The 72,089-nt window shown below is 44.9% G+C and overlaps 1 protein-coding gene and 1 long non-coding RNA gene across 2 annotated transcripts in view; both read left to right on the forward strand.

Moving 5' to 3' along the window:
* The first annotated feature begins 888 nt into the window (after nucleotides 1–888).
* On the forward strand, nucleotides 889–26,516 carry LOC126543518 (4-pyridoxate dehydrogenase-like). The gene is made up of 11 exons (XM_055062509.1): nucleotides 889–1,021; nucleotides 4,385–4,587; nucleotides 5,819–6,005; nucleotides 7,580–7,711; nucleotides 8,621–8,745; nucleotides 9,392–9,559; nucleotides 13,620–13,764; nucleotides 14,177–14,334; nucleotides 20,054–20,231; nucleotides 23,366–23,585; nucleotides 26,034–26,516. Exons 1-11 carry the CDS (start codon nucleotides 898–900, stop codon nucleotides 26,164–26,166), a joined length of 1,773 nt encoding a protein of 590 aa, XP_054918484.1. The 5' UTR covers nucleotides 889–897; the 3' UTR covers nucleotides 26,167–26,516.
* A 35,342-nt stretch (nucleotides 26,517–61,858) lies between these two features.
* Nucleotides 61,859–72,089, forward strand: part of LOC129380716 (uncharacterized) — a 23,376-nt gene continuing 13,145 nt past the window's right edge. Inside the window, exons 1-2 of the long non-coding RNA XR_008608908.2 lie at nucleotides 61,859–61,957; nucleotides 70,499–70,608. This is a non-coding gene — a long non-coding RNA (uncharacterized lncRNA). The remainder of the gene's footprint in view (nucleotides 61,958–70,498; nucleotides 70,609–72,089) is intronic.

Consider the following 72,089-nt stretch of genomic DNA (forward strand, 5'->3'; position numbering starts at 1 on the left):
ATAAATAATGGCACACCTCGCACCATAGGTCGCTCTAAGAAAATCAGGTAATATGGCTATAAAATACTGGATATTGTACTAAACATACCTATCTCTGGAAGAACCGTATATGGTTGTGCGATTTACTTATAATGAAATGCTCGAAAGATATTGAATTCAGTCTGCTGAGTTCACAGCATGACGTAAGCAGACGTGTGAAGATGATGTAGGTGCATAATAATCAAGAAAATAAAGGTCGGTACTAAAAGATGCATCGAGAAATAGTATAAATAAATATCTCTATCGTATTGCCAGGGGCAAACACGACGAGCTGATATGGAAGCGTCTCCTAAAGTTATTACAGCCGAACAATTGTTCCCATGTAATCGCAAAAAAAAAAGAAAACCCTCCTTCAATAATACGCTACCTTACAATATCTGATTTGCCAGGTACGGCATACTGCTCACAAAAATACGTACTGGATGTTCATGTCTAGTCTACTGTCAGCAAACTTACCGCCGTTTTATGTCGCTAACATTTCCGCCAGTAAAAACAGGAAGGTACTCAGTCATGCGAAAAAGGTAATTTTATGGTTTCAAGCCACAAGGTATTTATGGCTCTTTTTATTGTTTCCGAGTTGGGAGGGCTTAATTCGTAAATGCAGTTTCGAGCAATAGCAAATATATCACGCACGGCCTAGGTTATTGTCGCAGAGTCCTCTTCGCTTCATGATTTCGGCATTGCTGTGTCATTGCATCCTCGCCAGTAATGCACTTTGTGCCTCCACGTGGATCAATAAAATGTTTCTTGTTTCTCTTCTTGCCGGTTCCACTTCCCTTTCCGCTTGACTAATACAGTATATACGTCGTTTTTACCGACCATAGTTCTCTCGCTACCGGGATCGTGGGATCTGTAGGAATGGCCACATCAAATATCTTGTTGGGTTTACTAAACGTTGTTACAGTTGTTGTTTTCTTCGAGCTGCCGACATTGAGCGTCTACAACACATTAATAATAGGAAGCGAATACGACTACATAATTGGTAAGTTCACTAGCTACTGCCTGCTGAATGAATGGTGCGAAGTGGGGCCTAATGAAGAAGCATTATGACTTGCCAATCATAGCAACGTAGCAAATAGTCTCTATTGATTAATTCCTTCATGGCTTCTTTTACAGAAGGACTTGGTGAAGACAGAAATATTCTTTGGTTTATATTCATAGAACTGTTTTCTTATATTGTTAATACCCGCGTATACTGTGATGTCTCGCCACGATACACCTACACACCTAAAGCCCATTAAAGTCACCCCCCGAGAAAGTCGAAATGACATGATTGGAAATTGTTATACTCGTAACACAAGCACAGTGCAAAAAACCGGGCAAGATAAATAAACACATAGAGTGCTGCGTCGGTTTTCCTTTCTTGTATCCGTCTTTAATCGCCGTGATTGTGCAACGACGAATTACAAACAGGCTCAAGCAACCACGCTTGTTATTCTCAATGCGCTCTCATTAGTCGTTCTTTTTGGCTACTGCAGCATGTCATTTGTACTTTTCGCCATGTAGTTTTTTTTTGGCCCTTAGTTATTTTAGCGTGTAGGCTGTTATGGGATCATTCTAAGAGTCCTTTTAGGTGACGATGGTGTTTACCGCTGCAGAAGCCGCTGATGTTCGTAGCAACTAACACCGGGAATGAGAAGAAAAAAAAAAACAGTTCCCGTCAGGATCGAATCCGGGCCCGCTGGGTAGGAAGGAGCTGCTCTACCACTGAGCCACGCCAGAGCTTTTCTATTCTGTATTGCTTCGAATTCTGAGAGTTCGAGTGCTTGCTATATTGTAGCGGAAAAATACCCTATAAAGGCGTCCTAGCACGCGAGGGGACACACAATGTGACGTGCGCGTCACATAGCGCCGGTCCGTGCACATTTTGCATTGCAGTTGCACAACCTTACACCAGGTAGAACGTCACGTAGCAGAGGCACAGGTACCCGCATAAGGCAGTGAAAGAAAGTTTGACGAAGAAAAAGGAATACAAGAATGTTGGAAAAAATGTACAATGTGTATGTATATAAATCAAGCTAGCTATCGGGTTATGTCACTGCCGTATTTCAAAGGAGATGACAACAAATCATCATTATTATCATCGTATCATGCCACTTGCGATGTGAGATGCCCGCTGAGTAGTGTCTACACGTGCGCCTTGCACCACGCATTGCAGTTGCGTATTCTTACACCAGGTGGCACGCCATGAAACTTCTGCAAGGGTAGCTATTCAAGTGAGATAGAGAAGTCACGAGGAAGAAAAATAAAGTTGTGGAGTTGTATAAACGATAAATGAAAACATGTATGGCATACCCGCTTATTTCAAGCAGACTAGGTTGCTGCTTTTTATCATCCCGTTTTCCGAGAAGACGCCGTTAAATCATCTTCATCATAATTACCATCGTATTGTGTCATTTGAGATGCACGCCGCGAAGCGTCGATACTTACAAACTTCGCATTGCAGTTCCGTTATACTCCAGCAGTTGTCCCGACATGTAGCAGTTGCATATAGCAGTTGAGGGCTGCATGTAGTTGGACCTGGTTAGCGCAAGCAGACTAGGTTACTATTTGTCACCACCACGTTCCGAAGGGGACACAATTAAATCATCATCACCACCATCATTAGCACCTATGGAGCCGCTTCTCCAGCTTACGCTCTGACTGTGCTGCATGTGTCACACAGGCCTGTCAGTTCTTTTTTTGTAATAGACTAATACATAATGCTGTATTTCCCAGTTGTTGTAGGCATGAGAGATGGGCAAACTTGTCAGAACTAATGTTTTAACCCCAAAAAAGTCCTATGGGGGCTGTGCGGTATACTGTTTTACTGGTTTGCTGATAGTATTGTGCGAGAATTCTATGGATGCGTGTCTAGCGCTATGAAAGCTAAAAAAACATGGAGTTCTGAGTGGGCAGTTGTTAATCGCCTTTACGCAGCAAAATCGCAGAACGACGACAAGACAGAAAAGTTATTACCTTTAATATTCGCTACAAAGTAACCAGGGCCGATATACCGTAACGCTATTCCATTCAGACTTTATTCTCATGTCTTCGCATTAAACTTACGCAACCATCGATGTAAACATTGGTACCCACCCCCTGACCCGTAAGCAGCCCACTCAAGCTCTCTCCTTGCTTGATTGTTATTTGGTGTGAAAGCGAATAGCATTGTCTGCCACGACGCGTATTCCGTATCGGACTGACTCAGTAGAGGCTAAGAGAGCGCAGAAAAGGACAGCAATTTGGTTGTGCCGAGCTACCGCAGCAACGTAGATTACAGGGTAAGGAGATGGATGTCGGTGAGTACGATTGGTCTGCTTCGCTTTGCTCGGATTACGGTGGCTAGTCTACAATTGCAACTAAGGAAGCTTTGATAGCGGTGGCGTGCAACAAAGCGTTAAAGATATAGGCCATACAGATGCTCCGTAAAGAAGCTTTGGTAAAGCGATGTCGCGTATGTGCCAGAAGGGCTCTGCAGCGTTATGCGGCTATACAAGATGTTTACTTAATGCAAACAAATCAATTCCCTTTCGAACAGGGTGGTCTTCGACTATCCTGAAAACAAGATTATTTTGTTTGGCATATAAGATCGTCTTTAGAGGGGTACACGTACTTTTGACGAGGTGAGTTTAGTGATTTTGTGGCTTTACGCGACAAACAGGCTATTTGGGGCCTAAACACATCTTCAACATCCGCGGAAGGCTAGTGGTGACATAGGCATATATAATCGTAAAGAAATGTGGCAGGCTGATCATGTAAATGTTGTGTGTACACGTAATCTTGAGACGGGCAGTTTTCGAGGTTTACGTGACACCTCGGCACGCACTGATGAAGTGGGCGTGGCCCTAAAAGTGTTTCATCCATCTTGGAGCGATAACAAAAGAAATATTACAGAAACAGTTTGGAATAGGGTTACGGTATTAGATTAGATTAGGGGGTTTTACCTGCCAAAACCACTTTCTGGTTATGAGGCACGCCGTCGTGGGGGACTCCGGAAATTTCGACCACCTGGGGTTCTTCAACGTGCACCTGTATCTAAGTACGCGGGTGTTTTCGCATTTCGCCCCCACAGAAATGCGGCCGCCGTGGCCGGGATTCAATCCCGCGACCTCGTGCTTAGCAGCCCAACACCATACCCACTAAGCAGCCACGGCGGGTAGGATTACGGTATAGAAACCAATATCAGTAAAATAGATACATGACAACTTTTAAGTGGTATCATTGCTATTTGCAGGATTGCAGTGTTTCACTAGGAGTCGTCTACCCCAGTAGTGTACGTTTGAGTTCGCAGTTATTTGTTTTCGGTAAAGTGTAAAGCTGAAAAGAAACATTTGCCTAAACTTGTACACGACTACTGGTGCAGTGGGTGCAGGATCAGCCGGCTGCGCTTTGGCCAATAGACTCTCAGCGGATGGTAGCAAGACGGTCCTCCTCCTGGAAGCCGGTGGCCTGGAAGATGAAGCTGTCCAGGTACCCTTCTTCGCGCCATTGCTTCAGCGGACATCGCTCGACTGGAGTTACATGAGTGTGCCACAGCAGAACGCCAGCTATCTTTACGATGGCAACGTAAGTTCGCTATAAATACTACATTGATTTGCAATGCAGGCATGGTATCAGCACAGGGCTTAATAGAGATCACAACAAAGACCAATAAGGCCAGACGCTTGTGATATTTATACACAACACTTATGATGCAGTATGTTTGACCAAAAGTGTTCGGTCATATAGGATCACGTGAGAAACAAGTGCGAGATATTATAATTGGTTATTGTTATTAACTAAAACCTCACTCGAGCATTATCCGTTTTGCAATTGCGAACAAGTTCTCTACGCAGTGCAGTCATGCTACATATATTATGTATGGAAATATGTTCATATGAAAGGACAACACTGAATGATATTGCCTGTACTAAAAAGAACTGACATAATGTTGCTGTTATGAGGCAGTCGAATATATTGTGCAGGGACAGGAGGCATGCTCTGGGTGGGTATTTAATTTAAGAATGAATTTTTTTATTGCAATAGCAATTATATGGACGCTTCAGGCACATTTCTGCCGTCACCGTCGCCGTCGCCACAATGCTCCGTATAAATTCAGGGGTGATAAAATCGTCGCCGCGCGTCGTATGCTGTATGCGCTAGTGAAAGCGTGAGGAGGTGAGCCCGAGTGCGCGGCTGAATCTTCCATGTGCGGGCGAGGAAGGCGGGCCGAAAGAGCACTCTCTCCTGCCGCGCGCGAGGAACGGGGGTGATGCGATTGAGGGGGGAGGGCCGCCTTCTCCGGCGGCTGCTTCTGACGGCGCAGCCAAGCGGACGTCGTTTCTTTAAAACAATCGGCGGCGTGCTCAAAGTGCGCGCCCGCGTGGGCCTCATCTTCAAAGCGATGTGCGATGGCGATACGTAATAAAGGATGGTAATCATGGCAGTAAATACACAAAACAGCAAAGACAGAATCAACGCAACCTGCACTTCTAGCCTTAAGCATACCTAGATATGTACTGTCAGCTCAAGCACAGGGACGTAGAGAGGACCATTTAGTGCCCCCCAGAAAAAAAAAGTTTTCACCGGCTCTCTTGGTTCCTTTCCTGCCGTGCTCAAATGGGATCCCTCTCACTTATGTTTTTGTTATTGTCTCTCGGTAAGTAAATCTTTTTCGTTAGGCACATATTCCCGACATGCTTTTTCTTTCGGGTTGTTCATTGATGATACTTGCGGTGTTGTATATATGTATAGTTGGAGTTCATCAAACATTCATTGAGGGTGTCTGATTTCAACTGTCATCTTTTGAAATATCCAGGTCAACCGGTTTCCCCGAGGAAAAGTCTTGGGAGGCTCAAGTTCCATCAACTACATTATTTACTCCCGAGGCGACAAACGAGACTATGACACCTGGAATTCCACATACGGCGCTACGGGATGGTCCTACGATGACGTGCTTCCATACTTTGTGAACCTTGAGCGGTCGTACCTAGGATACAATACCGGTATGTTGCTTTTAAGCTTGTTATAACTAATTGTGTGAACACTTTCGGTTTTTGAGTGTTATAGTAGCCCAGACTCGTTGGAAACGTCCAAGAAATGATATATCAGCAGTTACATAAACCACTCACACGAGTTCCGTTAGGAAAACTCGTAATAAAATGAAGGAAACAGCCCAGGTTCAACTCGAAATTTCGAGCCCAGCATGCCACGCGTCACACGCTCGCAATCCAGCCAGCCAGGTGGCTGCCTCCCACTTCCTTGGCTATCCGTTATCTGTATTGGTTTAAGTCTGTCTTTCAGCTTTTCTCTTAGCACTGATAACCTTTGTGTGCATTACATTATCTATACATATTGTAAGTGCAAGACCTCTTTTGTAGTGTTCACGCTAACCGTGAAACACAGAATTTCGGCATATTAAAAAATATGCTATCGAGCTGAGTTGTCTAGCATTTATTGTTGCCTTTTAAATTATGTTAATTAACTATCCAATCGTTTAAATTTCCATTTCGGTGTGTTCTTCACAAGAGTCTTTATTTTTCACATGTACGGGAAAATTCGCTTTTATTGAAGCCTTTATTAGACCGTTTTCACTGAATACAGGACAATAGCAACACGACATATATGAATTAAAGTATAGAGAAGCGTGCTTTTTAGGGAGGAAGATTCTAAGAACACATGTCAGGGGGTATAAAACGTTATAATTTGTTATATAGAAGCATCACTTGAATATACTGGAAATGCTTACAATGTTGTGGTGATAAATAAAGTATAATAAATAAAAAAATAAATATGAAAACATGTTCTCTTATATATTGCTCTGTAGACAGCGCAGAAAGTCCCAGAGGGTGTTGGGAGAGTTAACGTTTACTCGGAACTTAAGGGTTACCTGTGACTTATGCTCAAAGTAATATTAAGGGAAGAGTTGAAGCAAGAGATTTAAAAAATAGGACTAGCTGCTACGCTGTTCAGCACCATTTATCATTACAAGGCACCTGATATGTCAATTGCGTGCCTTACTTATTTGATAATATTTTATGAAAACAACGCACTTACTGTGCAGTCCGAGTGAGCTCCCGTTGTCCCGTTGTGCTACATTCAAGATGAAGTCGTACTTGAGGGCGATTTTGTGATCTCTTAAAGACAGCTCTCTCACTTTTTTTTATGCCCTGTTTTTTTATGCACTGCTCAAATACAGGTGTGCGCACCTAATTCAATATTATTTACACTTTCCGCCTGCTGGAAAAAGAAAAGTAAAATGGCACATAGCTCATTTATTTCGCAGTGGGAAGAACTGTCTCCTCCCCCCCCCCCAAAAAAAAAATATAGCCAGATTTAAAGCGGCCAGATTTCATTCGCGTGGTATTACGATATTATGTCATGATATCAAAACGATTTATGAGAAAAAACGACAAGCGATACAAAGCGCTGCGTATCTAAAATGGCGTACATAACCGAATATTACAAAAACACGCCTATGAACCCACTTCTCCAATAAGAAAAGTTTTATTGGGCACACAATCATTCCTTGATGCCTTAATCTTACTTACTCATTACTTGATGCCTACTGATTTCGCAGCATACCGCGGATCCAGTGGAGAAGTTCCCGTCACCTTTCCCACGTCGCGTACAGTGGCCAGTGATGCATTTCTAGAAGCTGGAGAAGAACTTGGGTACGATCAAGGCGACTACAACAGTGGGAACCAGCACTGTGAGTTACATTTTGTTCGATTGTGTGCCATTCACTTTGCGCGCGGTAAATACGTCGCCTTGCAGGTGCCCTCCAAGAGAAAGACAGAATACCTGTTACCATTGTACGCGCAAGAATGCTATATGCTTCATTTGATTCGGGAGCTAGATCCAGTGAATACGCTACTACAATTATCGATTAATTATCAACGCTAAACCCTAACCTTATTTCAACTTTATTTCAAACCTTATTTGTGCATCTTAATATCGAACATCATGCGATATTGAGCGACGTCTCCTTGCGTCATTGTTGAGCTGTTGCAATTTTCTCAAAGTGTGATAAATAGGCATGTTAGCAGACCTGATTTTATGCTTTTATCACCTGCACAGTCTTATACGCGCGTGTTTATGCCGCTGGTGCCACCGTCCCCGCGTTGTAATGGTAATAGTGGCGCACACTCCCAGAACATTACGAGGTCTCTGGACTCAAAAGATTCACAGTATGCTTGGTTCAAGTACTGTAATTGAAAAGCTTGTGGCCCTTCATACGCAATGGCTCACGAGTTCAAGTGTGCTACAAGTCTGACAGAATGCTGATAACAACTACACGAAGGGAGACAGTAAAGAATGGAAGAGTCGTAGGTCCGTTACCTTGCTTTCAGCATCGTACAGCATAGACGTTTCAGCAGGTACTGATAAAATGGTTCCTTCATTTAACTTTAGCCCTTCTTTTTACTGCTCTTCTCCTCCTCCGGTATCCGAGCCACTTCTCTCTGGTCTTCTTCCTCGGCACTCTGAATAAACAGTCATGGTTGGAACATGCAACATGTAACAGAAAGAACTGCGCGTCAAATGCTTTCTCTGTAACGCCTGTGCAATTTTTGGACGCCCTGCCAGAACATTCAAAAGCTTGATTACCGCTTTTTCACAGACTTTTCCCGCGTGCAAAACAACATCAAGAATGGCGAGCGGTGGAGTTCAAGCAAGTCTTTCATCACTCCTAATATACGCGCCCGGTCAAACCTCGACGTGGGATTGTTCTCGCGTGTAACAAAAGTATGTGTTCTTGACAATATTGCTCACATGGCAGTAGAGAACGTTCAGCATGATTGAGAGCTGCGGTCCTGTAAATTCAACTAAATACACGAAAAGGGTTCACCGCCACCGTTTCAAGGAGAAGAAACCACATTTCCTTTAGTCATTTGAAAGAAGAAAACACATTATTTTCGAAGGCATTGCCGTATGAAAGTATATGGACTCAATTTTTTTAAACCATAAAAATTATTGTTCACGTTTCGGTGGCACCTTTCTGAGACATGAGATGGCAAGTGACTTTTCATAAGAAACATGTGACCTTTCATTGCGGAAATCTTATAAAATATGTCACTCGGCCTTGCTGGGCGCGTGACGCTACTGTACACTAGTTTAGAATGAATGGCAGGAAATTAACCACGTAATTAGGGCATAAAATAAACAACCTTAACTCTAATTGACTGTTAGTGTCTGCCTTCTACTCGCTCAGCGTTGTAACAAACATTTGCTATAGTATGTGTTTTGCACCCCATGTATTGGGTTTTAATATATAGTGCATGTGCTCACATCAGTAAGTGAGGCGTAGCTGTACACTTCGAAAGACAATGAAGGCAGAGCACAATTCTGATGATAACGTATTGGCTGCCTAATGAGCGATACGCTTTGTTAGGTGGTCTTTCAGGGAACCACGGCTGTTGGAGTGCGATACACTCGGTACTTGTGGACACACACGGTGAGAGCGAGGCGCGAAGTCATCCTGTCAGCCGGCGCAATTGGCTCGGCGCACATCCTGTTGCTTTCCGGCATAGGACCGAAGGCTGATCTCCAATCACTAGGGGTGAGCAGACAAATTCACTTGGTGACATATCTTTTGATGAACTTGCTACGAGCTAGAACCCATATGGGAAAAATGACTGCTCCAAATGAGTCAAGGAGATAAAGCCGGTGAGGTTCAAAGCAAATCAATGATTTTTTTCTGTTGAGCAGTTGTAATGCGCAAACTACTGTTGTTTTTTCTCTTTTCCTCCCTATATCCCCATCTCGCAGTGCAGGCTAGCAAACGGAACGAGTGTTTTGCTAACCTAAGCAAAGCTTGTATTTTGGTGGCGGTCTAGTCAAACAAAAACCCAATTGCTCCTAGAGCAGAGCAGCTGCGGTAGAGGGCGGTTTGAGGAGCTGACAGCGGCGCCGGTGTCGCAGCGTCGGTCATTAGTAAGGATTCCAGCTGCACAGACACGCGCTCACGTCATGCACGCAACCAATCAGAGCTATTTCGCTTCCACCGGGGACGGAAATGGCAGCAAGTGGTTTCGCGCGCTATGCCGGCTTCGCTTCCATTCAGTTCATTCTCGGAAAACGGATGGGACGGCCATGCGTTGTGGGTTCCCCCGAAGAACAGGCAGACTTCGACGAGCGGCGGCGAAAAACTCACTCGTGGAAGGGCTCGCCTCGGCTCTCCGATGCAGTCGTTAGAGCCTCCCGATCCCTGACAATCCGACAGCAACGAAAACATCCCTAGCTGAGAAGGAGGGAGGCCGAAGCAATCCGGCACTCTTATTGTGGGTTACTTAACCGTGACGAAGGACGGGTGCACGTAGGACAAGCTTCACTTTCCCCCATTTCCCGGTAGGGGAAGGGCTGGCAATTTCTTGTTCTGTTCTCTCTCTAAATATATACTATGTGTACAGTTGCATAGTATGAAGATGTAATTGAATTGTTTATAGTATATTAGCAAACTGAGCATTTATGGGCAAGTCAAGGCGCTTCAGCCTTTGGCTTCTATTCTCGGGGAATTTTCTGCCAGATATCACGCAATAGTATACCGTTTGTCGTTCAGGAAGGACATTCGTCTTAACACCGAAAAAAAGTGGAAATTTATGAAAGCCCATGCTTCCTTTATTGTTTGGACAAGGTCGGCATTCATGCCTACCATGATGCTATAAAAGTCATGAAAAGACGAATGCTATATTATCCAACGGCGATGCCCTCCTTCGAATGTCTCTGCTATTGCTCTTGAACTAATTATAACAGCGTACTAAGGTAATTTCACACATGGGAACTTGATGATCGTAACAGCGTCCGCAACAAGAATAGAGTATCTGCTTTTTGAGCGAACGCTGCCACTGTAGAGTTTCTAACTTTTCGAACCTGGTTTTCTAATGTACTTTACTGTGAGTCTACGTTAGCGGCATTGTTCAGTGCATGTCCGTACTTTTAAACAATATGCTACAATGGAGTTTGGCTGTATTTTATTGTATGTCTATAATGAAAACGACATACACGTTTACTATTACATAAAACTAAGCAGAGCTGGGGAACACACCTTAACCAAACGCCGGACGGGCTTCTTCAGATGATCACGGGACTTGATACTCCGTCAAATCCCGTGTCACAAAATATTAGTGTGACAGGTATTTGTGCAATATAAAATGGGTGTTAATGATATTGCCTTAAAACCAGCGTCGCGCAATGCCTCCCTGGCACAGAATACTTCCGGTTCTCTTATGTTGGTACGGATACATTTTGTCTAAAAATCTACGCTGTCACTTGATAGGCCAACCATGATAAATGCGAAACCATCAGGTAGAATATAATATATTGATGAATTCTTCATCTGAAATGTTAATTACCTCCTCACCAGCAGGTACAGGGGGTACAAGATATGCAATTGGTCAATAATAATTTAGTCATACTGCGCAAGAGGAGGAATAAACTTTATTAGTTGAAATGAGCCGACGGTAAAATCGTCCGAGGTGGGCGGCGTCCCTAGTCCAGGATGCCGTGGGCCTGAGCTGATAGCTTGGCCCTGCTCACCAGGCGATGCTGGTTTTCAGGGGTCGAGCTTGTCAGCTGTGCCTCCCACTGCTCGACGGTTGGTCCGGTGATGGGCGGTGTCGATGGGTTTTTTTGACATTCCCATACCATGTGGTAGAGGGTATTGGGCGTGGAGCAGAAGGCGCATTTGTGAGTATAGCTCGTAGGATACATGGCGTGTAGCAGGGTGCCGTGCGGGAATGTGCCGGTCTGTAGTCTTCGGAAGATGACCGCCTCTTCTCTTGTCAGCTGGGGATGCGGGGGTGGATAGATCCTTCTACCCAGTCTGTAGTGGCTCAGGATATCGGCGTATCCTTTCAGGACGCTATCTTGTTGGTCTACCGGTGCTCGTGAACCTGGTGGGATAGCCCGGAGAATGTGATCTCGGGCAGCGGCATTAGCCGCTACATTACCCGCTAGGGACTCGTGTCCCGGGTCCCAGACAATGTACACTTCCGGAAAATTGTCTCTTTTTTTGAGGATGCTGAGGGCTTGTTTGGAAATGCGGCCGTTTTGATAATTTCTACATGCTGTTTGTGAGTCGGTGATAATTGTGATTAGATCTTCCTCTCGTTGTCCCGTAGTGGCCGCCAGGGCTATCGCCGTTTCTTTCGCGCAGTCGATGTCTGGAGTGCTTACCGAGGCTGCTGCTACCTCTTGTCCTTGGCCGTTGATCACGCTGATAGCGTGGACCGCTCTGTTCTTGTACTTTGCCGCGTCGGTGTATCGGACTTCTTCTTGTTTTGGTCCTTCGTAGGCCTTACGTAGAGCTTTCACTCTCGCTCGCCTCCTTTCTCTGTGGTATTCAGGGTGCATGTTTCTCGGGATGTTGGCCACCGTGATCTTCTCCCTCAGGGGTAGAGGAACCCGCTGTTTTGTGGACTCATATTCGACTGGGTAGCCCAGTCTTATTAACGTGTCCCTACCCGTGCTGGTGAGCTTGAGTCGCTCTAGCTGGCTCGTCTTATGGGCCTCTACTAGTTCCTCCCAAGTATTGTGGATGCCCAGGCTGAGTAGCTTCTCCGCCGACGTCGTCGGTGGAAGCCCCAGCGCCAGCTTGTAGGTCTTTCGTATTAGGGTGTTCAATTTGTCTCTCTCGCTGTTCTTGAGACCCAGGTACGGGGTGCCGTAAGTGACTCTGCTGATTATCAGGGCTTGTATTAATCTGATTGTGTCCTGCTCTTTCAGGCCGTGCTTTTTGTTTGTCACTGTTCGCACCAAGTGCGCGACTTGGGTAACTGTCGCTTGCAGTTTTTTAATGGCGGCGAAACCGGCACCGTCCTTCTGGAGAGTGAGGCCCAGAATACGGAGTGTGTCCACCTTGGGTATGTTGACTCCATTTAGCGTCATCGTTGGGTCAGGTGTCTCCTGCGGAGGCCGCCCTCTTGTCCTCCTTTTGAGGATCAGGAGCTCCGACTTTTACGGCGCGCATGAAAGACCGCAGCGGTGTAGATACTGCTCAGTCCTGTCGATAGCTTCCTGCAGGGCGTCTTGTTCGCCCGCCGATCCCGTGCACGTCCACATGGTCAGGTCGTCTGCATACATTGCGTGACGGATACCCCTGATGTTCTCCAAGAGGTTCGGCGATCCCGTCATCGCTATATATTGAACAGCAACGGGGAGATCACCGACCCCTGGGGGGTTCCTTTCGGCGGTATTTGGAACTTCTCAGAGAAGAATTCTTGACGTGCTTTTTATCATTTACGTGACCAGCTTAAAAAAATAAGCCTGACAAGAATTTAAGGAAGATTGTAAATATAAGGAGTTAATTTGCAACAGAATGGGTGATTCTATATACCAGGCATCGAGAAAAGCAGGAGGATCACAAGGTGCTTGACTCACATGCTGAGCTGGCTATAGCGTGAGACGTTGCTTTTTCGGCAACTATTGATTTTTTAATTCGCAAGTTTTTGGGCAAACTTTATGAAGTTCCAGGACGGATGTTATATAAAGTGCTAAAACGTTAAGCGCTATCCATACAATGCCTGAATGTAGCAGGACTTACCAGTGAGGAGAACGTTAACGGTTGGAATGAAACACGTTGAATTGCATGTGTAAACATGTTAATGCCAATTTTCTTTCAGATACCTGTGATTGCAGATCTGCCCGTGGGTCAATACTTACAAGATCATTTAACAGTAAACGGCGTAGCAGCCACCGCCAAAGAAGATATTATCACAAATTACTATGACCCATCCATCATACCTCAGTACACCTTTACAAGAACAGGTAAGCGGAATTTCCATAAATAAACAGTTTCCTTTACACTTCTACGTTGTGCCTCATCCGTGTGAGTGCTAGTGTGCGGTGTTTGTGGGTTTGCGAAAACAACATTTCTTTAGCGGTTGCTTCTGAGGTATGGCTTACTAGTCACCATTACGCACTAATGCACCATTTTCTTGTGCTTGTATTGCTTAATATTTTAATGCATAAGTATTTAACGGCGAGGACAAATGGGCTGTTGATAGGTACGCAATGTAATACTACTTAGGCATGAGTTTGCTTAAATTACCTAACTTCTGTTCATTCGCATGGTGGTATTCTTACATTTTTTTGTTTTTAACGTAACATCGACAAAAAACTTCAGGAACTGTACAAAACAATATTTATTTTTGCTACACTCCTCTGTCTCGCAATAAAGGTGTGCTCAGCCGGCCGTTTGGGGTCGAGTGCGTGGCGTTTGTCAGCACACCGCAAGCGGATCCCGAATACCCGGATATTCAGTTTCTGCTTTCAACGCTGAATCCGACAACACCGGAAGCTGAGTATATCGCCCGGGAAATCGGCATATCACAAGTGGTAAGTAAAAAAAAAATGTCACCTAGAATCATCTCACGATCAGTGTAGACGTTAATGGAAATAGCACGGAAGCAATTCAGTGACACACTGTGCTAACGCGTCATTGCTAACGCGTGGCTGAGACGCATAATTTACGAGGCGTGTTTTCTGCCAGGCTCATCTCTTGCGCTTTCCTCTCATTAAGCGCCGCTGCAACGAAGCCCACACGTGGCATCTATGTGAATAGCCAATCAGAGCATTGCGTCGTCTCATATATGTCGCATTCCAACCAGAACCGGATATATAATAATCTGTTTTGCCATTGTAGAGCGACACATACTAAGTGGCACATTGCCGCCCAAGTCAGCGCCAAAGAGTTTCACTGAAGAGGGGTACATACATGTGGCACATGCACAATGACCCAAATGGGCGTCAAAGAGGTTTATTGAAGAATTGCGTATACCCGCTGTAAAATAGGCAGTGAGCTAAGCTAGTGTCAAGGTCCATTGAAGAGCGCCACATACATTGTTGCGCCTATCTAGCACCGTAAGCTATCTTGAAATTCAAATTTTACCCATAACTACTCACACATGTTTGCCACTTACAAAGTTGTCGTCAAAGAGGTTCACTGAACAGTTCCCAGTGCACCAAGGTTGTCAGAAGGGTGGCTTCAAATCCTGTTCCATCAGCACATTAGCGTGATGCGCTACCCGTGGGAGCAGTGCTATACACTCGCAGTGACCTAAATGGACGGCTAAATTGTTACAGACCTAGATAGGCAGGTAGATAGACAGCTCCCAGAAATTTGAGGGAGTACCCCAATAATTCTAATCGTACAAATACGAAAATTCTGTAGTATTAGGGTGACAGATGGCCAAATAACATTGGCAAAAGTGTCGGCACCATGTTCAGCCGTGTTTGCATTGCAGCCATCACGAATTTGTTATCATGAAATGCGAAAGTGCATTTGTAACTTACAGTGAACAATGCCACCATTTTAAACAGTGCACCTACAAGCCTCCTTAATTTACTTGCTCTATCGCGAAAATTGAAATAGTAGCTGTAACGTGAAATTTGTTTTCGTTGAGACATGCTTCACTTCCACATTTCCCTTCCCCACGTTCAAGACAGCCAAAGGGCATGTTCTGAGTAACCTCAGTCCCTTTATGTCCTCGTATATCTTCCTCAACACCGTAAAACAAATTAAATTGTTCGAAATTTTTTATGTTGGTGTATAAAATTTTTTATCCTTGGGTACTCTTCATGCATGCAACTGATTATTCCAAAGTAAATGTCCTGTGAAGCGGAACCACGCCGGATTTTTTCCTTCGAAAAATACGGTGCAAGCGTAAAGATGGGTTTTGGTGAGGAGCTCGAAAATCTGTACATTAAAGATGTAGTTTTGAAGTGAAGTTTATTATTTCTAAAGGACATCTGTGACAAGCACGTATTACTATTGCAACTGTCAGCAAGTTTTTTAGAGGATGAGTGTCGCCTAGCTTTTGGTACTTAGACAATATCGTCATTTTGTCTTTTTAATGAAAATTATAAAGTATCGTGTATAAAATTTACATCAGCACTTGCCTTTTCCATGCCACGACGAGCCTTGCAGAAACATAGCTTTTTTATGTAAGCAGTTGAGGCACCCGCAGACTCGCAATACGTTCCTTTATGCTGCTGAACCTTTTACGTCTGAATATACATAATTTTGTTCCCGTGTTTGTACTTTACTAGACTGTTTATGCCCTATTAAGCTTCTTTCCAACATTGAAGCTTTTATTTGTCGTTTTTTTTTTGTTCTGTGTACCATTACTAATAATGACTGTGGGCACTTGCAGGGCGTTTAGATAATAATGATTGCATTAATTATTTATTTATTAATGAATGATTTGCAGCCCTATAGCAGGTTTTGAGGCAAGATTAGTGTCATGAGGCTCTCGTAACCTAAAGCGCGAGCAATGTAGCACGCACAGGAATCGTCACTTAGCTGGTAATTCTAATTATAAATCTAGACATGTATAAAGGTCATTATAAATAGTGCCATGGGGAGAATCAGTCAAGCGTAAGTGTTTTTACAAGTTATATAGAAGTTGCAGCAACAATGCGTGCATAAGATGGCTGTCCGAACCGGCCGCACGCTCTTCTCGCGAAAACGCCGTCTTATTCACAGTCACACTATGCCCCACTGCTCCGTAACCTCACCCCAAGGTCGCTAATGCTTATGGGAGCGAAGTCACGCTGAAGTTAGGTTTCAGCCTAAAGACGCGGACAACATCACTGCGCTCAAAGGAAAATGATGAAGGACAGTCCAGCGGGGTACTTCGTATCTGACACCGCCGAGCGGGCGCATAATTGTGTAAGGCGCTGCATACCACGGGAGTTTCTCTGTGGATTCGATGCGCCGTTATGGTGTCCAAAGAAGAACTAGACACCCAGAGTGGTCGCCTCGGTCGTGGCTGTCGTGCGTCGTCTTCTGTGCAACCTGTGAGTCGGTCAGTCGTTAGCAGGCAATCTCGCGAGGTATGTAAGCCCGGGCAAAGATGTCGCGGCATACTCAGTTGGAATTTTGGTCCCGGGTGGAAGGAGTCTGTCGAATGCCAAAGTAGGGGAAAAGGCAGCGGTCCCGTGGCGGGACGAATCATATGCAAAATTGATGTACGGTAACGTGTCGTCCCAGTCACTATGGTCCGGACAAACGTACATGGATATTATCTTCATCAACGTGCGGTTGAGCCGCTCAATTTAGTCCGACGCTCGGTGGATGATATGCGGTGGATAATCTGCGCACAGCAGAAAAGCAACGAAGAAAAAAAAAGGCGCCAAAGGTGACACCAGGATTTAGGCTAAAAAAGTATGCGTCGGAAAATATCAAGAATGTCCGACAGGCGCCTAAGGGGACTCGAAAATGTGGGTCTCATCGTCTAAGTACCATAAACAAGTGGACCGTTTATAAACGTCAAGTATGGAGCCTATCATTCGCTCTAAAATTGGCGGGGCGTTACGATGGCCAAACGACATAACTTCGAATTGATGAAGCCCGTCCGGTGTTACTAAAGCGGTCTTTTCACGCTCGATGTCATCTACAGACATCTGCGAATGCCCATAGCGAAGGTCTATAGACGAGAAGTACTTGGTTCTATGCAGGCAGACCAAGGCACCATCAGTACGTGGCAGCAGGTAGACGACCTTGCGCGCGATCTCATTCAGTGGTCGGTAACCAACACTAAAGCATCAGCTGCCATTAGGATGGTATCTCGCTATCGTCAAAAGGCAAAAACTGAGCCAGCGACATGCGTCTCTGAATATCCTGCGTGAAGTAGATAAAGTTAAGTAGCAGTGTGGTTCGGTTGTCTGCAATTGTGAATAGGGTGTACGGAAGGGCGACGTTCCTTTCAAGCCTTAGATCAACATTGGGACACACCACATAGACGCCGTCAGGAACAGGAGAAAATGTATTCGCAGCAACGCACTTCGTGGCTTGCGGTGGCAGGCGGATGTCATCGAGCGAACATATGTGCTGTAGTGTCTGGGGTGGAATATCGCAGACCTGGGGCAGTCACCAGTGGACGCACAGTCAAAAAGTGCGGAATGTGATGATAAGAAGACTAAGTCTAGAATTTTACCGTGAGGGAACGGTTCCAAAACTGCAAACAATACAGTGGTATGGTGCCCTGTGATGCTGACGCGAGCTGCGCAGATCCCGAGCAGTGTGGGCATTCTTCCACCGGTGGCGCGGACTGTTCGTGATGCGGCAGGTTTTAAGACATTATTCAGGCGCCGGCGCAAGTGGGCACTAATCCCAGATAATTACGCACTAGATCCAACCAACGCCGCAATGTCTATGCCGTCGACTGTAACGTCAACCAGGCAATGTCTGGTCGGTACAGTGAGCAGATGATTTTTAGGCCGAGTCTTCAGTGCAGCATCACGTCCTGGAACTGTAGCAGTTAGATTTTCGGATAAAAGCATTGGAGGTTCAGTTTCAACTGTGGGCGACGAGATTGAGGTGATAGGGACGATGGCCGTCAGCTGGTGGCGTGGGGGACGGTTGACGGCGCAACAATGGTGAGGTAATGTTCCATGTATCAGTAGGTTCAGCGTTCAGATGTTGCTGGTCAAATGGAGGCTGGTACGGCGTGGGCTGTGTACGGAATGGTAATATCCACAGGTTGGTTGTGGAATTGAAGAAACGCTTTGGTTCCACAGCCTCTTGGCGATACCTTGCACATCCACTGAAATTTCGCGGGGCAGATTTAGTGAAGCGTAAGTGTATTTACAAGGTAAATGAAAGTTGCAGCAACATAGCGTACGCAAGATGGCTGCCGGAACTGGCTGCTAGGCTTGGGTTGATGCCTGCGGATATGGCTGAACCAGCCGCTTGCTCTCCTCGCCAAAACGTCGTCATTGTTCATATTCACACTATGTCTCAATGCTCCGCAACAACCTAAATATTTATGCCACATTTCAAATTGAACACAATGTACTTACACTATGTGTATACCAGCTACAATGCGAAGAAAATTTAGCAGAACTGTTAATCCCGAATGCAAAATCAGTTTCGACGAATGGCTCGAAATGTTGGCTGCGAGCTTCTTTCTGTATAAATATAAACAGTCTCAGCCGGTATTTAGGTTGCTTCATTTTTAGAACAGCCTTTACAGATACGAGTGTCCTCACATATTTTAATTTCTATGGACATTCTTTCTGTGAGCGAAGTGGTAGTAAATTTTCTATTACCTATGCTTAATTTAGGAAGAGCGGGTCCCTGATTCTCTGAATCTTTCGCTGTTTTTATTGTTGAGATATTCTTAGACTATTACGCTATTGAACAACTCTCAGCAAGAGAATGGGAATGTTATAAGTGACAGTTTCATGAAAATATACCCATGGTAGAGTAGTATGCTAAGTATGATGCAGGGAGACGTAATGGCAGAGCAATAACTTGAACGTCACGAAACACCGCGAGTGATGTTGGAGTTGGTCAAAGTTCTGGAGATGAATATGACGTGTGCCTCCAGGTTCTTCTTGAATAAAACTTCGAATGGGGCCAGTTGGTGCATGGTATATTGAAGTTGAAAAATTCAATGCAATACCAAGAACCACTAACAAAATAGAGATGACACGACTACCAGCTCTGACTAACTGATTCTTATTAGCTGATTGATAGTCCAATCAGTTGTTACACAGCGCCGATGTTTGTCTCGTCTTTTTTTAAGGGGTTGTCTTTCGACTTCAATAATTTTTCGACTTCAATAAGTGCCTCCAGGTAGGCGTGCAGTCAACTAGGGAATGGTAATCCGACTCAACTATATCAAAGATGCATACAGAGACGGTCAATTTATGTACTAAGAGGTCACAATCTTGAGCGAGAGATGTAAGGTGACACGTTATCCGAAGCTTATATAATGCAAGCACACTCAATGTTAATTTCCGTGATTTATGAGCTGCCACTTTTGCGTGAACATTGCCTGCTGGAAATATGGATACGATGGCTTTATTTCAGTAAATGCGGTTACACAGAAGTACGAGTGGACTATCAAACTTTCTGCGCACGGAGTTTAGACGAATGATCTCGGAACATCTCGAGATTCTGGTGGCTGCGATCCTAATTAAGCATCATCTAAAAAGGGCCGCTGGCCATGAATCACGAAAGTGCTTCGCTAACATTAACACAATCAACAGTTTTTAATTTCCTGTATCGAATTATTTCCGAGTTGCATATTCATAACACAATTTTCAGATGTTGGATGGCTACTACAAGCAGAAACGTGGCCAGTACGTCTTCCAGATTATCCCAATTCTCCTCCGACCAAAATCAACCGGCTACATCAAACTTAACAGTACCGATCCCACAGTATATCCCATCATCGATCCGAAGTTTCTCTCGAACGAGGCCGATTGGGATGTTGCCATTGCTGGTAAGCCTACTAGGTATATGAAATGTGCTGTGCATCTGTGTTTCTGTGCTATTCTGGCTGTGTGGTTCTAGGTCGTCTGAGGGGTGAGAAGTCACAGAAAATCAGATATGCATGATTCTGGATAAAAGGAGACTAACTAATTAAATTTTCGTATTGTTGAAGAAGGCGACGTTTTCATAGTCCACGTGTAAGCCGGAGCTGTGTTTCAGCCAGAGCTGTAGAATAGTTCGTCGTGCTTCAGTTACCAATTATAATAAGGTTAAATGAGTTGGTGGCAAAAACATTTCATTTGCGCCTGACAGTGTGGCGTTCTTGTATACTGTGATTTTTTGTGTGGTAAAAGCAAAATTTGAATAGGTGCCAAAAAACCTCTTCCATTCAAAAGAGCACGGTGACACCTTACGAACAGCTTGGCTGGAATGCCCAGTTTCTACATTGTTATTACAAAAAGTTATCGGGGGAACCTGTTCTTGTTAAACTTGTAGCAAAGTAATTCACAAAAGAAACACTCTGACACGGATGTCACGATAATGTCCTGCGGCAACCTGTCTGGTAAATATTAGTTATATAAATTCTATTCCAACTAGCGGGAGTACACATGCGTATAGATTTGGTTTTGTAGGCTGGCTGAAAACGATGTTTAATATCTAGAGGCGTAATTCTTCCTGGCAATGAAAGGAAGTGGGTACAATTACAAAGAAAGCGGTGGATTTCGATAATCCTTGGTTTCTATATTCAACGCACTCACTGTTGCATTTAATCTAGTGACATTGAGCAGCCACTCTAGTATCTTCAAAGTATAGCAAGGGCGCAGCGGAAGCGCTTCTGATAGCCTGCGAAGTTTACTCGTGGAATCATAGTGGCTGTAACTGCAACATTTTTTCAAAATAAATAGATCGAAGTAAGTCAAAGCTGATGCAGGGTCAACCTGAACCTGGGCCCGCTTCCACAAAGCGTTGTTACGCTAAAGATATCCGCATGAGCAAATTCAAGCCAGTCCTGATGCCGGGCATAATATTGGCAAAGACAGCTGGTAAATGGTAAAGATGACTTGCGATAGAACAGTTTCATGAATTCGGCCCATGGTTCATGTCTTTCCCAATCAGTTCACTTGTTTCTGCGCTGTTCTTTTACAAACTTCTGAAAGTACACTGTCCAGATACAGCACATTCTCGAAGTAGACATTCAATTCTCTCATCTGGAAACATTGCCGCTTATATTGGGCAGTCTGAGCGTCCGCGCAATACGTTTTCAGGAAACCGCTACGCTACTGAAACAAATATCCTTGTAGTTCTGTTTATTAAAAGTACATTGCAATAGAAAGTTTAGAACAACTAAGCTGATATTTACTTCGCTCAAATTACCTGTTAATATTCACGGATTTATTGCTTCATCCTGTTTCTTTATTGACTGCTAAAAACGTCTTCAATCACCACGAGGATATGGTGCATGATAAATGTTCAGATTACCAAAGTTCCAGTTCTCATGTATATATCACTTATTTCAGCACTATTAACGGGAACTCGTATTACAAGATGAATTTTTACTTACACATACAGCGTTTTTGTGCACTGTGTTTTGGTAAATTACTATGCGTCGTTCATAGAAAATCAAATTCGTGCGCTCTACGCGCCAAGTCTACGATCTCAGTATTAGGCGCGTTGTGGTGGGATCTGGCATACTAAGGGCTACGTTTTCTTATATTACACGACTTCAATATAATACGCAAGCGATATTGACTATCATTGTATAAGAACGCCGCAACACAGACCGGGATCGAACCCACTGTCTCAAGCTCACCAGGCCAGCGCCATAGCCACGAAGCTAAACCGGTGGCTTTGTGATCCTTTTAAACGAATAGAAATCAGTCAAAGCTGATACAGGATCTAACTTAACATGGTGCATACCCCATTTCCCACGCACTTCACATCTTTCTGCGCTGGTTTTTTGTAAACTGCTCACAGTACTATCTCGAGATGCAGCACAATCTCGAAGTAGACATTTAATTTCTCACATTGCAAAATGACGCGTACATTTGCTACTCTAACAGTGTGAGACATACCTACTCAGGAATTATTTACGCTACTGGGACAAATCTTTTAAGAAGCACTTGCGCTTATCAAAAGCAATTTACACCTGAATGTTTACAACAAACTAGTTAATGGTTTCTTCAGTCAAATTAGCCGCTAATATTAGTTGATATAATGATTGAGCCTCTTAATTGCCATCTAATAAAGTGTTCAGTCACCGCGATGTTATCACGCGTGAGGCATGTTCACATTACCAGATTTCATGTTTTACTATGACTATCACTTTTGTCTCAGCACTATGAACTAGAACTGAATATTACGAGCTGAATTTTTACTTGCATCAATAGCGTTTGGGTCAACAGTTGTGCTTGGTCATGTTAGCATGTTTCCTTTTTGAAAAATACGGTTACTGTGCTTTAAGTTCTAAATCAAGAATCTCTTCATGAATCACACTGCAAATAGGGGCTTCGATATATTATAGACCATCTTGGGCTCATTAACGTGAACTAGATATAAATACACAAGTGAGTTTTCATTTATCTTCAACCCACTGCCTCATTCTGAGCAGCCCAACGCCATCGCCAATAAGCTACCGCGGTGGGCGTGTGATCCTATTAGCTTTTGGCAGCGTTTGTTTTCAACAAATTATCATTGTTATCAAGATATTGCTAAGCACAGTATACAGCTGCGAAATCTATGGGAAATTTCTCGAACGTGTCACCACCTCTGTAGCGAAGAAAGCACGTCTGATCACATCGTGTGCCAGTGCGAACGATGTTTAACACTAATAATGTACGTGATCACTAAATATGTGTCTTGAGTGTGCAATATTGCATGTGTAAGGAGAGCCTCAATCGGCCCGTGATATTCAATTCGACTACCGACGACTGCCCGAGCCGTTATTGCAATATGAGCATCGCATGATTTTCACGGCGCAATTTAGCAAAATGAAGATTTACATGCTTAACTTACACTTTGGGCATACTGTTTGCCCTTCACCGTAACTGAAACGTAACTATGTGCAAAATTCAGTATGACACGAGATGCTGCGCTACACGTGCTTCCAACACGGCAATATACAAGCACACATCGTGTTCTTTGCAGGTGCTCGCCTGGCCGTGCAGACTTTTCAAACGGAAGCAATGAAGAGAGCCAATGTGACGTTGTTCGACATCCCCGTTCCTGGCTGCGAGACGGCGGGTGCGTTGTGGAGCGACTCCTACCTACGTTGCCTCGTGCGGCAGACGGCGCACAGCGGATGGCATCCGTGTTGCACAGCGCCGATGGGCACCCACCCCGCAGCGGTGCTGGATGCAAGGCTCAGGTGAATGGCGGGACATGCTAGCCCGCTAAAGTATATTTCTAACAAAAGAGCAGCACGGCTTATGTGCATCTTACCTACATTCACGGACAACTTCTCGTGTCTGATGAGCGAAGGCAACAGGGGTGCAGCTTCTGCACGAACGGAACAATGATACTCTTTATATTCCACGCAAGAAAATGGTAACTAAACTGCGGGACCAGTCCTAGTAGCGATGCCACAGTGGCGCTTTCTTTCCGTAGCTTTCGCTTCACATACAACAAAAGATGTTCCGCGAGTATGGTACATCGCAGCTTAACGTTGAGCGCCGTGATATCGTCGTCGGGGACAATAATGCTGGCACTCATTTGGAAATCGCGTTGTCTTTCCCGATGTAATTATTATGTAATGAATTAGAATGTGATCTTGTCTGCTTCTGCACCTTGTAAGAGAATGGCTGTTTCAGCAGTAAATGCGCTGAATAAACTACGCTAAAAGCTTTTTCACTAGCATTATCCAAAACGGCAGTCTACACCGACAGCGCCATCCGATGCCGCTTTTTCTCCTAATTAAGCGACACGCAAGCCACAGATTCACCTACTATTGCATTCATAATCCAGCTTTGGCTAGGACGTCGGTATTTTACAAAGCGCGGGCTTGCACATTCTGTAGCATTGGTTGGGTCTACGTGAATACGACAAGTGGCGAATCGCATCGCTCTTCTAATCCTTTGCATTCATGTAAGCGGCGGTTATTTGGTCCTTTACTTCGAACGTGAATCGCATTAGTGCAACAGGACGTGGTAACTCGAGAGAGAGACGGGCAGTGAATGTAAGCGTTGGCATGTTGCTATGAGGGACATAGCTGCTGACATGTGATCACCTTGATAACCCGGCGAAATGCAAATTACCTGAAGCAAACATACCGGCGTGCTCTGGATCAAGCCGGAAGCGTTAAATGTGAACGCAGTCTTATAGTCACTATAGTGATGCGCATGAACACCAAAGGCGTTAGTAGAATTAATTAAACGCGTCCATAGATCGTTGTTTTCATTGCAGCAGCTGCGGGTGGTGGCTTTCCCTCCTTCAACTCAGAGGGCGGGCAGCAGCTTTCTGCACCCTGTTCTGCATTTAAAAAATGCTGAGGCAGCGAAAGAGGCAGAAAAAAACAATATTAGAGCGGTGGTTGTTGGGCTCGCTCACTTGTTTCTTCATCACACAAAGTCAATTGTTTTCTTCCCATGAAGGTGAATGCATGGTGTTGTAATGATTACCGTTGTTACACGCTTCCACAGCGCCATATTACAGGGTGTTTCAGCTAAGTTGCGCAACACTTTAAAAAGTCCACTCGCCTTTTACTAGAATGCAACCAACTTCACATTCTTATGATAGAAAACTGAGCGAGTTGGTAAGAACTGTAAGGCGATAATAGAAGCATTTCACATTAGAAGGAAAGGGGATAAATATGTCAGTCAACCGCCAATTGGGCACTTTATGCGCCCTATGAAAGTACGAACGTGGCTTTCTGTTATTTGGTTATTTTTACCATTGCTTTCAATGCACCGCCTTTCGGGTGAAACGTCACACTTTTGGACAATATTCTAACTTGCCTTCAGTCACACGCAAGAACGTACATTTCTGACTCCAGTTATGGCCGCCAAAACTCCTACTTGCCCCAGACCATAGTTTTGAAAAATGGTAACTAGGGAAAATATGGATGCTTGAAATCGTTCACAATCTGCACATTAGAGAACACATAAGAGACATTTACTTTGTATGTTATAGTTTGGCGCCAGCTAGTTGATGAATCTCCTCGTGCGAAATCTTAAATATGTAAATTCACCCAAGATTTCCAAGTCCCCCCCCCCCCCCCCCCCCCAACTTTCCTTTCTTTAGTAATCTGATGCCTTTCGTGAGTTCGTAGTTAAGCAGGGGATGTAATTCGTTTCAGTTGTTGGCAAGTATATTTCTTGCCGGTGTTTTTTGCCTTCAGATGCTGATAACTGCTGATGGGTGAAATTCAAGGCTCCAGTATTTGCCATCTTTGTTCTGAGGTTATCATCCAACCATAAATATATAGCGGCCGCTTCTAGTTCAACTAGCGCTGACTTTATTATAAAGCTTTGCCTAAATACTTTACCTACGTTTACGACTGATTTCTTGCCTTTCCAACTGACATCATGTTTATGGAAATGCCTTGACGCTGAAGTGACAATCACTCACTTCAATGTGACCAGCCTGGTTGTGTTAGCAGTCTCGACAGAGGTTAGACGGTGGACGATTATCACTTACGAATGATGATGTTCACAAAGGAAGTACACTTAGCGCGATTGGAAGGAATAATCAGGATATTTATTCCCGAGTGCATTCGAGTTACCTATGATGTGCCGCGCGTAATGACTCTTTACCTTATGGTGCTTTCGTGCGATGTCAATTTAGTAACTGGCGACTCGTTCGTAACTCTCTGTTCCAGGGTCCGCAGTGTCAGCAGACTTCGTGTCGCCGACGCGTCGTCGATGCCCATGGAATTATCTGGCAACCTTAATATACCCATGATGATGCTCGGAACGAAGGCCGCCGCAATGATAAAGGAAGATAACGCTTGAGCAGGAAGAACACCTGAAGGCCAGCACACGGAAGCAGGACGCGCGTCCTAAAATCTCCGCAAGAATAGGCTTGCTTTTAAGACAGCAAAGGGCCCAAAAGTAGAGTGCAAACCTACTTCCAAGTTCGTGTCGCTCGATTGGTTGGCCCCTCCTTACCTTTGTTCCTGTAGCAGTTGTACGTGGCCTCAAGGCTAACTTGCTTCTTCAGGATGAAAGTGGCATACATGCGAACAGGATGTCTATACATTCAGATTGCAACAGCGTCAGGAAGAGGGCGAGGCGGCGCGTTGATTTTTATTCAATTTCCCCCGGTCAAACAGCGCAATAAAGTATATTGTCGTGTAGACGTACTTGGTGTCTGGATATTTGTGCACTCTTTAACGCGCTAACATCTACTGGCGCCGTGCTAGCATCAACAGTCGCCCTTATGGACAAGTAGTCCTGATGACTTCTTGCAAAGAGACCTTTCTTTGGCTCATCGGCTTATTGTTGTAGCTTAGAAATTTGAAGCCTAAGTGCAGTGGGCCCATTGTGTTACACTAATGCGAGAGAGTTAACGGGTCGGCCGGTGATCGCCTTGTAACAGCGCGATGCGACGCAATCATCTAGCACAGGAGAGATAAGCAAGATATCAACAAGTTCTTAGTGATCGACGCTTCACGCTGTGGAAAAACGCTGAGCAGCCAGTTAGTCGACGCTTGTGCAGTACTCCTAAAGCATCGGTCGATTGTATGCTCGAGTTTCTTTTCCAAAACCGCGTCAGTAAATCAATACATAAATCAATAAAGCAATGATCTCACTGCACGTCACCTGTTATCTAGAAACGATAGGCCTTAAATAGCATTAGAGGGCAAATCTCGAACCGCGACGAGGATAAAATTAAAGCTCTAGGCCCGCTTGCTGGCAAATCCAAGCGTAAAGCTCCCAACCCAGAACCGGTGAGCAATACAGAAGAGGAGGATGAGATGGCCGAGCCGAGCGAAGCCACAGCTACCACCGCCGATCCTCCGGCCAAAATAAACGACAGAGGCAAGCTAGCTGCCATAGAAAAGACCCTAGGACGCATGATGGAAATGCTCTCCGGGATGGAGACGAGATTAACTCAACTAGAGAGGCCCAAGGTCCAAGCCAAAGGCAGGCTTACGGTGTCGACAGTGCAGAATGAGGCGAACCCGCACCCCGAAAGTAGGGCTAAAGAGCTAATTGATCATTCTCAGTAGACAAAATGGTGAACACAAATAGCAACAACCTCAAAATTTGGCAGTGGAACTGCGCAAGTTTCCAGAGGCGCAAGGCCCCATTGGGACAGCTTATCAGATCTATTGCGGACAAGCCGCAAGTTATATTGTTACAAAAAACGCTATGTACAGCAGAAATTTCACTCTCGGGATACCGCACCATAGCATACAGGAGTGAAAAGGGCAGAGGTATCGCTACCCTAATCAGAAAAAACATCTCGTTCGTTGAGCACGAGGTCCGCGCGTACAAAGCGGGCCTCGAGGCCCAGTTAATAGAAATCGTACCCAACAGAACAATCAATTCTAACATTTTCATTCTCAACGTGTACAGCGCACCATCGGACAGGAAAAGAGACTTCAAAACATTATTAGGCACCACGTCTAGGGCGGCGAGAAGCGCGCCTCTCGTTGTCGCGGGTGACTTTAACGCACCCAATACGGAATGGGGGTATGGTTACAAAAGCGCAAAAGGAACGAACTTAGCCTTCAACGCTGCAGAGCTCGGCTTAATACTCGTCACAGACCCAAGGCTCCCCACCAGATCCGGTAATTCGGTCAGTCGAGATACGACCCCCGATCTCACATTCCTCCGAGGTATCGAAGGCACGTGGGGCAACCTCCAGGAGGGGCTAGGCAGTGACCATTACATATTTGAAATTCTGTTGCGTGTCAAACCCAGACCACCCGCGAGATATGAGTATGCGAACTGGGACCTCTTTCGAAAAATCAGAAATGACACAGTCCCGCCAGACGAGACGTATGCAGATCGGCTAGAGAATCTGAACTCGGCAATTAAAGGAGCAACCAAAGAAATCATTACGGATCTTGAAGTTCCTAAAATGAACTCGAGACTCGCTCACCTTCTGGAGGCCAAACACGCCCTCTCAGCAAGGTGGAAGACCCAAAAGCTTAATCGTAGACTAAGATCCAAAATCGCGCTTCTTAACAAGGAGATTGAAACCTATTCGGCCCAGCTCGCCCGGCAGCAATGGGATGAGACGTGTACCGAAACGGATGGGCGTATGCGAAGAGGTAGCAAATGGAGCTTATTGAAAAGTCTTCTCAACGATAAGCAGTCTAAGGACACCCTTAACCTTGCAACGGATAGGCTCATTAAGAAGCAAATTGCAATCGGTCTCACCGACATCGAATTAGCCAAAAACTTAGCTCATACTTATCTCCCCCTCGCTAAAGACGCGGATCGCCCGGTAGAGCGTGTGAACTACATGGGATTCTCGGCACCTGATCTAGACGAACCTTTCACCGTGTCAGAGATCAGACACGTTCTCTTCAATCTAAATGGCACGTCAGCCCCGGGACCTGATGGAATCACGAACAAACTTCTCAGGAACTTAGATGATAGGGCAATCGAGATAGCCACGGCCAAAATAAATGAGGTATGCAAAAGTGGACAGGTCCCGATAGAATGGCGTACCGCAATAGTGGTACTCATACCCAAACCAGGAAAACCCCCACATATAAATAATCTGCGGCCTATTTCCCTTACATCCTGCATCGCCAAGGTTGTGGAGCACGCGATACATAACAGGATAACCGAACATATTGAAAACAAGGAGCTCTTTAGAGACAACCTAATTGGCTTTAGACAGGCGTTGTCCACACAGGACGCTATGCTTTTGCTTAAGAAAGCAATCTTTGATAACCCTACTCGCGACGTGAGAGGGATCCTCGCACTGGACCTCTCCAAGGCCTTCGACAGGGTCACGCATAAACACATACTGACGGAGATTTCGTCTCTAAACCTGGGCCAGCGGTTTCATGATTACACCAGATCTTTCCTCGCGGATCGCAAGGCACACCTCCGATTAGGCATGGTCACAGGAGGACCCTACGAACTAGGCACCTGCGGCACCCCGCAGGGCTCGGTCCTGTCCCCACTCTTATTTAATATAGCCATGCACAAGCTCTCCACTCGCCTCGCTGCAATCCCAAACGTTGGTCACGCCATTTATGCGGATGATATCACGATCTGGGCACCGGGCGGATCGCTAGCCATGCTCGAACACTCGTTACAGAGCGCGTTGGAGGCTACTGAAGACTTTCTTTCAAACACGGGCCTTGAACTCTCCCCCGCTAAATCAGAGCTATTGTTATACCGCAGGTCCAGACAGGGGGTCAGAAACCTTGCGCCTCTGGAAACTCTGCCGATAGAAATTGGAGCTAAAAATGGGCATCCTATACCGAGGATGGACTCGGTGAAAATTCTAGGTCTCCTCATTAATGCCAAGGGCTGTAACTCGACGGCCTTCAACAGGCTCACTGGACAGGCTAGTAATGTCCTAAGACTTGTAGCCCGCGTCTCAAATCGAAGAGGCGGTCTCAAAGAGGACAATTTGCTCAGAGCCTATCAAGCATTCTTCCTGAGTCATGTTATCTACATCGCACCGTACCTTAATTGGGGTAAAGCGGAAAAGGCGAAGCTCGACTCCCTAATCAGAACCGGCCTCAAGCGCGTGCTCGGCCTTCCGCAGCCCACAAGCACTGAGAAGCTGCTGGAGCTAGGACTCCATAACACTATCGATGAGCTAATAGAAGCTCAAACAGCGGGTCAAATAATGAGACTTTCATCCACTAAGCCAGGGATCAAGATCTTAGAAGAAGCGGGAATCCAACCAAGACATGAACCGGCGACCAAAGTTAGCTTGATCCGGGAAACCAGAAATCGCATCATGGTTGAGCCCGTTCCGCGAAACATCCACCCAGTGCATAACGAGGGTAGGAGATTGGCGAGAGCCAAGTCCATCCTTAAAAAGATAAATCAGAAGAAACGAGATGCCCTCTTTGTCGATGCTGCCAGATATGACAGTGGGGATAAGTTCGCTGTCTCGGTGGTAGACGCGGCAGGCAACCTGGTCATTGCAGCCTCTGTTTATACGAAGTTTGCCCATGTGGCGGAGGAAGCGGCGATCGCTCTGGCTTTTCATAGCTCAAACGTTCCCGCTATCATCTTCTCGGACTCGCGCACGGCGGTTAGATCCTTCTCATCCGCTATCGTATCTGAACAGGCGAACAGTATTTTGCTTAAAGCACTTCAAAAGACTAGGGCGAGCAGCGAAGGATACCACATCTCGTGGTTCCCAGCCCATCTAGATAGCTCAGTTAACACGCTTGGATGTAATCCTAACGAGCAGGCCCACCGGAGAGCGCGTGATTTCACATACCGCGCTGTCGCGGGTAGCCAGGCTCGTAACGAGGTCAACATCCACAAAGATCCATTATGTACTTTCCATGAAATTGTTTCCCATTATCGACTGTGCAGGAGGACATTTCCACCCCCTCACCCTAAATTGAACAAACCTCAGGCTAGCACACTCAGACTTCTGCAAACCCGTTCGTATCCCTCTCCTCGGTCTCTTAACAGGATAGATCCTGCCCACTTACAGTCGTGCCCCAAATGTGGTCATGACTCATGCTCTTTTGAACACATGCTCTGGCTGTGCCCAGCCCTTAACGCCTCTCCACCAATCCCGAAAGAACAATGGCAGGAATCGCTCAAGAGCAGCAATCTCCACATGCAACTCCAGGCTGTCCAGAGGGCCCACGACATTGCGGCGGAACTTCATCTCCCGGTCCCATCGTGGGTGGCGCCACCGACTTGATCTTCGGGAGCCTTCGGTTTTAGCTCCCCAAGATCTCAGTCCCTCAGGACTCAAATAAAGTTCTTGTCATGTCATGTCATGTCTCGATTACACACTGAATGTGTCGGGAGCACAAGTCGCATGTCGTTCATAATTGCTTTTGCAGTGGTGGACAACAAAGAAGTGTCAATGAGGCCGTTGAGAAACTAAATAAGAACAAAGACAAGACATACCCCTGAAATTGCTAGGATGTATTATTTTCTTCATTTGTTGCCGTCGTGAAGAAAAGCTCGTATACAAGCCGCGCATGAATGCAAGTTACGCAGGAAAACTTGCTCTTCAGGTAGTCTGGCAGAGCAGCAACATGCATGAAAAGAATTTCTTTTCTTTTACTGTTCTAAGAAGTTTTGACAAGCGTATCCAAATGCCTCAATAATATGTTCCTTGTAACAACGCGCCTGCTTGTAATAACACAATCAAAACATGAGAAATGAAAATAAAGCTTAAGATATTTTATTTAGCGCGTTGTGGTGTCGTCTCCCTTCCGTGCTTGTTTGCTGGCGCTAAATATGCTTTCAGTTTACCAACACGCCCAACAAATGGCAATGCTGAAATTTATTTCCAGTACATCGGGCTCCTTTATGTGTTCATCGTTATATCCATGTTCAGTGGCCCCCATCATCATCTACGCCAATCGCCAAGCTCGGTCACTTTCCTTCTACATTCGCTGCAAGCATTTGCCCAACGAAGTCCTGCGGTTGTTTGGTGGCCTTGCTCCTTCCGTTGGCCATGGAATCAGAGTCCTAAAGATAATGAGAAGTGAGTGGCGAATGCAAGCGAGGGTGGTGAAAGGTTTGCTGAGAGCGACGCTGGACGCTCCAACGAGACAACAGGGTGGCTGCAGGAGGTGGACCGACTTCCTGGCGATCATCAGTAGCGGCACGGAATTTCTTTGGCAGAGGACCTTACCTGGCCTGTGTGACAGCATCCCTAAGAAGAAACCTACCGGACCTTGTGGCGTCAGAACCTTCGGCGAGGTTAGTCTTCCAGACTGCGTTGAAGGTGTTCTTGAACATGGCCCCAAGTTCGCCGTAGAACCAAGGCTGAGCGCGCCGGAACTTCCAAGCATTGTGCGAAGGATTTCAAAGTGGGCCCCACAAGGTGAAGTGAACCGATGTATCTCTGAAGGGGTCTATGTGGTCTCGCGCAACAAACCGATGGTCTCACGTGTGCTGGTTAAGGGCGCAACTTTGTTTTTGAGGCAGAATGGTCTGTGTGTTTTGCCAGCGGACAAGAAAGGTGGCCTTGTTGTCCTCAAGGAAGGCGATTTTAATACGAAAGCCTGCTCTAACATAGCGCATTGTGGTGTCGTCTCCCTCCCGCTCTTGTTTGCAGGCGCTATATATGCTTTCAGTTTACCAACACGCTCAACAAATGGCAATGCTGAAATTTTCCAGAAACCTGGGGCACACAGTGGCGTTCAACTGAAGAGCAGTCGGGAGCAATGTATGTACAGATATTCCTTCCACTGTATTACTCGGGTTACTAGATCACAGGGAGGAGTACACTTGAATTGAGCGAATAGGCACAGTAATTTAACCTGGGCTATTGAGCGTCCTTAATTTTCTTTGCGCGAGTGTCCTAAGAGACTGGAATTAAAAATATATCTCCTCTATAGATGTTAGAATATATTCAAAGTACACATTCGGAACTTCTGTGATTGAGTATACATGGTTCACGGCACTGTTGTCGTGCAGCTATGTGCTTCATGCTAGAATTACTTTTAGACGAAGCCTTTTTCTAGACACAAATGCAAATTTGTGCAAACGCATTAAACAGGCTATTATCGCGTTAACGAGAACGTTCAAAAAGCACTAGCACTGGCGACCAAATGCTTCACTGATTCATTGAACCAACGGGAAGAGAATATAAGTGTTGTGCAGAAGGAAAATATTATGGTTCAAACTATTTTTGCAACGTCGTGACTTTCACACACAATGCTGCACTTCTCACAATCGCACACATTATTACAACTGAGTACACAAGTGACTGCGCACTGCCCCACAGTACTTCACCCAACAGTGCTTGTGCAAACGGTACAGTGTGTACAAACCCACCGCACGCGTAGTACCTGCAGATAAAGATCATTGCAGACAGCACTTGCCAAGTTCACTGCTGTTTACAATACGCTCATTTCAGTAAGACATGTCACTATTTCCATGAGCAAACTAGCAGTATTTGTACATAGCCGTGAGATACACCCTCCACTTCAATATTTTACAATTGAACTTTTAATGAGTTTGTGTAAACACGACGTACCAAATTGAATCAAGGTTGGTTACACTCATTCCAAGTTTGAGCATTGTTCAAAGTATACTCTCATCGAAAACTGAAAGCTACAAGGAAAAATTTGGCCAGTGGTCAGTGAATATGCAGACCCACACATTAGGCCATTGGCCCCTTAGACAAAGCAATGAATCCTCCCGTAAAAATTGATCGCCGTGCTACACCGCCATCACTTAAACTGTTCCAGTGCTATAAGATATGATTAAACATGCCCCCCTGCGCCTCCAAAAATACATACGTCAAATTGACAACGAACCGCATCAATTGAGTGCTATGACTAATGACGACGCAGGCAAAAGGCAGATAGCTTTCATTCTGTTTGTGGCTTTAGTCTTTTCCTGCGCAGATGGAATAAACACACTTCAGCTGATACGTGTGCTTGTTAAATCATTATTTGCTATTGTAGCCGCATCGACGATGATATTGCTCTGTTGCGCAAGAAGCGGTGACGTCGTCTCAAGGTAGCAAAAAAAAAAAAAGCAACAAGCAGATGTTTCTTCCACAACGCCGCCAATTTCTGATGTGCAGCTGTTTGCATCATTTATTTAGCCGGTCCATATGAGTATTTTTAGGTCCACATTGAAATATGTTACCGAAAGGACTTCCTAAGGCTCACATCTATTCATAAAACTTTGAATGAAAAGTTGATGGTTGTGTGGCGTTTAATGGCGCGAGGGCCAGCTGCGGCCACAAAGTGCCCTGACATCTGAGAACAAATTATCTTTGTTTTCGGTATGAAATGATCAAACGAGTTGAAAATGGTAGTTGTAATGTGGCAGTAAAGAGGCTTAAAACCTGTCGCTGTGAAATTCCTACCATACATAAGCATCCAGCTAATATCAATGACTCAGGATGCCAGCCATGAGCATAAAGGTTTCGCTAAAAGGAAATGTTTTAATAAATTGTGAACAAGCAATGTGGCCTACAGTGGGCTCTTGAGGTTAAGGGCTGCGAGGCACGTGCTGTAAAATTTGTCACTGCGGCTACAGCCCCAAAGGTGAGGCTGTGCTGCACAGACCCGTCAAAACTATTTCTTACATGTCAAGCTCGTCTAAAAAGCTAAAAACTGTTTTCAGATTTAAAAAAAAAGCAGTGCTTTACTAAGGAAGAATGCTGGATGGAGCGGAATATGGCGAGGATAAGCAGAATGAAAGTACCTTTAAAGCGAAGCTTTCTTTGCCTCTTCCTTCAATTTTCCCACTCCTGCTTTGGTTGCTGCCACTGGCTGGCACACCGTGCTGGAAGGGCGGGGGAGTCAGAGCATGCATATACACACTCTTAGCACAGTACCTTTTATGGTAACTTGTAATCACGAGTAACTTATAAAATAAAGGTTACATGCGAAATATGTTGATGTTTTAATTAAATGTTGTTACGTATATATATATATATATCTATAGGTTACAACAGTCAAAATTGACAGATTTAAAGGTTAATTCAGCGCAAAGCGCCTTGTAACCTTTAGATTTTAACCTCTAAAGAACACTGCAGCGCATCAGTGAGGAGACCTACATCATGGATTGGACGTTTGCTGATAAATGTATCCTAATGTGTTCTTGTTCTGCATTTATGATCTGGTTATTACAAACGTAGGACTTCCGCAGTTAGGGCTGTATTCGGTCTTAATTTCTATCAGTCAAGCAGTTACATTTTTCACGATTTAAAACCAAAAACTAAATCTAGCACGATCGCACTTGCAAGTTCATCTGCGCGCTGTTCTTTGACGACCCTCCATACTTGGCGCACAGCCATATTTGAAATATCAGCAACGAAGACTGTGTCATCGAATGATGTGGCGTGCACTGCCTGCCGAAACCCAGCGGTCGAACGTGACGGAAGCCCCCTGCTCTCGCACGCATTCTAGCCACCATGTCACAGGCATGGAACATCGGTATTTCAGCACGAGAAACAAAAGCGGGCGAGTTTCTTTAGAAAAAATGAATATTTTTTAACAAATTTCATGTACGAGGCGAGAAAGAACAGCAGAAGAAAAGCACACGAAGGCGTTGGGTCTTTCAGTAAAAGGTTGTTGAAAACATTGGATGGTTCTATCACATATCAATATAATTCAACTTGTCTACTAAAATGCCCCTGTACAGAACCTTTCAGTTGTCTGCATACATTTTCTGCCTTTAACCGGGTTCGTTTCATTCCCTGCACTGCCTTGATGCTGTCAACCAAACATTTTCCATGCCTCACCCATAAGCGCTTAAGATGAGGTTAATAGTTAGTGTGCAAGAAGCGCGTGCCTAAGAAAACCATGCCGACACGCGGTACCAGCTAGGCAGCGTGCGTACATAAGTATAAACGCGCGGCGAAGGAGCTGGGTATGCGGTACGCGCTAGGCGACCGGCGTAACTACTTTGAAATAGACAACAACCTACATGTCGGCGAACCATTCTGCATTGCACTTAGGGTGTTTTCTAATAAAACTTGTAGCAACTGATTCCACTGCCAGCGTTCTTTGGGCATATTAAGCTGTGCCGAAGATTGACACTACAACGACAGCAAATTTAAGTTACAGCAGACACGAAACGCGCCAAACGTTCAGTGAAATCAACAGGATGCCGCTACACTCACATAAAAGCGAGCGCCGTCCGCTCCGTTGTCTTTTTAGGAGACATAGACAGATGAAAAGAGCGTTAAATGTGTGAAGCCGCCAACTGAGAAATGAAATCTTTATCACTGTCCAAACACGAAATGCTTCCACCATCACACCAATAACATCACTGGCACCTCTGACATTTATTTCTGTAATTCATTGCTTGTTTTCATTCTTTTTTTCATTTTTGCTTGTGCCTCTAAGTGCCTCTTTCTAACATGGCGGAAGCAAGCAGGCATCAGCCACACTGGAGTGCGGCCATCCACGGTGCTATCATCTCTCCTCCTCGGCCCAATCGAGATAGCTCGAGTTGCACGCTGGGAAGATTTTAAGCGGGAGCGGGAGGCTTGGAGCCGGTGGGAGTGGTTAGCGCGCTGTCGTCCTGTCGTTGTTGTAGTTGTCGTTCTGAGACGGCCATTATATTTGACTTGTTTGGATACCATCTGATCACCATTGTGTGCTGCCACCACTTGTAGCCTGCAGTAGTTATTACCGCTTCTACTGGGAACTTGCGCCATCCGCTGCACCCTCATGCCTTTGTGCAGCAGAGACCTTTTCGGTGTGTTGAGCGGTCGCTGCAACGAGCCGGGTTGTGAGTGCAAGCGATACACTATTCTGCGCCTGTCGGAAAGTGACAACCGGGTGAGGTGTGACTATTGTGACCACGTCCCAAATGCACACGGAAAAATATGTGATCTCGGTAAGCAGAACTTTTCCTATTAATTATTTTTAGGTGGATAGTACGTGAATTCTTTATAGTTCGCAATTCAACATTTGACATAGTGCATGCTCACGCTGCGCGCAAGTGTTTCTGAAAAAAGTTATTGTTGATATATTTGCTTCTTTAAACTCTTCGATTTACATTGAGCTAAATTCGATGTTGTCATGTTGTCATTTTGTGCAAATATTAGATTAGACCTTTCTAAAATATTGAGATTGTCGGCGGGATGAGTTGTGTCAGGGCAACTAAATGACCTCAACAATACGTTTCTTGTACTGGCACCGTGCTTTGGGCTGATGTAGTTGACAGAAATCGTTCAGTATTGTACAACTCGCCTCGCGCACCCTCCGTTAGCCATGCTGTGGTGGTGCGTGACCACCCGCGCCCTGGCCTGGAGGTAATCTCCGGTGTGTGCAGAAGTCGGGCAAGCCGAGGCGGCTCGTGGTTGCATTTCCGCTTTCTTTCGGTGCGCGTAGTGCTGGAGGTCGCGTAATCTCAAAAGTTCGGAGACACGTTGAAGGGCGCTACAAAACAAACGTTCGCTCCCCTCTGCCTTCTTCAAGCCAACTTGATAGCGATTGTTCGCGGTCGTCAAATGAGATATGTTCATTTATGCCTATGCTCGCGTGACACCATGGTTATTAGTAAGCTAATGATTACTGTTACGGCAGGTAAAACTACGTACCTTAGTTTGAGTAGTGGTCTAATGCTTTGCTATCGCTATTAGTGCTTCGCGTTTTGGGTGAAAATACGTGTTTTTTCTATTTTCTTTTAGTCAAACGGGCCAATAATTTAACATGGGAATCAGTGGTTAGCATTGACTAACTGCGAAGAATACACAATTCTCTTTTTACCGCAACGTCACCCCTTCTCACAACTTGCATTCAAATTTCGCACAATGATGTATAATAATATACAGCGTTGTTCCGGAGAATACATGTTGTATAGCTGTCGCACGAATTTTGCTTACGTACGCGTTTTTTTTTTCGCCTAGAGCTCTGCAATGCGCTCTGCATTGCTTTGTGAACACTAATGATGTTCTTTCGTTGCGTCTATAATTTCAGAAATGAAAAATGCAGCCGAGGCAGAGGCGCAATGCAATGTGCCAGGCACCGTGTCCGAGGCCTCAGTGTCAGATGAAACCGTGGAAGCTTGCACATCTAGTCTCTCCTCAGTACAATATGGTTAGTATAAAGTGGAATGTTAGCCAAAGCTTTTTTGATTGCCTGGTGTATCAAATATTTTAAAGCGAAGCTTTCTTTGCCACTTCCCTCGGCTTTTCCACTGCTGCTGCTGTCGCTGACCTGCACGCGGCGTCGGGGAGTGGTTGAGTACGTAATGTATATAATATACGCAATGTACGAGAAATTACATTGTACGTGTCATAGTAGGGACGCGGGAGTGGCGTCTGTGAGCCCTTTCCAGCAAGAGCGCCGCGGGCGTCGCCACAATGCCCTCTGGAGCTCTTTAGTCGTCACAATGTCCTCTGGAACTCCTCGGTCATCGAGACAATTGCCTCTGGAGCGCTGTAATTACGCGTTAGCCTGCGGTATAAGCATTGTAGAAGCTGCAGCGGTTTTGTACTCACGTGTAAATTTCCAGAGGGGAGATAGTCAATGGAAAGATAATACAGAGAATGCGTAAAGCCAACGCCTTGACCAAACGGATGAATAATAGCTGATATTCGCTCGTGGCGCCTTGCATACATAGTATGATCGCGGAAGAAGGGAAAGACGCCACCAGAAAGCATGCTTCATTTGGGGTCGCTTAATTAAAAGAGACGTCGCTACTAGACATGGCAACAGTTGCGGAGAAACTGTAAAAATGTTAGTTTAAGAATGAAACGGCACGTTTCTGCTATTTCTGAAAATAAACAACCTGCAAGTTTGTACATGATGACAACTGATGCAGGCGCGCAGACGCAAAGCTGCACTCAGTACCGCAGCGTCAAGACGACAACACGCAAGCGGCTGTCGAGCAAATAAACATTTCAGCCACGAAGCCATGCGCCCGTGTGAAGAATGGCAGTGCTAAATTCCTTGCAGCATACGAACAATGGCGCACAACAATGCCTCGAGCAAACACGCCTCGCTGTTTGGTGTACTACGTAGGCAAACACAAGTGGTGCACGTAAGGTAACATTTAACATCGCATCACGACTGTCGTAGGCCGTCAACATCACCGCCAAATATTGCCACTGAACGCAAACAGCACAGAAAGCTTTGCTTACATCGATTCCCACAGTGCGTGGGATCTATATATATTCTTTTTCTTTTTTTTGCTTTAGAGAAGACTGTCCCAGTAGGTGCCTCCATAAAGATGAATCGGCCTGCATGCCTGTGCAAGAATCACAGCCTGGCTGCTCTACAGGTAAAAGCATAGCGCATACAGGAAAGAATTGGTTTCATTGGGTGCTTCGTTATCACTTGTTTGTTTCAGACTCCGCACCGTGGCCGCATGTGGAAGAGCCCCCACTTGACAGCCCAGTGGTTGCCATGGAGAAAGAGATCCGCGATACTGAATGCGGCCAAGGTATATGATGTGAAAGATAATTTACTAGTTCATAAGGAAAACATCTCAAATGTAACGATGCTAAATATTACATTCATTTGTAAACTTTTCACATATCGTCCAGAAAGCTCTCTGCATTCACTTTGTGATTACTTGTACTCATATCTGTGTTCCTGTTCAGTACTTATATTGTAGCATTATCATTTGTATTGGTCAGTGGTGCGAGTCGAGCGGAGCATCACTACACGATTTAGTGTTGTCGCCTTAGATTTTCTTCCCCTGAAATAATACTAAGGATGGAGGCATTGCTCATACTTTATATGCGCTTAATTTGAGGTATGGTATTATTTTGGTGCTATTTTTTATTCACTCCTTCCGTTTAACTAGGCTGCACGATAATTAACACATGAAGGCACAGAATGTAGAGAAGGAACAAATTAATGAAATTAGATAAAATTGTTAAATTATATTTCACAATTTAATTTAAATGTGATTTACTGCATTTGAAAGTTAATAAAGGTGAGGTAAGCAAAAACCCTAAAAGACATCCTGCCGGACGGAACGTGCACACAGCCAGCACATGAAGTGTGCGATGCTGCACCAATTTACCTGGTGAAATCTCGTTAATGCGTATCTTGTGGGAACAGGGCATAATTACGCGCTAAACGGTAGTATCCTTTAGTGAGATTTCAGTTGTATATAGTTCAGCAAACAAACGAAAATTAGTATTATACTGATTACTTTCAGTAAAATAACATTTCGTTGATTTTTCCTGCATGCTTACTATAATGAGAGCTAAAGGTGAGCCAGTTCTAATTTTCCTTGATGTAGAATGGTTGGGCTCTTTGGGGTTGTGTTGTGCTCTGCAGTACTGCACGTTTTTGTAAATTTTACTTCGTCAGTTCACATTATACTGTGCATATTTAATGTTTGATAGGCGAATGTTTATAGGCTCTAACTGTCTTTGTAGGCTCCACTGCCCAGTGGTGATATCCAGATTGCAGCTCCTCACGTCTACACATGCAGCGAGCACACGTGTGTTTATGCTGGAAGCAGGCAAGGAATAATTTGGGTCTCGAACGGCAGCCTGGAGCTAGCTGTAATTTATTGTATTTTAACCTACTACATCAAGAACCTCGATTATCCATATGCATTTGCACCATTCCTGGCGCTGATGCCGAAACTTGTGCTTCCCAGCAATGTTGTGCCTAGAGGGCTCATAAATGACAGATTGAAGTGTTTCTTTGCTCTTCTGAAGAAAAAGAATGTGATTTGACTCAAAGTCTAGTTAACAATTTTCACCTTGCATTAATGTTCACTTGTTGCCAGGAGGTGGTGAACAGATGCATCATTTTGTGCTTTACATTTGCATGCCTTTTTATAACTGTGCAAAATTACTGAGGTAATACAACCACTCATGCAAGTGGCACTTAGTATTGTGCACAAGTATTTTATTTGACTGCTCAAAATTCTTGAATTCGTGGAATGTGAATTATGGCGGCCTTACTTTGTGACTGAGTTATTCTAACTGCTAGCCTCTAGATGATAGAGCAATTGTGCAGTACTATGCATAGTAGTGTCCAAATGACCTTTTTCAATATTGATTTTAAATAGGTAGTGCATTCAAGAAGTTTGAATCCCATCCTTGACATTGTTAGCTAGACAATAAAATGTGTCTTGTAGTAATTTTAATTAAAAAATGTTCATGTTTGTATTGTCACAAGGATCTAAACTGAGAGTTCACTATGCTGTAAGCATCACCACTTCCAACCTTTTGTCATTTGGCCCTACAAGCCAGCACTTTGCACATCTCCTGGTTAAGCTTTTTCTGATGTTTGTAAGAGCAACAAGTGGTCTTTTGATGCCAGTGGTGGTCAATGCTAACACTAAGGAAACGTTGCTCAGGTATAGATGGGCTGCATGCATGCATGGCCTTGTGGTCTATTCTTCTTTTTTAGGTTCACCTATAGCCAATACTTTGTATATTTTTTGCATTGGCTACTTTGCATTGGCAACGTCTTTATTGACCTGCTCTAATTTTGCACAGGATGTGTAAAGCTTTTTTTATGTAGTGTCTAATGTGGATCTGAACAGTTTTTGTTCCTGCAATTCTCATCTACTAATCTTTGCCTTGTTTTCTTGCTTCCTGACCGCAGTACAAGTTTTTACATGGACAGTTAACACGAATTTATTGTCTACATGCATGGCTGAAACACGGTGATATGCTTTTAAAAATTCCTGTGATATGATGCAAGTGATAGTATCCTCTTGAATTTTCAAATCTAGTCATGTGCCAGCAAGGCCTGCTGTACTTGTGGTGTATTCTATGTTGTATTTTCAAATATAGATGTTGCAGTCTGAAGTTAACCTTATACTGCCTGTGGAACTGTCAATTTATACTCAAATTATTTATACAAGCTAACGGTGCCTCCTCCTCAGGCGTTCAAATTGTGTTTTGATCTGTATTTTCGGGAACATTACCGTTACATATTTGCTCAAAAGGTGCCGCACGGGGAGTTTCATTTCGTCAGAAATCCCAAGGGATACTAGTATACTAGTATCATAGTAGCCCTTTGTTGGCTGAAATACAACGATATAAGTGATTTAAATGAATGGAAACTTTTGATACCACATTCAGTTGAGCGTTTCTTTTTTTTTTTTCAGAGAATTTCATGTGGGCCCCGTTCTTTACATCGTCCGACAAGCCGGGTGCGGCCTAGCAACGGGGAGGCGCCACCTTGGGTTTTGTTCCAGAAAGGCCAAATCTCCGCATGGTACACCGAGCCGGCTGCCGCCAAACAAAAGAGGTGCGTCATTTCCTTCTCTTGCGGTTCTCTCTGCTTGCGCCTCTTCTTACTTGCGCGCTTCTTTTCGCGGTCGGATTAAGCAGCCGACAACCATGCCCGGAGAAACGTGAGCCCTCGCGGAGGACGCCACTTGGCCAGTCTTTTTTGGACACTGTCTTTACACGCGATTGCGCTTCGAAATAGTTCACCTGTACACCTCGTGTGGTTTCCACAGGAAAGGGTGTCCCTGTGTCTCTCTCAGCCTAAGCAAAAAGAAAAAAACTGCGTTTTGCTGGCAACTTACGCCAGCCGTAACATCTCTTCGACTGCAATAATATCTAGTCAAAAAATTCTCTAGCTATCACAAAGCACAACAAGGAGGAGCGCGGGAGTACAGATCTCCACTTACGAATGGCATAGCAAGTCACAGACGCATACTGTTTTTGGGTACAATTGTGTAGCTGTTTAGCAATAAATGAAGCAAATTTTTGCTTTGCTTATGAACAACGGCAAGTGTTCAGGCCCTTTACCCGTGCTGTTGCTGTTTTTCTCCTGCGCATGCATTTACGTTTACTGTGTGGATTGCACCAAGGGTATCATTCAGCATGCAGAATATAAAAAGGAAAATGAGTCAGCTGAAATTCATCTATTTTTTTCATTTTCGCATGCTAAATGATACCTTAGGAACAATCCACCGAGTAAACACAAACGTATGTGCAGGAGGATAAAACCGCAACAGCGCGAGCCAAAGGTCTGAACACTTGTCGTTGGCAAAGCGAAAATTTGCCTCATTTATTGATTAGCAGCTACAGAACTGTAGCCCAAAAGAATATGAGTCTGTCACTTACAATATACTATTCGAAAGTAAAGAAATTTCTCTGGCTCCCGCGCTCACCTTTGTTGTACTTTTTGTAGTAGTAGGCTGCATTTTGTCTTCGTATTTTTTAGGTCAAACAAGAGATGTTGCGGTATGCGTAAGGTCTAGGTTGCCTGCAAAACGCAATGTTTCTTTTTTCTTTACTTAAGTTGAGAGAGACACAGGGACACACTTTGTCCCGAAAACCGCACGAGGTGGACACGTGAACTATTTCGAAGCGCAAGCGCATCTAAAGGCAGCGTCCGGAAACAACTGGCCGAAGGGCTTCCTCCGCGAAGGCTCACATTTCTCCGCGCACGGTTGTAGTCTGCTTAATCCGGCCGCGGAAAGAAGCACGCAAGAAAGAAGAGGCGCAAGCAGAAAGAAGCGCGAAAGAAGGAAGAGACGCACCTCTGTTGCTAGGCGACAACTGCCTGGGCGGAGCATGCGCAGAGCAACGGGCTTTTATGAAACATACCGCAGAAAGAAGCCCGAAAGAAGGAAGAGCCGCGTCCCCGTTGCTAGGCGACACCGGCTCTATATACGGAGCATGCGCAGCCCGGTGTCCATCTGGGACCTCCTGCAAGCTGCATTGTGTGAACATTTTAATCGTTCGACCGGTATATTGTAAAAGTAACCTTTATATTTAGGCAAAGGCACTCAATACTGTATGCCTATACTAGAGGTTAAAGTGTTGTAACCTCTAGTTGAGGTGCACGCTTTCTTACCATTAATAGAAGTTAAATTTGTAAAGGTTGCTGTGTAACTTATAAGTTAAAGGTGCACAAATCTGTGAGAATATACCCCTTTAATAAACGTTACCGTGCTAAGAGTGCATGACAGGAGGGAGCCAGAGAGGAAAGGCCATGCGAGAAACTATTTTGCACACCATCGCGTCAATCGATCTCATTGCCCTTTCGAGAGCCCTGAGCGTCGCAACATTAACCACTTGACAACTGCAATTATCTGTGCCCTCCCCCCCCCCCCCCCTCAAAAGCCTTGCAGAAACTGCAGCCCTTTCCTTTCTACTAACGTGCGAGTCCAGAGGGAACGTAGACAGAGCTGTAGACAGGAGAGGGAGAAGAGAAGTTTCCATACAAGTGGGGGAAGGGAAAATAGTAAAGAAGTGACGTGAGAAGGCAAGCAAACGCTACTGCTACAAAACGACAGCAGTTGCGGGGAAACTGGATCAACTTAAGTTCAAGGTACGGTACAGTACCGCTCCGCTGTTTCTGAAAAAAATTATGCAAATCCCACGCACTGTGGGAAGCGATGTATGCGAAGCTTTCCGTGCTAGATGCTTTGATTGACGATAATTACCGGTGATGTTGGCGGCTGAAGCTCAATTTCTTCAACGTTTAGTCTAACACGACTGCGGTGAGTAGATGGTAAACGTTATCTTGCATGCATCATTGCTGTTTGTCTGCGTAGTACCCAGACCACACAGGGAGAGGTATTTGCTTGAGGCGTTGCTGACCGCCGTATGCTATAATCTCAGAGGGTTGAACGTTATTATTTCGTCACATGGCACACCGCATTGTGGCAGAAGTACTAAACTTGAATTTGATCATGGGGCTGTACGTGCAATAACCACACTCGGATTATGAGGGAAGCCGTAGTGGCGGACTCCGCATCAATTTTCACATCGTGATGTTGTTTAACGTGTCCCAAATTCTAAGTGCACGTGCGTTTTCTATTTTGCCCCTGTCGTAATGAGGCTGCTGCAATTAAGATCAAATCCACGACCTCAAGCATTGCCATAGCCGCACAGCTAACGCGGCGGCTGTTTAACAGCTGTAAAAGCCGTTTAAACAGCTTTTACTCCTGGTCTGCCGCAACGTTGTTGGAAATAAACTCTAATTCATTCATTCATTCATTCATTCATTCATTCATTCATTCATTCATTCATTCATTCATTCATTCATTTTGCGGTTGATCATGAGTAGAGGTTCAGCAAGTGCAGAGTGATGCACAAATGTGATATTGAACACGTAGCTTCGGGATATGGAGAAATATTTTCTAAAAGCAAGGCAAGTCGGCTGCATTCAATGCACTAGGGCAAACTGCTCACAACAATTTTCTTTTTTATGGTTTTCAAGACCTTCCTCTTACATGACGAATGTAAATTACGCACTTTTTTTGTCAGAGCCTACTGACTGAGCCTCGTGCGACTTGTTTGAAACATAGGGCAGGTGGTAGAGCGATGTTACGAGTTTCATCATTGGCTGGAGGTCATCCGTCACGAGAATTTCGCTGTCGACACAATAAGGAGGCGTAAGTATTTCAACTTTTCTAGAATAGCAGACTCTGGCGCAGCGGGCTTTCTTTGCGGAGTAAGATTATTCGGGACTGCCGAAAGGAGACCCTCTCCTCGTCTACATTTTTTTGTTACAATAAAAAAAACATTAAAGTCAAGAGTGCTGGGCAACACTAGTACTTGCACAACTTTACTGAACTAATCTCAAGAAGATTCCAGCATCCCATGATCCTTGCATGGTAGCTATGCAATAACCTTTGAAGAGGAGGGTCCAAATGTGGTAGAAGTGACTCTCTGCAGAAAGAATACGTTGCAAGGTGTTTAAGCAGATATGAAAATATGACGCAATATTTTTTAATGTTAGGATAATTAGGAGACCGCCTTAAGAGCAGTTGGAATTACAAAACAGAAAATATCAGTAAGATTTTTTTCATATTTCCAAATTTTCAGCTTTCTTTTTGCAGCGGATTTGCTCTCACGCGCGGTTTTTTTATCTTTAGATTAATATCATTAATATGCACCATAATCCAAGCATAGCCGAAATACTGCAGGAGATCTAAGCGATACTTATATGAGCAAACGATTTTTTCTAGTACAATGCTATTTAGCTTATCTTTCAGTACAGTCGACACACCCCACAACTGCGTGGCCATACTAAGGTGCTCCAGAAAACATTTGTCCATGTCCTTCCCTTCAGCTTGCGATAATGGGGCGTCACCTGGCACTGCAAGAGGTGGTAGAACTAAGGGCTCACATGATACATCAACTTCTTTAGTGATACCCTGGTGGTATTCTTCGGGCACCTCTATGACTTCTCTCACTTGCGATACCTTTGTGTATCATGTCTCGGTTGATGACGCCTGCAGTGTCTGGTAAGTGTATTTCCCGCTTTTGGCCGCGCTGCGGCAGTGCAGAACTCGTAAAGACAGAGATACATCATCAGAACATCTTGTCAGGCTAGTTGGCAAATTTTCGCCGACGTGGCACGTTGTGTCAAGTAACAGTACACACAGGACAAGCGCAGCGCTACGTCAATGCTCGAGTCTCATGTCCCGCTGTAAAGATAATTCCATTGGCAACACGTGCGTGCCATATGGCATCGCTTCACGTTTATAGAAACGCGACATGAAAAGCCGGTTCATTATAAGATTCCTAGTGCACCTCACAAAGAACCAATCTGTTTTCGTAAAATAGTACTTTTAATCCATGCAGACTAGTTCTGATTATATTTGCTTGCAGGATTTCAAGTAGAAATACGCTACCAAAATTTAATAAGAAATGTTCCAAATTTTAGTGCCGCTATATATCCACGTAACATGTTAAGCGTTGTCGGTTTCTCAATAGCTGGCAGAAAATACTAGGCGTCAGTTCTTATAGCTAGTTTTCTTGATCGATGAAAGATTTGAGTCATCTTATTAAGGATTAGGCTTTGGGCATTTTATTTACCTTGGCTTGATTTTTGTGCAATACACGCCCCATAAGAGCAAAACTAACTTGCAATAGTTTAAAGATGCTGGGCAACTGAGCATTGCAATTTTCGGAACGGAATAATGTCTGCTATAAAAGCCGAACCAAACTTAGGAAGCAGACGGTAGCGCACGCCAAGAACTGGCTTCGCCGTGTCGTATGCTGCAGTGCCAAGCGAGGCGCCGCATTTCACGAACGTGAATTCGCTCATTGTCAGCGAAAACTGTTCGGCTTTTTAGTTTAGCCTATAGTCGCGAACATCGCGCACCGGAGACGAGCCAGTGATAACGAGAAACCTAGAAGCAAGCGGTTTCATGGCGCGCGCGCAGTGAATTTCGCTACGTAAATTCCCGGGCTACCCGGCTCCGTAGCAAGCGACGAGGAAAAGAGAATGCTCGCCGTGCTCATAGTACTTGAGCCATCCCCTGTCAAGTGGTTTTTATACGAAAATCATGAGCTACAGAAGCACGGATTGGTCACAACAAATAACTTGGTTGGAGTGGAATGCTCTTCCACTCCAACACCGACCCCAATAGGGCCGGCGTAGTCCCTTCTTCTGATGTGGTCTGAGCAGAGGCCGTAGCCATTATTCATGTGCTTGCATGGCAGCCCGGCCAGGACTCCTGCTTTACCGTCATTTCGCCATATGTCACGTCTCAAAAATAGGCAAAATACCACGTGGTGATGATTAAAGAGCACTTAAAAGTGCAACAAAAGCTGAGCGTATGAAGAAGCGACTAAAATATTCAGCCGTACTAGGCACAGGTAAAAAAGTGCAGCGAACCCATTTTGTCACATAGGCAATTCTAAATTCTTGTAATTCAGAACGCAAACGGTGACTGCTACGTAATTGATGTTTTTCGTTTTTCACTTCTGCCATGTTCATCACCATTCAAAGGTGCTAGAGTAACAACAAAAAAACTGGTCACTGGAATGCTGTCCAGCGTAACCAGTTTGTGCAGCAGGCATTCTAATACCTTGGGCAGATATAAATTGCAAGTTTCGACTGGTGGGGAAAAACTATGAAGAGCAACCGCTAACATATACCGAAGCGAAATTTCCACCTGCGCGTCAGCTAGCATCAATCGGACAAGTAGCTTGAGTTTGCGCCACGCCAAACCCAAAAATATTTTCACCTGAAAACAACCACGGAAGATATGTCGTTTTGTATTATAGCTGTTTTCGTAAGCACAGCGCTTGTTTCTTTATGATGGCTACAGGAAAGTGTGCTTACCTCTCGTCCGCTGGGGAACGTAAAAATTCTGCCCTTGTGTTGCCCCCCAGTTGCCACATCACACAACTGCGCAGCAAGTCTTGTATCCTTCCCTCGTTTTTTTTCCCGACATTGCCAGAACATTCGCAGGCACCGAAAGAAAGTTTTAAAGTGCAGAGCATACGAAAAAACATGCAAGTGCATAGAAAGCGGCAGGAGCAGACGAAGAGAATGGCAGCCGAAGCGACAGTAGCGATATCGCCGCCAGTTGGCGCAACAAATGAAGGGACCAAATAAAGATATAAGATGCCGAAGGAGAAAATAGCCAAAAGCACATTTTATTTCTACACGTAATCGTATCATTTCAGGTTACATTTAAGTAGTTGGAAACGTTACATGGCTACATATGGAAACGTTATTGAATTTTGCTTTGGCTACTGGTGTCATGTCAACGCTTTATTGCCATTATCGAAACCAGCCCGAGTGTCCACCTACTGGTTATAACAAATGCGAAATTGACCTAGTGTACTGCAGTGCGGGAACCACTTGACAACGTGAAATATGCGCGTAGTGGAGCGCTAGCAACATTTAGCTCAAGCTACTGTCCACGTAACAGTGTCACATCACCTGAAAGCTTTTGGACTCGTGACGGTCGTGGCATTGTACGCTGTTTAACTTTCGGTTTGCTTCATTTAATCTTCGCCATCACGTTGCTTTACTCTCTGGATGAATCGAAACAAATTCAAGAAGGAAGTAGCTTGTATGAGAGTGCGCAAAAGGGCGATTATTTAAACTAATATGAAACTTGACAGGTTTTCAAGCACAGGCTTGAGGCGCCACTGAGGCTGCTGTTGAGCTCAGTTCATTCGCGCCTCTGAAATCATGAGTGGTAGTCTGCTTGTCATATCAGTCAAAACGCAACGCGTTTCAGTCACTAAAATGACGAAGCTTCAGGGTTGGCACGAAGACGATATGTCCAATATAGCGCTGTAACAAGCTGGTAAGCGGGGAAGTCAGCCGAAAAAGATAAGCCTGTCATCTAGTCCATGTTGCGGCATAATGGCTAGCTATACTAAAGGCACTATTTTGTGGTGGTGTCCACCACAAAGCTACACCAGGATACGTACTGCCGCAAACTGATGTCTTGACGAATACAAGCTTTAAATGGTGGAAGCAGAGTAAAGCGGACGTATAATTTTATGGCACCAAGCGAACTTGTCGGACTGAGCTGGCTAGTCATTTTCATACCTTCATTTCCGCACCGTCCAAAATGAGAAAGCTATTCAAGGATCTAAAGCTTGCCGATTCCACGAATTGCTTAAAACGTTATTTTCGTACATAGTAACTCGCTACCCAACGATACAATGAGCCAACTTTTCCCTTCAAATCACTGCCCTGCACACTGTGCAGGGTTGCAAATCACGCAACCAATATGCTTCCAACGATTACCTTACTTACGTAGGATTTGCGCTAACTCTAGCTCAGGAGTTGCTCGCCTTCCGTGCCAGAGGTGCGTAGAGTACACCATGCGGTGTACCAGCAGCTCAACAGGCCACGCGTGACGGCAACGATACCACGTGCCTCGGCGCATAGTGTATGAACAGATTTCCGTACTTGGGCACTGTAGATAAAAATGAATCAAGAAGTGAAACACGGCAAGTTGTCCTGTTTCGTTTCTCGCGTTTCGTTTCTGTGTCCCCTGACCTAGTATGAGTATGTTCCAACACACCCGTTTTGCAATCCTTTATAAGCAGCTACATCAAGCATTTACATGGTAAAAAAATGCACTGCCTTTATTCGACACAGATAAATAGCAGGAGCGTTTGAGAAGTTGAAGTCACAGAATGATGAAGCAATATGGCATGCGATCGGTCCGATATGTCAGGTGAAAGAACAGGTCACATGTAAGAAAAAATGACAGGATAGAATAAAATCCAGAGCACAAGGGCAGCGTTAAGGCATGCCTGATTGTCATTGTTTTCCAGGAGAGCACCAAGTGCCACACCAAACATGTAAAAGCAAGTAACGCATCGCGTTACCTCTTCTGCCCATTCTAAAATCAGTTCGTACCTCAACCACTCGTTGTCGTGATCCTCCCTTGCGTTGGGGTTGGCGTCTGGCACTGGCAGCTGTCTTTCCTCATAGGTTACCGTGCGACCTACCGGCTGCGTTACGGTTGCAAATGCATGTGTCCGAGTCGCTGGCATGCTCTGGTTCGAATTCGACACATTGTATCGCGGATGGCACAAGGCAACGCGTCCTGAGGCACCGGATGCAGACGCTAGGGGCTCGCATTTCACGCCGCTGCTGGCATGTTCACACGTTGTCGGGTCGTCTTCGTCCTGGTCCATCATTGGCACACGCTTTCTCAGCCTCAAGTGTGAAGATTCTCGACTTGTCTTGACTGAAGCTCGCAGGGGCGAAGTATCGGGCGAAGCGTTTTCCATCACTGCATAGGCCTTGTCCTGAAGGGCCTGTTTGTCGCACGAGTTTCGTTCAGGCGCGGAAGCCTCAGAGCTACTCAGCCTTTCAGCTTCAGGCAACAATGCAGGCGTGGACGAAATTCGACCGCTGTCCCCTGCTTCAACGTGCTCCGCCTCCTGGCTTGATGCTTGTACGAGCGAAATCTGTGGACGTGACGCCTCAACTCCGTCGTCTTCCATAAGGTCATTTTCAACGTCCAGTTCCCGGTCAGGCTTATTGTGTGTTTCAAAGTCGTCCGACATACTCATACGCTGACTTCGAAGTCAAGTGCAAACGGTTCTACTTCACTGGCTGGCGTGAATGACTTGAAAAGTACAATGCGGGATGTCCGCTACTTCGGTGAGCGCTAGAATAGCACTGTCACATGAGCAAATGGTTCCGCACCTTGCTTCTGCGCCGGTCAACACATAATTCGATTGAATCTTGTCGCAACGCGATAAGCGTCAGATGTCGACCTCGGTATGTCAATATTTCGCGACACAGGCGAAACGCTTTCCTTCTTTTTCTCTGGACCTAGGGACACCGTTGAGATATGAAGGGCAGCGTTAGGCCACGCACCTTCGTCTACGTGCGTGGCCTAACCTGCGCAAAGACACCGCAATCCTAAGCACGTTTTTGTGAGTCGATGTGAAGCAACCACACAACGCGTTATTGTTTCACAAGTCAGGATGAACTTTTTGTTTCGACACAGATTCGCATTTACCTCGCGGTCACCTGTGGAACACAATCTTCTCCATCTATCACCTTGCTTTGTTTATTAACGTCGGGTTTTATTTTATGGACCTTTATTGCCAGAACGCGAACGGTCTCACTCTCTGCCACTATTTCATTTGCAGACGCTTTGTATTTCATCTACTCGGCCGCTTTCTTTCTATCCTCGTATGCGGAGCATCTACTGCCCTCGATAGGCGATTCTACCTTGCGAAGCTGTGCGAAATTTCCGATAGCATGAAAACAAACCATCCACATGTCACGGTGTGTAGATGGTCAAAGCGCAGAAACGCATTCACTGGAAATTGAGTGGTTAATGCGAGAGCATTGCATTAGCAGTACGTGTTACCGTTTTGAGGCTCCGGATCCCTTATACAGGCTATCCCAGGCAACCTTATCGAGAGGTTAAAAATATGTGAATGCCACATAGCTGGACGGAACCAAGGTAATGTGGTTTGCCGTCGCTTGGAAACACTCGCACTATATTTTGGATTTCACCCAATTCGGTTACAAGTCTTTATTAGTAAATGAATTTATGAAGCATTATAACTAGATGAAAAGTTTTAATGAAAGAATTGTAGAGCGACATGAAAAAACACCCGATGCAGCTTTCTGTTGCTCAATACGTGCTACATAAAAGTGCTTTCCTAGGGTGAAAGGAGGCCAGAAAGTCACGCAAAATTGTCGCGCGACTCGCCGCTCGAGGCACTCTCAAACAAAATTACACCCTTTGGGTCGTATCTTGTAGCACAACAGTAATTGTCATCTGTCTTGTCCTCATTTACTTTCTTTAACGCTGCGGGACCGGTACTTCCAATTCGCGAACGGCATGCGCGTTATCGACGTGACAGTGCATTCTTGGCAGGAAACTAGCAAGCGCAGCGTTTTCAAGGGAGACGCCCTCAAGACCGATGACGATTATTGTTGTGTGGGAAATATACAGCCCAAAGGGTGTACTTTTGTTTAAGAGTATACCGCACGTAACATTTGCGTACAATGTAGCCATGCAGGAAACAACGCGATTCACGCCGTTCCAGCTTGGCTATGGACATCAGATCAGATGTTGATAGACAAGGCCAGGTTGTTCAGAGCAGGCTGGAGATATATATATATATATATTGCGATTGCCCAAGCTATATGCTACATCGAAGAACGTTGGCAAATTCGCTAGTGAGCGTTGGCAGGCAACATCTGTAGGAATATTATATTCGCGGCCCATGACGTGCCACTGCCACTTCAATGCGGGCAACTAAAGCGCTGTTTAAGTTTCTGCCGCACTCGAAACTAGCCGAGCGGCTTTAGTAGGGTCACCGAGTAACGTAAATACACACTCATGACAGCTCGTACAATCATCACCCATCCCAGTATTTTCACTCCGATTCCACTTTCACTTCTACAGGTCATTCTGTTGTCTCATAGGAGAAGAAACGCTCCATGTAGAAATTTAAAACCCATCAGAGCACTTGACATTGGCAAAGGGTACGTTACGCGTACGCGTATTGCCAACAGGTGCGGCCGAAAGACGGCACGCGGACGCCTCGCCCACCCCGTCGGTCGGCGACTTCATCTCCGGAGCAAGGTTTACCTCTGCCGAAGAGCCGATCATCAGAAAGAGAAGCAGCAGTGAGCTTCGACTACCGAACGACGGGGTCATGTTCAAATGAGAAGCCAAGAAGAAAGAACTATAAATGTGTCCCCAGCGTTTCCTAGCCACTTTTGTTAGATAAAAACATTAGTGTTTCTAAACGAACCTGTGTTTCGTTTTCCCTGACGCTTAATTCGTCGGCGGCCCTGTGAAAAACCGGCGAATCGAAACATGAAAATAAAAACGCCTTCAAATGTTGGGTTTTTGTTTCTTGTGGATGTTGGTCTTAATTTGGTGGCGCAAGTAGCTCATCGTTTTTAACCTGTTAAGAAAAAAAAAACGAATGAGTTACGACCTCCAGATAGTTGTGTAGCTCTTTTCTTCAGAATACGCTAGCCGGTGCGCTTGGTGTCGGACGACTGGACCAGCACTCTAAATCACACTTTTCCTCGGCCTCCAAAGAAAGTATGTTCTGAGCAGGGGTGTGATTTCTACACCCGTACTCATGTTTCTATGTACCCCGAAACCCAGTGCTCGACCGCTGATCCACCATGCACCTCTCGCACGCACCACATTTCTCGGTACTTTTTATCGCCGAAGCGCCACCCGGCAAGCGCCCCCCTAGATCCTTCTAAATATACACGCGTACAACTTTCTCTGGTAATGAAGGGAAAACTAGGGCGCGTGGTGGTTGCACATGTGTTACAGTGTCAAGTAGTCCGCCACCGTCTTACAGTGCTCTTGGTTGCTCGGAACAGACGTGCGGTGGTTTCGCGTTTTCCCAGACGCGGAAAGGAAAAGCCGCAAAATAAGTAAATTTTAAATTCATTGGTCTCTTTTATGTTATTTTACAGTTTCTACTAAGGTGTTGGTTTTCCCTTCCTCAGCTTAAACTGACGTGGAAGAAAACACGCGACTCTTCTGAAGCGCTTTCACTTGTGTGCGCTTTGCCTCCATAGCTTTCCCTTCAATGCGACAGAAACTTGTCCACGAGTTTACGTATTTTGTTTTACGTCCCTAGGGGCTATGGGGGGAGTGCTGTACCTGGGTGTGCTGTCTGTTCAGCCCAGCCAGTCGTTACGCGCATAAGCAGGGTTTAGGCGGTGTAGGTAAGTTTTAATTTTTTTTTTTTCTTGAATGCCGAGCGATAGTTCGTTTGATTTACGTCGTGGGTGATGCCAGTGCCTTGCTACTGTTTTGACTGGAAGAAAAATAACCATGTAAACATGGAAGGAATGCTTGATTGCAGCGATGATATGGCTCATGGTACGAGAAACCATCCATGCCCACACGATTATCTCAGCTTTTCTAGATCGAAGCGCCTCGTACACCACGACCAACTTCTTATGACGTCCCTTTGTCTCCTTATCAAGGCTGAAAACATTCATCCTGTGTTACTTCCAGCTTCGGCGCGAAAGTGTTATTTCAAGATAGTGTATTCGGCATGTATCGGAAAAAAATTTTCTCTTTAGCGACGCAATTAACTGTATCAAGTACAAGTGTTGCACATAAAGAAAGCATCATTTCCTAATAAAGTGGTAGACACTCGTGCCCTCGTTTTCAAAGTTCTACCATGGATATTTTTAGTTCTTGAACAGAATCAAACGTGGCTTCATACCAATTAAAGCCATACCTAAGGAAGTTTTAGTGACTATGCTTTACTCTGATCTGAAAGGCTTGACAGAATGTATTTCGCATTATTCAGCATTTCGTAATTTTGCCACGCCGTGTTGCACTCCTGCAGTCCCGTTTACCACGGTGCTATTTTGCTTACGAATTCATGTTTCCAGAATTGTTTATGCGAGAAACCACGTCAGCCGCGCGGAAAGTCAGAGGTTCAGAATTGCCGTCCGTATAGCTCGGAATTTCACTGTCATGCGAAAATCATCCTTAGAAACAAAAAGTGGTTTTATAAAATATATGTTCCTCGCCTGCTAAAAGGACGACCTTCGCAACCAATGCGAAAAAATCGAGGGGTTTTACGGGGCAAAACCACGTTTTGATTCTGAGGCAGGCCGTAGTGGAGGGAACTAGGGTGGTTGGTTGGTCTAGTTCGTAATTCATGATCAAAAATAACGTACAGCGCGAAGGACAAGGACTGCGAAGACGACATACACAGCGCTGACTTCCAACAAGATTTAATTGCGTTGCCACATCGCGTGTATATATACAAGAAAGGGCATGCGCAGAAAATTAAAGGCAGTCACATGGGGTGTTCTAACAGCAAGTCACTGAACTAAGAGCATGGTCAGCAGAAAAATTTTAAAAATAAAGAACATTGCGATTTCTATCTGTTTAGATACGTGACTTCACCAGGGGTCAGCGCGACAGAGGGGCACTAACACAAATACTACCAAGTTTTCTGATGAAATCAGCTTCTACAATTTCCCGGGTGAGCTGTGAGCTGTGTCTCGCTAAAACTTTAGTATCTTCAAAGAGAGCGCTGTAACAACGTCCAAAGCACTGTACAAGGCCACTTGGGCATCCATTGCCGGGACTGCGGCTGCGTGCCCCTCTTTGAAGATACTGAAGTTTTAGCGAGACACAGCTCACAGCTCACCCGGGAAATTGTGGAAGCTGATTTCATCAGAAAACTTGGTAGTATTTGCGTTAGTGCCCCCTCTATCGCGCTGACCCCTGGTGAAGTCACGTATCTAAACAGATACAAATCCCAATGTCTTTTTTTATTATTTTTTTTATTTTTCTGGTGACCATGCTCTTAGTTCAGTGACTTGCTGTTAGAACACCCCATGTGACTGCCTTTCATTTTCTGCGCATGCGCTTTCTTGTATATATACACACGATGTGGCAACGCAATTAAATATTTTTGGAACCCACCGTGGTTGCTCAGTGGCTATGATGTTGGGCTGCTGAGCACGAGGTCGCGGGATCGAATCCCGGCCACGGCGGCCGCATTTCGATGGGGGCGAAATGCGAAAACACCCGTGTGCTTAGATTTAGGTGCACGTTAAAGAACCCCAGGTGGTCTAAATTTCCGGAGTCCTCCACTACGGCGTGCCTCATAATCAGCAAGTGGTTTTGGCACGTAAAACCCCATAATTTTTTTTAAAAATATTTTTGGAAGTCAGTGCTGTGTATGGTCGTCTTCGCCGTCCTTGTCCTTCGCACTGTACGTTATTTTTGATCGTAGCGGAGGACTCCAGAAATGTCGACCACCTCGGGTTCGTTAACATGCACCTAAATCTAAGTACACAGGTGTTTTCGCCCCCATCGAAATGCGGCCGCCGCGGCCGGCATTTGATGCCGTGATCTCGTGCTCAGCAGCCTACCACCATAGCCACTGAGCAACCACGGCGGGTACGCAACCAATGCAGAAAGCCAATGTGAATGCGCATTTGTCATCATCACAAATGCTGAAACAGAAGCCAAAAACTATGTCCTATAAGTATTCTCAAGTTATGAGGGGCAGTGTTGAGTTAAATGAACTAAAACATTGTACTCGTTTTGCTCTGCGACGGCAGACTAGCGATCAGAATTTCTTTGCAAAGAATTGGGAAATTTAAGAGCAGACGTGAATTTCGCGCCTGCTGCGCACAATTTAGTTCCTTGTTGAGCCGAGGAATGGTTCCGCGCGAACAGTGTTTCACCGAGTGTTCTGATCCCAGCCGTGATTAATCCACGCTAGCAGCCGGTAAGTCTGTACATATGCCTAATCCATTTATAAACATGAACTAAATCAACAAAATGAACAAGATTGTATGTTACGGCACCCTCTTTGTCTCTCGTTTGATAAAATTCCAGTATGAATGAATTTGTTAGCAGAAATGGCACGGAAATAATGCTCCGTGGAATTTAGCCCGGATCACCTACTTTGGGAACTCACCATTCGATCTTCTGCTACGTAGTGTGTCCTATGACTTAGCTGTGACCTGCACTAAAGAAAAGAAAAGCGCCTTCTAGACAACATGCGAGCGCTCCGTTGACGTAGTACTCAAGGTATATGTAACATGGTAGCGAAGCTTGTACAGACGCCCATACGTTCAAAGCATGGCGGCTCATCGACGTTTCATGGGGCGGGCGCCATCTCTGCGACGAGGGAACACTTCCGGCTGAACATAGATAATGTGACACAATTTCCGCTAAAAACAGAAGCGACACGATTTTTGGTGTCCAAGGCACGTAATTTGTTTTTATGGCCTGCCATTGAAGCTGTCTGTTCAAATATGCCACAGCGCCACTCGGTTGGCGGCCCGTGCTTCTAGCGCAGGAAGCGATGCAGTAAAACGTCAGCCATATGGGTGCCAAAATCACATCCATGCACGGAACATCTCCAACAAAATTGCTGGTCACATCGTCGGAAGACATGCTTGGCAGCCATACGAATGCAGCGAGAGTAAACAATTAACTTGTGGTCGTAACTCACTAATTTTGACAGAACACGTTGAACAACGATGAAACACAGCTCGCCTACAAAGCAATGACAGACATATAGGTAAACAACTGACACTCCCTTAGGGCCCTGCGGCTGAGGAATGGAGGGATCGATGTTATGAGCGTCCCCTTTGGAACGGGGCAATGGGTTGCGCCATTAAGCTTATGTAAATTTGTTGCCTAATATACTACCTATGTTACAAAAGAACAGAAAAGGAAAAAAATCCACGATGAATTCTCATAGCCAAAATTTCTGGACCGCTATTGTGAACTGTTTTTCTACGCATCCGTTGTTTTTGTCGTTTCCCTGCTTTCCTTCCACTAATCGTCCAATCGCCTCTTACTAGTTTCTTTTGCGCATATGTTTACATTCCCCCTGCTCTCTATGAATACAATGGCTTGAAGGAGGCCATTCATTCCTAAATCGACCGCTGCGCAGATATCTTCACATTCTAATCAAACGTGCTCCATCGTTTCCCTAGCTGTACCGCAGCAAGCACATGCTTGTTCTTCCGTCTTATATCTCGATTTGTAAGTACTTGCTCTAAGGCATCGTGATCTCTTTTCGGAAACTAATCAGCTTCTCTTTGAGTTATGATAAATTGTTTCTTTCCTGATTTCGTGTTTTCCACTTAAGTAGCTATTCAAGGCTGGCTTTTTTCCACTGCAGCTACCCATGCGATTTTTTCAGCCTCTCTGACTTTCCGCTTGACGTTCTTTGTTGCGTTATTGCTCACCCTACAGGCCGCATACTTGCTGGTAAGCTTTCTAGTTCTTTTCATCCACTGTGGATCAATGTTATTCCAATTAGCTGAAGAATTACCTGAACAAATACCTGAATACACTCCCTGCCCACCCGCCGTAGTTGCTCATGGGCTATGGTGTGGGGCTGCTGAGCACGAGGTCACGGGATTGGATCCCGGCCACGACGGCCGCGTTTTAATGGGGCCGAAATGCAAAAACACCCGTTTACTTAGATTTAGGTGCACGCTAAAGAACACCAAGGTGGTCCATGTTTACGCAGTCCCCCACTACGGCATGCCTCAATAGCAGATCTTTGTTTCGGCAAGTAAAATCCCGCAATTTATTTCTCCCCGCCCATATACTTTCTTCCATATTCCTCAGTCCTTGTTTATAATTAATTTTGCCGTGAGCTTCGCTCCCTTCAAAACTTGCCTAGCCCATATCACCCTGCATGGCTTCATTTGTGGACTTCGGGTGTGACCACTCAACGTGAGGCGTTCCACTGAATCTTGGATGCCATCGACTCCTAATTGTACCCCTGATTTCACGCAAACATCCATGGATAGATGGATGGATGTTATGAGCCTCTCTTTTGGAATGGGGTGGTGGGTTGCGCCACGAAGTTCTTGCTAATATAATGCCTAATGTGCTATCTAGGTTAAACAAGCAAAAACACGCTATGAACTCCCACAACCAAATTGTCTGATCCCCTATTACAAACTTTGCTTTTGTACATCTCCGTTTTTTGTCGTTTCCCTACTTTTCTTCCACGAATCCTCCAATCGCCTCTTACTAATCCCTATTGTGAACATGCTTACTTTTCCATTTCTCTCGCTGAACCGAATGGCTTTAAAGAGGCCTGTGGTGCCTAAATCGACGCTGGACAGACTTCTTCACATTCTAATAAAACATGCTCCATATTTTCTCTAGCTTTACCGCAGCAAGCATATGCTTCTTCCACCTTCTTACAGCTTGCTCTATAGGTGCGTGTTCTAAGGCATCCTGATCTCGCTTCCAAAAGTAATAAGCTTCCCTTTGAGTTATCATAAATTGTTTCTTTCCTGATTTCGTTTTTTCCTTTTAAGTAGTTACTCATGGCAGGTTTATTTTCCATTGCCGCCAACCATTATATTATTTCAGCCTCTGCGTCATAAACTGTTTCTTTCCTGATTTCGTTTTTTCCTTTTAAGTAAATACTCATGGCAGGTTTCTTTTTCATTGCCGCCAACCATGATATTATTTCAGCCTCTCTGACTTTCCGCTTGACGTTCTTTGTTGCTGTGTTGCCCATCTTACAGACCGCATACTTGCTGATAAGCTTCCTAGTTCTTTCCCTGCACTGTGAATCAGTGTTTTTCCTGTACAGATACCTGGACACTCTCCCAGCCCATTTACTTTCTTCCACATTCCTCGGTCCTTCTTCATACTCAATTTTACTGCGAGCTGCCCTCACTTTAAAGCTAGTCCAGCCCATATTACCCTGCACAGCTTCATTTGTAGTCTTCCCGTGAGTGCCCAATGCGAGGCGTCCCACTGACTTTTAGTTCCCATCGAGTCTTGATTGTACCCCTGATTTAAAGCAAACAAACGCATTTCCAAAAGCAAGTCCTGGAACCATTACACCTTTCCACATATCCCGGAGCAACACGTAGCTTTGGCATCCCCTCCGCCCTCTGTGCTTCAATATGCACTGCCGCCAGCGCGACAAGCATATTGTCGAACAGCTAATTTTGCCTTCTGAGTTCTTGGACGCGTGGTTTAGCTGTGTTTCGGTTTCGCTTTCGATAGCATTGAATTCGATTCTGGTTTTCCTTTGGCTGTTAAAATGTTCAACTACGTTGTCTATACTGGAGCGCCAGTGCTTTTCTATTTAATTTTGAAACACGCAGTACATAGAGACGTAATAAACGTGAGGATCGTCACCTTTTTTACTGGAAAAGCCACCAAGCTTCTCGAAGAACTTAACCAAGGGTGACTTAGACCATGCAGATTGGAAAAATTGCTCGATCGAAGCTGCATTGCAATTTTCTTATGGAAAGGGGTTTATTAGTCACCGGCGTTTGGGACCGACATGAGCTCCTAGCACGAGCAAAAAAAAAAAAAAGCACTGAAGACGACCCACTTGAAAGGGACGGAGAGAACGAACTATTATATCATTCCTATCCTTCTCAGCTATTTATATATATATATATATATATAGATAGATAGCCGAGACAAGCTTTCATAAGGGCCGCTTCGTGGTGGTACCAAGGCGTGGGACAACTATGAAAGCCACAAGTACGCTTCTGGTCACACTGGGGAGTAGCTATGATAGCTGTTTTCAGCCCGCTCGCGTATGCCTGGAACGAGCCCCACCAGCACTGCTCTGCGGCCGGAGCCTCTGCGGTAAAACACCTTGGCACGGTCGTCATGCCCACCAGCGCCTCGACAGAGAAGGGCACGCGCTGCATTGCCGCAAACGCCGGCTCACCGGGCGTCGCCGTCAGCTCCAACAAAGACGGTGGAAAGCGCATGGCGACCGCTGCTCCCGCGTGGATTCCCCCCACTAGACGGCGCATCACCAACGGGCACCGTCGGCTCCACCACAACCTCTAAACATACAGCAAGCCACTGCTGCTGGTTCCACACGAAAGTATACGCCAGGTAAGCAGCTGCGACAAACACCCTGCGGAGCATTGAATCCGCAGCATATCGCCGCTGTAGGTGCACCCAACAAGGTTTTCGCCGATAGGTTGCGGCCTGCCCCGCTGTAGAGCCCGGTTGGGAGCTACTTTCCCAGCCACGAGTCTTGGACTCTGCATGGGTATCTTGCATCATACCGTCACTGCCAGAGCCCGAGATCCCATTCCATAGGCTACAGTTGGCGACACAATCTCCAAGCTCTACACAAGAGCCACACGCCGTAAGGTTAAAGCAGCGGTTGACCGAATTCGGATGCATTCAAACGCCGCCAAGAGGCCAGACGCGTAAAGAGCCATCGGTTCCGGAACAGGCACAATTGTCTACAGTTTCGATCCTTAAAAAGCTCGCAACTCATAGTTTCGCAACGCATATCGCAGGCCGGTTATCTCAATTCGATGGCACTGATTCTGACCAGAACCGTTCGGCTGCATGCGGCTTTTTTCTCAAGACCTGCCAGATGGAGCACCTCGGGGAGCCCTGGCCTGACAGCTGCAACGCTGCAAAAGCGCAAATCGCGTCGCCCACTTGAGACGGAAACTCGCCCCGTCGTTGCCTCACCCACCTGGTCTACCAATCCGACGCACTGCACAAGACCGGGACCTGGCAAACCGCCCATGTTTAGCGAGACAGGCGGCGATGGTGCCTCCCAGACCAAGAGCCATGTTTTACCAACTGCAACGAGATGATGATGGGCGAGACTTGCGACCCGAGCGCGACACTCAGTGCCAACCACCAGAAAAAATGGTTGCGCACAGGACAGCCTTGACGACGACTCCCATTCCCAAGTATTGACGATCATGCTTTTCCATCAGCAGCGCGCCCTCACAACCACCTGAGCTATCTTCGGCAGCGTGGCTGCCGAGTTTAATGATGAGAGAGGCGCACTTAGGCTCGCGCGCGCGGACTGCGGGCGGGGGAACAGGAGAAAACTACGAGGGAGAGAAATGGGACAGCTGGCCCCAGGAACCCGTGTTGTGTCTGTTGTCTCCTCTCTCTCTCTCTCTCTCTCTCTCTCTCTCTCTCTCTATATATATATATATATATATATATATATATATGCGTGTGTGTGTGTGTGTGTGTGTGTGCGTGCGTGCGTGCGTGCGTGCGTGCGTGCGTGCGTGCGTGCGTGTGTGTGTGTGTGTGTGTGAACTCGTGCGCATATCAGGAAAAGACCAAGCACACGCTTCGTCAAATTAACGGTGCGCATATGATCAGTTCGGCACAACCTATTCCCACTTCCCTTGCGTTTTACGCGTGTCCTTCCGCACACACAAAGAGCCTGCTTTCTTTGGCAGCTATGCGTCTGCTTTCCGTTCATATTTACATTCGGCTGCATGAAATATAAGCGCGATGCCCATCGAACATTTGCTTCGCGGTGAGAAGAATAGCAGTCACACGAGGAAGCACATGTCAACAAAACGAAGAGGCGGGAAATGCAGATAACATAAATTCGAGTAAATATAAAGAAGGTAACCACAATCCGAACGTAGTCGGTAAACGCAGCTTACGTAGGGAACCACTTGACCTGAAAACATGAGAGTGTTCATAAGCATGACTATATCAATGGTGGTCGGATTCTGGGTATCGGCGTTTAAAGGTACAGTAGCGGATGGTTTTTTTCGACTCTCAATTACCTTTTTCACATAACGGACAGTTTCACTTATTTACATAAATATATCGCTACTTTGTCGCCAGCTGGTGAGAAGATTCTCAGCAATACACTTGAGTTTCAGGAATGAACCAACGCTGGTCTGCTGGAAATTAATGGAGGCTTGCATAGCGAGTAACCTCTGCGCTCTTGGAGATGCTTTTTATAGCGAATAAGAATTACTCAGAATAAACTGGCCAAATGTTTGCTATTAACTGTGAGCAGCGGTGAGTGTATTCGCGTGAATGCTGTTACGGCTGCTTAGCGTTTATGACGAAGCTGTTAGTTCGATTGCACTCCTAATTGTGTTCCACGTAGGTTGTAGGTTAGCGCATAAAGATTTCAAAAAAATATTTTGCACTTGCAAAGTGGAACAGCGTGACGGAATGTACCGCAAGATAAACACCATTGCAAGGGAGGCTACGATGAACGAGCGAAGAACGTAGCGCTTGCTCTTCGTAATTCTTTTGCTATTGTCTTTATTTTGCGCTGATTTACATTACAAGTATCTCCAAAACATCGATCAGAGTTTCCCTTTACCACCATTATTAATGTTTTAGAAAATATTCTACTATGTAACAAAGTTCTATGTAGTTGACTTTTATACTAGATATGCAAACATAGCAAGAAAATTGTTTATGATATAGCAAGTGTGATACAAAACAGCATTCCATATATCAGTAGCCAATATCCGGCGAACTGTCTCACCCACCTCTATCTAGAACCGTGTTAATTCACGCGGGACATCATTTCACAAAAGCGGTTGTGTGTCTCGGCTACGCTGTCCACATCTCGTCTTTGCGCAATTGTGCTGCCGTTATGGACCAATAAACCCAAATTCGTCAGACGTCAAACAATGCTGCATATTATTGTGGCTATTACACTGGAATACTGTTCTAGATATGTCTTGTTAAGCATGTTTCTTCACAAGTAAAAAAGGTGGAATTTGTATTATTTCCATGGCAAACGTCTATTAGTTAGGTACGCCTGCTAGGACGACATCTAACCCAGAAATGTTATACAACTATTGCTTATATCTTGCATTGGTGCTACCTACCTGTCATACTTTTATATTCTTGTATAGGGGAAATGAAGCGGTTACTTGATCCTACATGAGTGGCGTGCACAGATGGGGCCAGTGGCTCACCCCGCCAACCTCAGTCAGACTTGTATTCAGCTTCTTGGTCGCCTTCAGAGAGGCATTGTTCAGCAGTACGTTTACCGATCCAAGCGGGAGCAGGTGAAAGTTTACTGAGATCTACTACGTCTGTTCTACCGAACTTCAAACTGTGTTCGTTAGGAGCAATCAGACTCCTCAGATCTGCATTTTCCTTGCTGAAATTTCACACTTGCAGGGTGTGGGACCTCTTCACGCCAGAAATGGTGTGAAGAGATACCGGCAACAAGACAGAGAAATGTAGCCAACCTACGCCCACCACACTGCATTACTGAAGGTGCGATACTAATAGCGAGCCAGCAGGATGGTAATATTAACCCGTAGGAGATCCACAAGGTGTATGATAAGTTAAACATACAAGCGTTCTAATGCCTGAGTAAATGGCACGAATCTTACTTTAATGTCGCTGTGTAGAGGAAAGAAGTCATTAGTTTATCATTCACTTCTCGCATGCTCAGATCGCACATTTGTGGTGCCAAGCATATCTATTTTGTGCTAAATTTAGCGTCGTGCGCTGCGTTCAGAGACACAACTCGGCACTTTTTTGTTGATCCGGTCGCCAGTGCTCAGGTTGAAGAAAGCTCGCTATGTTACAGTAGGTAGAATTAATCTAACTCAAATGAGTGCTCATCAAGAGTTATAATGCCTGGACGTGTGAAAATTTGTTGGATAGGTTTTACGCTTCCTCGGCCACGGCGCCCCCGCATTCGACATGTACGGTCCAGAAATCACGTAACCCGGTCCTTACAGCAAGACCGGGAAGTACCCGTCCCCTTTCACGATAGCGGAATGTATCCGTATTCTCACGGAGTGCACGCGTAGGAGTCCCAACTATTTAAGCGGGCGGTGCAGGGAAGTGTCTGGTGGCACCAACATGGAGGCTCATATTTTCACCTCAATGCCCAAATGCTGTCTGCGAAACAAAATAGTCCACCAGAATTAGGCAGCGAGGATGACGGCAGAATTGGAGTGTAAGACCTCCTCTAGAAATCATCCCGCTGTCGTCGGCAAACACAATCTCCAATATGACGAAATTTAGAGGAGATCACAAGATGAAATACGTGATGAGTCCGCGAAGCTAAATGTTGTGTCGTTAACTAGTGTCTTTGTAAAAAATACCAAAGCAAGTGCTCAAAAACATTATCTGCCCGTTATCCACCATATATGGCAGTTTGGGGAGAAAATATGCGTCACACCATGTTCACATGCGACTTTAAGTGGGCACGTGTTTTGTGGGACACAGCGGACAAAGTCTTTACGTTTTGAATTAGATATGAGAGTTGCAAACAATTAGTGAGTCTTCTTTCTTTTCTCACTTATTAGACACAATACTGGTGCGTCGTAGTTTACCCAGTGTCCCAACTGAACTGAACGAGGCAAATTGGTCATCTTTCACCAACATAAAAGGACGGCAATGTGAAATGTGCAGCCAAAGCTAATAGTTCAAAGGGTACAAAGGGCCTAATCTTACATAATTTCGTACGAAATGGCTCCAGAGCGTTATATAAAAAGAAGAAACATTTATTCCTTCACTGATGCAAACATGCATGACAACATGTTATACAAGAGGAAATCCCAAATTTTGAGGCTGTAGAGGGACCTTCTTTGCAAAGTTTGAAAAGAAATCAGGTTCATGCAAGGTAAGGTTATTGCTAACAGAACAATCAATTACAAACATAAAAAGGTGAAGTGGTCGAGACATAATATATCATAATATAACGAGGCGTCATGCAGAACTCATGAATGAAAATTGATTAATTTGAACAGTTCGGTAAATGAAAATGCGTTGAGATATTCCCAAGCGGAGCAAAAACAAAAATATATATCTTTTGCAACTGCCCATACTCGGAGACACATGTATGCTTCTTGGAACGGAGTTCTAGGAGGACAGCACCACACAGACAAAAGTGAATTTTCCATGATTAACTTAAGTTTCCGGCAATAAGAAGATATTAGCTGATACAAATCGAGTTGTATTGTGATTAACAAGTTGTTCTCCGTTAAAACGTATTGAGAGAATGGTTGAGTGAAGAAAGTTGTTGACAAGGATTACAATGTCTATTTGAAATTGCTTATTCAATGTGAGAATTTGATGATCTTGCAAAAGTATCGACGCGCCACGTCGGGCCGATTTTAAACCACTAATGGGGATGGCCTTGTTTTAAGCGTATTCTAAAAGACGCTATCCCCAAGGCACTATCCAGTGGGTGAAATGACTGAATTAACCCGCGATATAAAGCAAGCAAGGTTTTATGATCAATTATTGGCTTGATTTTAAAGGTATCCGGATACTGAATGCTGTTTTTTTCTTTGCATATGACCTATGTGAAATGTACTTCAGTTTAGAATCAAGGACAACTTCCAAAAACTAACATTGGTTGGTAGCTGTGATTGGGTTATTATATAATGGTCTGGATGGAATCTCTTCGACCTTTATTGGAGAGTAGTGTAGTAGCATGAATACTGTTTTTGGGGGGTCAATTTTAAACGTGTTTGAACGGCATCAGTGAATACAGATTTCAATATTGCCATTGAGTTTAGAAGGTGTCTATCAATTGAGGTGTTAGCAGTTAGAACCGTAGTGTCGTTTACATATATGTAGGGTGGACAGTCTAAAAGATGGGAACTGGTCTTTCATAAAGATCATGAATATTTAAGGGCCAACTATTGACCCCTGTAAAAGTCCCTTACCGATAAGTTTAAAGTTGTAATTGTGGCCAGAAATAACTACAGTTTGTTGTGTGTTACCTATATAACTATGAACAAAGGCCAGTGCAGGTCCTACTTCAACCATAGCAATTAATATGCAAATAAAATCATATTAAGGATTGAATTGTACGTTTCTAAGGGCAATAAATAATTTGCCAGCATCTTTGCCGGCGTCAATGAAAGGCTTAATTCTATGTGTAAAAGAGAGAAGCTCGAAGTTAGTAGAGTAGCCTGCAGGAAAGTAAACAGTGTGGAAGAAAGAACATCAAATTTTGTTACCTAATGAGCTACATGTCTTTCTAGCCATTTCTCTATGATTTTCGTCAACACAGATAGCATTGCAATGCAGTGATAATTAGAATGAACGTGGTATTGCAAATTTTAAATACAGGGATGATGTTATTTTAATTTGATTTAAGTACACCTTCTTTAAATATGAGTATATTTTAGGCTGCCATGCATGCATAAATTAACCCGTTGTCTTACAAGAATTGTAACAGTCATTGAGATTCGGTTTAGTGAAAATGTTGAAAGAATTTAAGAAAAGTACCTGGCTGATGTACCTTGGAAATGAAATCAGCAGAGATAAATTAGATATGTTAGGACAAAATTCTTAATCAATTCCCTACATGCCTTCGTGCCCGATTTTTTCGCTCTGCAGGTAAGAAAATTCAAACTTTGTGGCTCATTAAGCTAGCGACCCTGTATTGAAAACTACACTGAAAAACTTTAATGCGCCTATGTGCTTTTCTAAATTCCTGCGCCACTAATTCGCGACACTGCTCAATTTGGTGCTTAATCGGTCAATATGACGATTTATGCGGCTGGAAATGCACTTCGAGAATGCAGTTTTTTTCTTTGAAACGCTGTTTATTTAAGAAAACTTACGAATTCCCCATGTTTGTTTCAAGTACTAATGGGGATGTACGAATGACTTCTGCTTAATGAGGCAGTGATGAAAAATGCACTTGGAGCCCATGAAATGCACGTGTTCTTGGCAGTTAGGTTGTTTGAAGCTATGTCGCGTGACGTTTACAAATGGCCAGTGCCCCTTGCTTTCCTCTTCACATTCCTAGTTTGAGCTGGTTTCATGTTACCACACTGGAGCACTAGAAACGTTAGCATGAACGAGGGCTGTCTGACGCTCTGCTTTGAACAGTCTGCGTACCCGTTTATAGAAGATGCTGATCGTTACAAAATCTATCAAATTCTTAATCGCTGTCATCACGCACAGATCATCAGGTAAAACGTTGCCACTACTGCACCTAATATTTCTCAATGCAGGGTGTCTTTGTTCGCTCCTTCTTATTTTTGAGGGCCGCTTTTCAGCCTTGCTGGCACTGTCGATTATTGGAGAGGTGCTGTCTTGAAACATGCGTGCATACTGTTCGTCATCTTCGTCGATGAGACACGTTGGGTCCGGAACACAAACCAGTTAGCCCACCGAAGTGTTTTAGCCGCAGTAGAACCCAGGAATGAACGTTTCGTAAACTTGGCCCAAAAGTGTCGTCAAGGCAGAAGTTATGCAATCCACATTATACAATCGGCGTCGCCGTAGTCTTAGTGTGGTCACACACCCACATTTAAATGCCTCAGACAAGCATGTTGGTCCACCTGAACCGTTTTGCGGAACCCCATAAGCCTGCAAAATGCTTCGCATAGCCTCGGTCACCAGATTTCGAAGGATCAGTATAATTCTTTATGAATATTCGAAAATGTATGGTTTCCACGCGAAAGTTTAATTAAATTCATGTGTGTGTGTTGTGTCATAAGAAAAACGACCTCATATGAGGCATGCCGGGGTGGGGGCTCCGAAATAACTTAGACTCACTGAGGACCTTTTATGTGCTACGCGCGGGCGTCACGCGCTCGTTTTTGGGTTCTGTATTCATCGCAATGCGGCCGGCGTCACTGCGATCAAGCCCGAAATCTGGATCTTAACACCGTGAAGCTGTAGCCATTGGGTCAATTGCAGCATAGTATGTCTCTGGGGAAAACTGTGATGGAGGGAAGCATATGAAGGTGCTTGGGTATAGTGCGGAAATTGCACCAGATTTGGCAAGCATTTGTAAATTTTTGTTTCTATTATGAAAACACCTGGGTCTTTTAAAGGGGTGAGGACTCCCGTAATATGCAGATTCACTGCTTTTGATGTAAGACTTTCTCGGATTGTCGCAAACATCAGCAAATGCATATATTTGGTGTGCGGATCTTCTAAACTGAATGAACTCGTGGTTTCACGTGCCAAAGGCACGATTTCATTCTGAGGCACGCCATAGTGGGGCACACCGGAATAATTTTGACCACCAGGGTATATTTAACGCGTCCCCCATGCACGTAACATGGCGGACGTTTTGGCATTTCGCCCCCAGCGAAATCCCATTCGCCGTGGTCGGGATTTGCTCCCGTGACATCGCGCTTAGCAGTGCAACACCATAGCCGCTAAGCCGCCGAGACGGATCCTTCTTCTAAACTCGAGATCTAGGATTTCATTCAATTATAGAGCGGAACGTAAAGCGAGAAGACTCGGGGCGCGTCAGGTGGCGGGGGAGAGTGCTTGATCATGTTCGTTTTTGTTACTTCGCATGATAAGAACTAGCATGGCTCGTGGTCGGATACCAGCTCACACTGCGAGTTCGGACTCTTGATTTCCTCTATTGCAGAGCGCAGGGAATTTCTAAATATTCACCATTCTATTGAACTTTTTAAATATTGTCTCTTTAACATTTCGGCGTTCGTCGAAAACAATATATTCTCCATAATGAAGAAACAAGCGAAACAAAGACTGATTAGTGAATAAGTATCCTAAATTATAGAAGCAAGTTTTATTTGCTCGATAATTCTGGATGATATGTTCTTGCATTCTGAAACAAGGCACAATGCAGTTCTTTCGATTCTAAACGAAGTGCACATGCTTTGCGATAAGGGCTCAATGCAGGGGTACCTGTTTATTTGTATGTGGCGAACCATAGAAAAAACGAGGTGGACCACTTATTGTTCAGTCATCTACTGCCGCAATTTATCATTCAAGGTAGTTTCCTTTTCAAGTTGAATTGCCCCTGTCGTCAATTTTCCTTAATTAGGTATATAGTCGGACTGGATACTTATTTTACACGAATGTATAAATTTCATGTTTAGGTATGCATGTGCACGTTTGTCTTTTATGTAAGAAAACACGCGAGAGCATGACGTCTGCTCTGTCGTGGCTGCTTAGAGCGCTAGCAAGTGACGCAAGACGAAGTACGTCCACTTTTGACCTCATCTATTGGCGGCCAGTATAAACAGGCATGGCCGATAGGCAAGGGCTTGCGCAATTATTTTGACAACGTCGCCCCCCTTCTTCTCCTCCACTTTCATGACTGTTGCGCAAGGAGCGGGGCTCTTGCCACGCAACATCTGCTACTAGCAAACTGCGTGGGAAGCGTAGAAGCGTAGAAGATTGGAAGCGTAGAAGTGCCAACGTGCGCCTAGTAGTTATTAGGCACTGCCAGCATATATTTATGCGGATACGCATTCTAGGTCTACTTCTCTCGAAACTCTGTCTGTCTGTCTGTCTGTCTGTCTGTCTGTCTGTCTGTCTGTCTGTCTGTCTGTCTGTCTGTCTGTCTGTCTGTCTGTCTGCTTGTCTGTCTGTCTGTCTGTCTGTCTGTCTGTCTGTCTGTCTGTCTGTCTGTCTGTCTGTCTGTCTGTCTGTCTGCCTGTCTGTCTGTCTGTCTGTCTGTCTGTCTGTCTGTCTGTCTGTCTGTCTGTCTGTCTGTCTGTCTGTCTGTCTGTCTGTCTGTCTGTCTGTCTGTCTGTCTGTCTGTAAGGCGCGAGATGATTAACTCCATGCATAGGCCCTCTGGAGGTGTACAGGCTGTCCCAACTATCATGCACCCGGATTTAAAAAAATATCCAACTGCCACGTAACTGCACAAACTCAAGATAATGCTGTTTCCCGTCACTTGCAGATACTCGGATTACTTTTTTTACATTCCGCCCAACTGCATAATTAGTCCTAATGAATTAATTAGCTTCTCAATTATTATACTTAGATGAAAAGTGTCACTGGAAAAATTCTAGAGCATCATGAGAATTCTCCACACAGTTATCCGTTGCTCAATAGGTGCCATATAAAGGTGTTTTTCGGGACGTGAAAAAAGCCCTCGAATACACGTAAAGTGCCTGCACCAGCCAGTCGAGTGGCAAATATGCGTATGCGTGAGTGCGTTCAAATTAATATTGAAATCACCGGGGATGTAACAAAACAAACCATCTGTTGACGATTCGCACCTCCATGAGGAACGAGCATACTTAAATAGCGCGGAGGATGAGCGAGGCCTATATTATATCACTGCCATCAAATTTCTGGCCAACATTCGTACATAAACCCTCTAGATATACGTATACATTGCGCTTGATACCGCCATATCGTAATATTTCTGCAAATCGGAGTAACGGAGGAAGAGCATGGCACACGAGCACTTCAGAATTCCAATAAACGCCGCCCAATTTTATCATCAAAAGTGTTATTCGTAAATAAATATGTATATTTCATTTGTTACCCAAATGAGAAAGCTACTTTACGTGATTGACGCTACATGGCCCATTTCGTCCTGTTTCAGCCGCTACGACTTTCGTGCATTCTCTCGGTGACGCTATACAACATCGTCTCTACAACTCTCCCGCTAAGGCCGTTGTCCCAAGCAGAGGGACAGAAACATCTTCTGCAAAGGTACGGTGATGACTCCGTGCTAACTTCTGTATATAAATCACAGTCTCTTTCCATGTCTCCCAATTAAGTTCTAAGAAATCATGCTTCCCTGTTTTAAATCTGAAAAATAGCGACTACAACTTATTTCTATTGCCGGCGTTGCTAGCATCACATATCTCATGGTAGAGTAAGTTCAGTGATTCGTGTACGTTAAATACAGATGTCACTGGGGCCCATAAACGTCATTCTCCTAGGTGGCAAGTTAGTGCAACATTTTTATTTGCTATCCGCTAAAACAGTGCTGGAATCATTCTTTCATTCATCATCATCATTCATTCAATCATTCATTCAAACAATGTGGAATCATTCTTAGGCAGAGTGAAAACAAATGGCAACCTGGATTGACTAAAAGGTGGCAAAGTTTGCAGACATTCTTTTTACTGAAAGGCGAACGCGCCGTGCAAACGCGGAAAGAATAAGGAACGTGAAGATTAATAAAAACGCTTACTCTCATCAAAAAAGGGTGCAAAATGGCGCATTAAAACAGACACAAATATTATCTGTCCATGATATATGGAAGGAAGCGCCAGCTTTCTCATCCTGGACACGTGGGACCACTCCCAAAAGTTGACTATTTAGGCATAACAATGCTTCTTTCTACGACGTAATCCTAGTCTGACGAACGCAGATGCCGCTATTAATGATATGCCAACTTTAGCGCATAAGTTGTATTTGCATGATCCTAAGCCGGGACGAAAGCAAGCTCTCTTGAAATTTTTGTTTTTTTTAGCAAGCGTGCAATCACAACAGTGCAACCAAAGCTTACACGGTGGTCCACCAGTTAAAGAACGTTTACGCTCAAGTAGTATCTTATTCATGCCGTGATCAGTTGGCCCTACCCAAAAGTCACTGCAGCTTAAGAAACTATATGAACTACCACCGTTCAGAGTTCAGCGAGCTTGCTGTAAGGGTTTACACGTCACGTGTCATGTGAGTTCTCGTAGTTCTGCTGCTCTTTCTTCATCGGTACTTGACGCATATCTTTTCTAACTCACTATAAGCTACAGATACAGAATTAACCGTGTATCGACTCTCGACTTTCTTCAGTCTATGTGACAGAGAGTGAGTCTAATGAATACCCACAACCGTGTTCATCTTAATCTGAGCGCTTCCTGCGGCTATATTAAGTCTGAAAGACACGATCTAAAATATTGTGCTTCGTGATTGAGTCTAGTGCAAGTCGCACTGGAAAAGTAAACATTTACCATTTACCTACGTGCCGTTGCTCGTGAGGTCTAGTGCGCTACCAGACAAGAGTAACGACATCGTTTTATTTTCCCCTTTGTGCCTTGCGCGAATCATGAGCTGGCAGTTCCAAGGGCACGTGGCCCTTTAGCCACTTTTAATTTGAAGAAGGCATATAGGGTAAAACATTTACTTGCTTCCATCATTTAAACAATACCACTGTCGTCATAATTACAGAGGTTATTTGCATGTCAATA

Source organism: Dermacentor andersoni, chromosome 10 (assembly GCF_023375885.2).
Source record: "Dermacentor andersoni chromosome 10, qqDerAnde1_hic_scaffold, whole genome shotgun sequence".
In the NCBI taxonomy this organism is placed as follows: domain Eukaryota; kingdom Metazoa; phylum Arthropoda; class Arachnida; order Ixodida; family Ixodidae; genus Dermacentor; species Dermacentor andersoni.

Bases quoted from the DNA above. Each gene is read 5' to 3' on its own strand.
- LOC126543518 (XM_055062509.1), top strand. From the start codon at position 898: ATGGCCACATCAAATATCTTGTTGGGTTTACTAAACGTTGTTACAGTT. The intron at 1,022-4,384 runs GTAAGTTCACTA...CTACTGGTGCAG, and splicing joins CGAATACGACTACATAATTG to TGGGTGCAGGATCAGCCGGC. The intron at 14,335-20,053 runs GTAAGTAAAAAA...CACAATTTTCAG, and splicing joins AAATCGGCATATCACAAGTG to ATGTTGGATGGCTACTACAA.